The 72,089-nt window shown below is 39.3% G+C and overlaps 1 long non-coding RNA gene across 1 annotated transcript; it reads left to right on the top strand.

The window, feature by feature from the left end:
• The first annotated feature begins 34,329 nt into the window (after window positions 1–34,329).
• On the top strand, window positions 34,330–55,051 carry LOC114209449 (uncharacterized). The gene is made up of 3 exons (XR_003609352.1): window positions 34,330–34,408; window positions 52,675–52,756; window positions 54,839–55,051. It is a non-coding gene; the product is annotated as an uncharacterized LOC114209449 (long non-coding RNA).
• The last annotated feature ends 17,038 nt before the right edge of the window (window positions 55,052–72,089 follow it).

Below are 72,089 nucleotides of genomic sequence, written 5' to 3'. Positions count from 1 at the left end.
TCTATTCGTGTTCATTCTTTGTATTCAAACATGCTTTTCCTAAGCTTTGTGTTATATTAGCCTTATCCCAAATACTGAGTATTTTCAGTTCAGATTCTTAAATGTATGCAAAGTATTAAATTCCTGGTGCTGTTTCCATAACCCTTGACACTGCATATTTAACAAGGGCTTTAAAAAAAATTCTAGTAATTGTCCCTGGTTGTGAGAAAATATCTCATAGACCAGCCACTTAGAGTGTAAGCAGTATTTTAAATCATTAGTGTTAACATGCTTCGGTGTGATATTTCTTTTATATGCTAATATTAGCAATCTCTTCGGTTGTTTTGTAGTCCTCTTTATCTGCTTCACAAATGTTTTTGCTTGCATATTTTAAGAATTGTAAATCTCAGCGATGCACAGATAATAAATCCTGATGTCTCTGTTTTGTTTAAAGTCTGTAAACTCTGATTCTTCCTTCTCTTCTCTCCTGTCCTTGGTGGCTGAGAGCCTTAATCTTCCAAGTGCCTTGTGGGAAGCAAGATGGTTTGTGTTCCTTCATAGCAAAACTGACACACGGTAGTAATTACAAGGCAGCATTCTTTTCCTTAAAGAGTTAAAGGCATATAATTTGTCCCTAGGAACCTATAGGTTGTATCCACAAGGCTATTCTGTTTAGAATAGTTTTAGTTTAGATTTAGTTTAGTAGAACTAAATCAGGACGGCGGGGTTTGGGGGGGCGGGTGCCTGGGAGGCTCATTCGGTTAAGCGTCTGCCTTTAGCTCAGATCAGGACCCCAGGGTCCTGGGATCGAGCCCCGAATGGTGCTCCCTGCTCCGCGGGGAGCCTGCTTCTCCCACTGCCCCCTGCTCTTGCTCTCTATCTCAAATAAGTAAATAAAATCTTAAAAAAATATAGAAGAAGAAGAACTAAATGGGTTACTGACAGATGAGGTAGTGCTGTGGGGAAAGGTATGTTTTTCAATTTGGGGCTCAATGTTTTCTTTTCCTCTTTTTTCAAAAATGTATTTTGATGCTGGTAAAGCTGAATCGAGGTGAAAAACACATGGCAGTGGTGGGGCCCTCAGCTCTCCCTCTCTTGCACTTCCGGCATTGATCGGCGCCTCGTACGTTTGGCTGTGGAGCAGACATAATGGGTTTTCAACTCTGTGTAGCCAGGAAATTTCTCTAGGGGGTTGGATCAGTTCACAGACAACCCTGAGCCTTAAGCTCGCTTTACTTGGAAGAATCACTAAAAAGCCATTGCATCAAACAATATCTTAGAATCAAAAGGTAAAGATACTCTAGGTAGAGTATCTCCTCTGTATGACACTACAAGAAAAGTCTTAACACAGCAAGTTATTTGTTTGGGTAGAGTTTTTTTTGTGTGTACACTTTTAAAATATTCATTCTATTATTTTTAGGAAAATTATTATTACATATTGCTTGGCATGGTGGTCAATGCCCAAAGAAGAGAGATTCTGAGTGCCACCATGTTTAGGGAGCTGCTGATTTCTTATAGACAAGAGGAGGGAAATTGCAATCTTAAAATAATTTTTAAAAATCTACTGTCATTTTCTACTATAAAACTGTTATTCTGACTTGCTAAATAAAAAATTTGATAGTGGTAGGTCTCATTCACTATCTAAACCCCAGGTCCCCCAGCCAAACCACCTGTTATTTTGATGGGGAATAGTCCTATCACTACAAAATTTAGGATCATAACACAAATAAAATGGACCCAGTAATTACAGCCATAAAGAAAGGAATCTAAAGAATAACTTCGGAGCAAGCTGATCTGCTCAAAGCATTTCGTATAAATAAGAGTTGGTTGGAAAGAGTACAGTGGAAAGAATTCCAATTTGGAAGCAAGAAGGAGTTGCAAGTTCTAACTCAGCTCCTTATTAGCTGTATGATCTTAAGTCATGTAAATTGAGTCAGCTTTCTCATCGGTCAGATGGATGGTAATACATATGAGGACAGGCCAAATGCTTGCAGAGTCAGTGCAGATGTCAACAATGGAGTTGCCAATAAACAGTTATTCTGGTAAACTAACATATGTATTTTTTTAGTTTTTATCACAGTGTGCTATGGAAGAGAAGAGTTCTCAAGAGAAAAATGTTAATTCCAAGCATACAAAATCTACTTACCTAGTATTGGCTTTCTCTCTCCTTCGGGATTGTCCTAAACTTTTTCTTCACTCCAATCTACTGGCTTATTCTTCTTTGCTCAGAAGAGGGAAGAGTTCAATTCTCTCTGCCAATTGAACACCTCCACAGTGACCGTTTCCTTGAACTGTTCCCCTAGCACAGGAAAGACTGCATTATCTCCCACAACAAGAATCATACTAGTCTCCCTCTCAGCTCCTCACACAGTGTTTCTGCCTCCTGGCTACAAATCTGAATCCAAGAAGGAAAATTGGTGACCTTATTTTCCTTCTGATTACCATACCTCAGTCAATATCCTTCACTCTTGATTAGCAGTTGATTTTACTTTACAACATAGATAAATCAATAGTGAAAGAAAAGATGTACTCTTCCAGATAAATCATCTGGTTAAGCTCTCCCACTGCAGTCAACCACACTCGGTCTCCTGGGTTCCCTGTTTGTTGACTGTGTGATTGTGGGTGAATGATTAATTTCTCTCTTCCTCACTTGCCTTACCTGAAAAAGAAATATAAAAATAGCACGTACCCTTTGGAACTGTGGTGAAAATTAAATGGGTTAATATAGCAAAAGAGCATAGAACATAGAACATATAGTAAATGTGATAAAAGTGTTGGCTATAATTTTCCAAGAGAGTTCCATTGAACTAATTTCACAGTTAACTGAATATATATATATATATATAAAACTATGAAATTTGTTCAATATATATAATATTATGTATATATATATATATATTCAACTATTAGGGTGTATAGTTAAGCTGGCTGACTTAGTCTTGGCAGTGCAATTGAATCCTTCATCCGTCTCCATGGCCAGCCTGGTCCCACAAAGTGAATGTGCTTGGAGAGGGGTGATTCTTCAACTGTCTCTTTCTTCATTGGGCTGGTTGCCTTGGGGGCTTTCTCCTCAATCCCTCTTCACCCCAAAAGCCCAAATAATGTCTTTGCAATAAAATTCAATCTATATCTCTTTTCTTTTTCCAGTTTTATTGATATATAATTGGCATATAACATGTAAGTTTAAGAGTTGCAGTGTGATGATTTCATGTATGTGTATATTGTGAAAAGGTTAGTTAACAAACATACTGTCACCTCATGTAGTTACAGTGTGTGTGTGTGTGTGTGTGTGTGTGTGTGTGAGAGAGAGAGAGAGAGAGAGAGAGAGAGAGAACTTTGAAGACCTACTCTCTTAGCAACTTTCAAATACACAAGTCAGTATTGTTAACTATGGTCACCACACTGTCTGTACATTATATCCCCAGAACTTTTTTCTCTTAAAATTGGAAGTTTGTACCCTTTGACTATCTTCATCAGTTTATAAACATTCCCTTTACTCCACATCCTCACCAGCACTTGTTGTTTCTTGTCTTTTTTAGAAATAGCCAATCCTAGCTGGTGTAAAGTGAGATCCCATGGTAGTTTTGGTTTGCATTTCCCTGATGATGAGTTCTATTGTGCACCTTTACATGTTCCTGCTGGTCAATTGAATATCTTTTTTGGAAAAATGTCTATTCAAGTCCTTTGCCCATTTTTAACTGGGTTATTTTTGGCTTTTTGCTACTGAGTTGTATGAGTTCCTTATGTATTCTGGATATTAACCCCTTATCAGATATATGGTTTGCAAATATTTCTCCCATTCTTGGTTGGTTGCCTTTTCATTTGTTGGATCATATCTTTTGCTACGCAGAAGCTTTTTATTTGATGTCACCCCGTTTATTTCTTTTTGCTTTTATTGCTTGTGCTTTTGGTGCCACATCCAAAAAAAATCATTACCAAGTGTCAAGGAGCTTTTTCCCTGTTTTGTTCTAGGAGTTTTATGGTTTCAGGTCTTACATTTAAGTCTTTATCCATTTTGAATTAATTTTTGTTAATGAAATAGAGATCCAGTTTCATTTGTTTGCAATGAATATCCAGTTTTCCTATTATCATTTATTGAAGAGATCATCTCTTCCCAATTGAGTATCTGTACTCCTTGTCAAATATTATTTGACTATCTATGTGAAGGTTTATTTCTGAACTCTCAGTTCTGTTCCTTTGGTCTATGTGTCTGTTTTTGTGCCAACATCATACTCTTTTGATTATTATACCTTTATAGGCAGTTCGAATTTAGGAAGTGTGTTGCCTCCAGCTTTTTCCTTCTTTCTCAGGATTGTTTTGACTCTTTGGGGCCTTTGTGGTTCCTTACAAATTTTAGGATTGTTTTTTCCAGTTCTGTAAAAAAAAAAAAAAGTGCCAATGGACTCTTGATAGGGATTGCATTGAATCTCTACATGACTTTGGGTAGTGTTGACATTGTAACAATATTAATATTAATTCTTCCAACCTATGAACATGGGATATCTTTCCATTTATTTGTGATATCTTCAGTTTCTTTCATCAAAGTCTTAACAGTTTTCAGTGTAGAGATCTTTCACTTCTTGGCTAAATTTATTCCTAAGTATTCAATGCTAATATAAATGGGTTTGTTTTCTTTATTTTGTTTTCAGATAATTTGATGGTAGTGTATAGAAATGCAACTGATTTTTGTAGGTTGGTTTTGTTATCCTGCAACTTTCTTATCTGGTCGGGTATGTGTGTTACACTCATAAGTTGGGTAGGGCTTTGAACTTGTGTCCCTGCCTGGGGAGGAGGTGGAATGGTCTCCACAGAGGATAAGGTCTGTTGACCAGAGACTCAGTCAGGTAGAGCTGCTAACTGGGCTCCCTGGCCAGGTATGGCCACCAGTTGACTCTGCAGATAGGCAGATCCACTGGCTGGGATCTCTGTTTGGGTTCCATTGCAAGCAGTCTGAGTACACCTGATCTGACTGCTGGGTGCTCTAAGACTTGTCCCCTTTCTCTGTCTCTATCTGATCCCTAGTGATTGAACCCCACCAATTCTCTCATTAATTTTCAGGAGGCAAAATCTGCATGGTCCTCTTTAGACACATCCTGCATAGTAGGGGAGCTGGATGTCCACCATGGACTCTCTTAATCCCACTGGAGAAACCATAGGCTCAGGGGGGTTCTCTCGGTGTAGTGCTATGATGGCTTAGAGGGTGAGGGTGAGGTGATGCAGTCAAAATGTAGCTGTTCTTCTTACCCTTTGAATGCAGCCATTCTCAGTCTTTGTTGTAGGCACCCCTAGGTTCTGGGATTTTTCACAATGGTGTCTTGTCCATAAACTGTTGCTAGTTGTTCTTCTTCTGAGGGGAGCTAAAATTGAGAATGACCTATGTCGCTATCTTAATGATATCACGTCAATCCATATCCTGAAGGTCACAGGCTGTTCTTTACTATCCAGGAAGAGACCAACCCTAGCACACCCTCTCCCACTTTACTTTCAGAAAGAAGCTAAGAGCCATCAGGTTAGGGCAACAGTTCCAGGGAGCAGAGTTTTGGAATAGATGAGAGACCTAACCAAGAGAGTTTGATTTCCAACACCCTTTGGACTCCATCTCTTGATAGCATTTCTTCTTTCCTCTCCCCAAAGTTGATCTATCTCCTGCTTGGTAGGGGCTTTCTTATTCTTGGAAGGCTCACCTGTCATTGGTTTATCAACCTGTTCTCTTCTCAAGGTGTTGGAGCTGAGCTGGCATGCTGACAATAAGGAAGCCACACATCTGTGGTTTGCACAGAACATTTAACATTTGAATTAATTGCCAACACTTAAAACTAGGGAGATTTCACATAAAGGTTTAAGGTTTGGGGCATCTCTCAAAAAATGAGAAGATCCAGCAAAATTGGGCCCAGCTTCTTTTATGGTAATAACTGCCTGGAGCTGAGTGTGGCTATCCCATGTTGACATGACTTGCATATACCAGAGCCTCTACCACTCCTGATTGTCTCAGCCCATAAGCTGTACTCATTTATATAACCTATCAAGTCCCTTAGATGCACTCAATTGTTGGACTCCTAAATTAAGAAGAGCCATTCTTTCCCTTGGTATGCTTTTCACCTTCTCCAGCTTCTCCTCCTGCATCATTTACTTCTTCCCTTCCTCTCCTTCCCCTTCTCCTCTAACCACTGGATAGCCTCAAAGCCATGATAAGAAATGGGCCTGAGGAAAGATGCAAATGAGACTGATTTTAATTCAAAGATTGTGGTCCATTTGAGCCAAACAAAAAGAATCCTCAGCCATACCAGCTGTCTAAGATAAGATAGGTTGCAGGAACTACCTTTCCTGTCCCCTATTGGTAAATGCACCATCCTGTCTAATTTCCTGTTTCCCACCGGGAGAAAAGATATAGCAACAGTGTTACTGTAGACAATGCTATGCTCTTCAGAACTTGTTTATATTGAAACAATTTCTTGTCTCTGTAATTCTCTAATACTATTTATTTGCTATTGGGTCTGCCATTTCGCATGACACTAAATCGTCCAATCTGCTGCCTATGAGCAGTGGCTTCCAAATGACCATTTCAAAGGTTGTTGCTGAGCTTCCCTGATAGGACCCCAACGCATGTGTACCGAGAGTATGCAAAGAAACATGAACAACACTTTGTTTTCTGGTCATGTTAAATTTACTGTACAGAATTTTAGTGTAAAAACACAGGACAACACATATCCCATAATGCCTTTGTAGGCTGTAATCACAGCATTCCTATAATGTGATTCCTTTCAGTGTTCCCTGCTCCTCTGACTTCCTATACCACAACTAACATGGACAATAGGGAAAAGGCCTATTGGGTGGAGTGAAAAGAATAGTCTCATTCTCACAAGGAGTGTCTGTCTTTTGTTTGGCACAGCTTAAGACAGACCATGGAGATTAAAATATAACCACATCAGTCAGAAGAAAGGAATATGTCAATAGAAGGGCCTGTTGGCTTTGCACAGCACCTGTCTCCCCCACAGAGGCAATAAGCCTGCTTCCCCTGGATTGCCTGATGATGGGACGGAGGGACCACCATGGATGCTACTGGCAGGGATGCACCCAGAGTGAATCACACCCATAGGCCCCCCTTGCCACACTTGGGTTCAGTAGACTTGAGGTGGCATGGTGGTGAAAACTCAAAGAGAATCAGCCCATAGGCCCTCACAGGTAGTTCAAGCCCAAAAGTCTGAACTAGATGGTCAGTAGCCCAGAGCCCTGAAATCATCCTGTATTTCATGTGAGTGGGGACATGCCAGCATGCCAGCACCCTTCTCGAAGCTCAATTTTACATGATCCCACAAAGATATGCCAGGCTTGCCATGGGAATAATCTGCTTTCCAGGCCACCATCTGAGAACTGGGTCCTGGCCACAGGGCCCTGGGAAATTCTATAGGTTAGGATCAGGAAGCTTCTTGGTGCATCTGCTCAACCATTGTTAAAGGTAAGGTGAGGTAGACAGTTCGGAAAGAATCCTGAAAGAGAAAAACAAACAAACAGAAAGCTCATGCTTTTCTGTTCTAGGCTCAGGGTCCCCCAGCCTGACAGCATTATCAGCACCCAAGGGACCCCTCATGCATGGTACTAAGGTAGTATTGGCCATCAGGCACTACCCTCAAGGCATTTCTAAGAATTTCCTGGGAAAGGATAATATGTCCCATAACTTTATTCTCTGGTTGTTGGGCCCTCTAGCAAGCTGGCATCTTGCCCCATTAATCCAGGCCATCTATTATTATCACGTAAAATGATTCTCTTCTCTCTCAATGTTGGCAATTTTATACAGCCAAGTCACTTTGTTTTTAAGCTGAAAAACATTCCTTAAAATCTCTAATCACAATCTAAGATGTGGTTTGGGGGCTTAATAAAACTTCAGTAATGGCTTGAGAATAGTAAGGGAACTTACAGCACACACACGCAGACATGCACAGAGAGAGAGAGATGGGGGAACAAATGAATGAATGAACAAGAGAAAGCAGGGAGGGAAGGAAGGAAGGAAGGAAAGAAGGAAAGAAGGAAAGGAAGGAAGGAAGAAAATTCATGTAAGAATTCCTTCTCCTAGAGCCGCCAACCTCAAGGTTTCTTTAATTTACCCAATTGGATAATGCCAGCACAGGATATGTGTCCAACAAATGAACATTAATTTAAAGACTGAAAGAAAAGTTGCATGATTCAGGCCAACTCCCATGGAATGGGAGAGTCCCAGACTATGTTCTTCTTATCCTGGAGTTAATGCTCCCACCCCCAAAGTCTTGACACTCACAGAGAGACTGATAGACTATTCTCAGACCTGCCACCCAGGGTGTATTATTATCCCCACTGGCTCAAATCCACCCACAGTGAAGATAACCTCTTGTATTGTTATTCACAGGCATTTAACTCTCAGTTTCCATTCCAGAATTAGATCTAGGCTTTATCTTTGTACAAACAAAATCCTCTTGGAGTTTTTCTTCCCAAATATAAGCATTTTACTAAGCAGAATTCAAGTTTTCAACTTCAGCAACACAAATTTTTTTTTAAAGATTTATTTATTTTAGAGTGTGAAAGAGAATGTGGGAGGGAGAGGCAGAGGCAGAAGGAAAGAGAGTCTTAAGCAGACTCCACACTGAGTGCAGAGCCCCATGTGGAGGCTCGATCCCATGACCCTGAGATCACAACCCAAGCCAAAACCAAGAGTCAGACACTTAACTGACTAGTTACCCAGGGGCGCCAGCAACACAAATTTTGGAACTGCAGCTTCTTCCTCCCTCTCCCTTCACAGTGCTCCAATGTTTTCAATCATCAGGCAGGGTCTGAGGGCCAAGCTCCTGACCTTCTCTCGTCACCAAGTAGCCCCTGTAAGTGGTGACGTTTCCTAAACAAACGGTCTATTTGGGGGTGGGGATGGGGAGTCCATCTGACTTCTCTCTGTATTGTCTCCTTTTTGAAAGAGAGAGCCGTTTGCCTGGCTTTGCCCACTCTGCTCAGTCCTTGCTCATTAGACCCAGCAACGGTGACCGGTCAAGAATTCTGGTCATCTCTACATACTTTTCTGTTTCAGAGATAAAGCTAATAATCACTAACATGCACCGTCAGTTAGCTGATGAAAGCTTTAAGTTGCCACTTTAAATATCCAGTAATAAGGGAGCTTTCGTTTTCCAAAGATTGTAATTGTTTAAAATTTACGGCCTTATATTTAGCCTTTGATAATTTCTTGGGTGATAAATGCTGAATTGGTATCAGGTTTAAATTTAATTTACTTTTAAATCTACATATATTCTGGGTTAAGAAAACCAACTTAAACACTTCAAAACTTTGCTAAAATTCAATAGTCGAGTTTAAACTGGTTCTGCTATTATTTAGCCTTTCTTTTCAAAGAAAAAATTTAATTTTTTTTTAATTTTGATTTCCTTAGTGACCTTTGCATCCTGGTAGTTAATTGCTAAAATAAATAATTGCTTAAATAATTAATTGCTAAAAAAATAAAATAACCATCATACCTAAGACCCTTTAAGAGAAATCTCATTGTATAAAGGAAGAATAAATGAATGAATTACGTTGCTTAATAGTAAACCGATAACTAATACCGGAAGTTGCTTAATTTGGGCTGGGCTCTTCAAAATCACTTTTAGATAATGTTAAGGAAGATCACAAAATCTAAAGATATAATGGTTCGGGTTAGCATACCGTTCCACATTGTTAAAGAAATCCTGCCATTTGCTTCGTATTTACTTAAATAAAGGTAAAATACTGACCTTCCTATCTATTCTATAGGCTACTATTAACCTTGCCTGAAAGAAGGTGATGATTTTTAGAGTTATGATTGTTAATGGCCTTTGGATGCAGCCTGCACAGGCCTTTAAGTCCCCAGTGTAAGTAAGGTTCAGCCCTCTCCAGATGGGAAAATGATAAGGACGCCAGGCAGATAGCGGCCATTCTTGGACAGCTGCCAGCAACGTGCCGCAAAATGAATCGTGTAGGGCGGCGGTGCTTTCGCCAGCATTTTTCTATTTTAATTTATCAAGCCCAAGCTTGTTGACATGAAAGTGAATGAAATTGTTATACAGTGGGCTCTAAAAAGCCAGCTCAAGGGTTTAGTGCAAAAGAGCTCTGACGATAAATAACAAAGAAACTACGGGGAACGTTCTTTCTCCCAACACCTGCTCTGTTGTTGGAGATGCACCGGCAGTTAACTCAAATCTTAATATCAGTATCAACTGGAAAAAGGCCAATTCCTTGAAATATTATAGAGGCTGTGTAATCTGTTGTAGATGATTATCAAAGGGCTACTCCTCAAAACAGTCATTTTAGTTTTTGATACGTGGGGCTGTATTTATTTGCTTACCAAATGTAATGAAGTGACAGAAATGACAAAGGAATATTGATACTGCTAGGAGAGTGGCTTTGAAGTCAGAGAAGGTTAATACCACCTTGCTTGAAAAAAATGTTTTGTAGTAACTTGTCCAAAAAGGAAAACAATGATGTAAATCACTGAGCAGCATTCATAAATGAAAATCTCTGCATTTACCAGAAGCATATAAATCAGATTTTACAGTAAAAGCAAGCTCGCTGCAATTTCCACTATAAGTGAAAGACAAAAAATTAGCTGATTAGAGTAAGATGTAGCACATGTGTATTAAGGGTGAAAAAAAATCTTCCTTGATGAAAGAGCGTTTAACAGTTCTTACCTCTAGTCAATGTTTTGTACATACTGGCTCCTGATTAAATATCTTTCTCCTATTAAAGAATGTTGCATGCATTAAGGACAGATGAAGTATGATACTGTCTCTTGTCAGCTGAGGATGGGATAGCACAAGGTTTCCATTGCATATTCTTGGACCTGTGGAACCTAGAAAAATATATGGTTTGTGATTCCATTTATTTCTTCACAGTATGGTCTATTTATTTGTGCCTTTACCCGAAGGATTTTATTGAATGTGCCACAAAGTGTTTGTCAGTTGCCCACATTGACCATGCAGATGATTCAGCAGAGCATGGCACCTACCTCTTTTATCAAGAAAGAGAGAAAACACAAGTAAATACAGATGATACAAATGTAAAGTGATAAATACTTCCACTAAAGTTAGGAATCTAACATAATGCAAGACTTCCCTCACCCTTTCTCTCATCTGTGAATTCACTCATATTTCACCAAAAACGTAAATTAAGTGCCATTTAGTTTCACAAGAATTTAGTCTTTATTTAAAATAGTAAAATTGCATGATATTGTAACACCATTAAGTCTGGTCTGTATGTTTATTATGCTATAATCCATACACTGGAAATAAACCATTAGGCCATTCCACATGTCATTATTGAAAGTCATTTAAAATGGCTATTAATATTATTTAATGATGGTAAAATACAAGATTATTCAATAACTTTGAGGAAAAATAAAACGATTAACATTTTTGAGAGCGTATTATGTTCTAGGTATTTTGCTAATTGCTTTACACGCATTACCAACTTGATCTTTAAATTGCCCTTCCAGGGTAAGTACTGCTATTCTCTGCATTTTACAGATGAGAAAACTGAGGGTTAGAACATTTAACTAATTTGACACTGTTTGCATTTGAACCCGGATGAGCAGTTTACTATCAGCAATTATACTAATCTGAAACAGAGTATCAACACTTGAAAATAAAATATTATTATTTGCACATAATATGATTGCATATGTGGAACAAGAGAATGAACTAGGAGGTTATTACAAATGAAGACATATAATCTTTACATAGTCAATAAATATAAATTCTTATATGTAAGTAATAACCAATAAAAACATAATGGAAAAAAATATTTCAGTCATAGTCCCAAGTAGCAATAACTTTATAAGGAGTCTGGTGAAAATTTTTCATTATCAATTGAAAAACATAATAAAAGCCTTCATTAAAATGCAGCCTATCCTGTTACTAGAAATAAGGACTCAATATCATTAAGATAGCAATTTTTTTAAAAAAACACAAAAACAATAACAAACACAAAAAATGCTGTAAAATTTACAAAATGAAACCATCTGACTAGAGTAGCCTGGAAAATAAACACATAAAACTAGCTAGAAATAGTCCAAAGAAGAAAAATAAAGAGCTCTACCAAATAATAAAACATATGCTATAGCTCTAATTTATATAAATTTAATAATCACCCAGGAGTACACAGAAATATCAGTGGAAAAGAATGAGTTCAGAAATAGGCCCAAGTACATATGGGAATTAGTATAAAGAGAGCATCTCAAACCAGTGGGAGTAAAGATGAATTTTTTAATAAATCTGTGGTAACTGTATAGTCATTTGGAAAAAAAATAAAGCCACATCTTCAAGTCACTCCTTACATAAAAATAATCTCCAGATGGATCAATGATTTAAAGTAAACAAACCATAAAAGTATTCGATGAAAATGTGACTGAATTTATTAATAAATAAATAATATATTCCTCCCTTGGGATGGGGATGAACTTTCTAGACAGACACAAAACTCAGAAACCATAAATTTGGTGATTTAAACAACACTTAAAAGAAAAACCTTTCAGCAAGGTCTAAAACATTATGAATAGAAGACATTTAACAAACTAGAAACATATGATAAGAACTAATTTCATCAATTTTGAAAAAAAAAACCTTAGAAATTGATTTTTAAAATAGAGAACAATCTAATACAAAAATAGCCCCCCCCAAATAGTAAATGAACAAAAAGGGACGCTTCATAAGAAAAAAAAAAAGTGGTATATGAAACATTCTCAACCTCCCTGACCTTGAAATACATACAAATTAAGCAATGAAGAAAATATTCATAGGTCTGTGTACACTGTATATAATACTAATTTAAAATATATTAATTTAAAAACTGGGAACAAATTAAATATCATTCAGTAGGAGATATGTTAAACAAGTTGTGGTATATCTGAATAAAAACAATTGGGGTAGATTCAAATAATATAAAATATTTTATCACCTAATCCAATATTTAAATCACTTTAAAGACTAATAGCTGCCATAAAGTCAAGTTTGAAAAGGTGCTGATTTGTAGGAAAGTAGGATTACTTCTAGCTACAAATATTTAGAAAATGTGAGCCATCAAGTGTAAAGAGAATTTAAAGATAATGAGAAAGAAAAGAAGGGGATTGCATTTCAGGCTAAGAAATAACATGCCCAAGTTGAGAGTTGGAAAAGGTTGAGAAATTTCAGGCAGATGAAGTTTGAGTTTAAGAAAGATGAAGGAAAAAGGCATGCTGGGGTCATATCACTGAGGGCTTTAATCATCTTACTGAGGACGCTGCAGGCAGTGAGGAAATAATAGTTTGGTGTGAACTAACCAGTCAGGCCCAAGTAGGTTCTTTTCTGAGCTCTATCTCATTTACACCTCTCAACATGCCTAAGAGTTAGATATCATTATTCCCATTGTATTTTATTGTATTTTATTTATTTTATTTTATTTTATTTTATTTTATTTTATTTATTTTATTTTATTTTATTTTATTTATTTTATTTTATTTTATTTTATTTTATTCATTATTCCCATTTTAAAAGTAAGAAACCGAGACTTGGAAACTCACCCAGATTCTCACAGTGAGTAATAGATGACATTTAAATTGGGTCACCATGTAATGTATTCTGTAACTTGGGACACTTTTGAGAATAAAAGGGACATCAGGCTTAAACTCATTCTGTCATGGTAAACAAGGGAGAAAGCCCACCCTACATTTGAACCCCAATCTGTCTTCCAAGCCTACACTCTGGCATCATTTATCTCTCCCAAGTTACCCATACCAAGTATTTTCATTTAAAACCTTTCACGGGGCACCTGGGGGGCTCAGTCAGTTGAGCATCCAACTCTTGGTTTCAACGCAGGTCATGATTTCAAGGTCCTGGGATCCAGCCCCATGCGTAGGGCTCCCCAGGCTCAGCAGGAGTCTGCTTCAGGATTCTCTCCCTCTGCCCTTCCCCTGCGCTTGCTCTCTAAATAAATAAATAAATGAATAAATAAATCTTAAAAAAATTTTTTTTTAAATTAACTTTCTCACGACACTGCTCTATCAAGCATTGTTTGCATTAAGATTACGATGACTAAGCCCTGTTCACTCACCTGGCTGATGTCTCTCTCCACAAAATTGATCTGTATAACTTATGTTACAGCCTTTTGCCCAGGCACATCTTAAATAACCCAAACCTCAACGTTTCCAGTCTTGTCCTAGAGTATTGTCCTATAGAACAACGGAGCCTACAACTTCAGAATTTGAATTCCACAGCATTTCTTCCTAGAAAATAAATTTTACTGATCTTAGCCTAAGCCTGATGTTTTGTAGATGAGGATTCTTAGTTGATTTATAATCATATTGTGAACAATATAAATAACATTCTTTAGAAGTTATTTCCCTTTTGCAGGCTTAGAAATCATTGTTACCTTAAAGTGGTTATTTAGAGGGCGCCTGGGTGGCTCAGATGGTTGGGTGTCTGCCTTCAGCTCAGGTCATGATCCCAGGGTCCTGGGATCGAGTCCCACATCGGGCTCCCTGCTCCTTGGGAGCCTGCTTCTCCCTCTGCCTCTCTCTCTCTCTCTCTCCCCCTGTCTCTCATGAATAAATAAATAAATAAATAAAAGTTTAAATAAAATTAAATTAAAAAAAGTGGTTATTTAGAATTGTGCATGTTTTCAAAATAGTTCCCATCAAATATATCTCTGTCATTGGACTCTATTGGTACCTATTACTTCGTTCCCCTCTTATGTTAAGCCTGTCATCTTTATCTTTGCCCCTTCCACCAATTTTTTCCTCCCAGGCCCTGTGCATGTTTTCTTTTCGTTAGGTACAGAACCATTATATGCACATTCTGAAAAAGTGCCAGTAATTTTAAGGATGATTGTGTATATATGAGTAGTATATTTATTTATAGTAAATATTATATGCTTCCTTTATACTTATAAGGTTTCCATGAATATATTCCATGTGGAATATGAAATAGGGAATATATCCCATAGTCTATCTATAGATAAAGAGATACATACACACACAAATGTGTAACAGCAAGGTCATAATAAATTACTATTTCATGCCTAAAATGTGTTATAAATTTTTGGAGGCCTAAATATATTTGGAATTTTCCTTTACCTCCTTCATGCCCAAATATGTTTTATTGCCATTGTAAGCAAACTAATTTGTGCCACTCAAACACCTGATTAATACAACAGATATTTTAAGAAACGTCAAACCCAAACATTTGTATAGAGACTATAAATAGCAGTGCTAGTTAATTTTCTTCCTTTCCTCTTTTCCTTCCTTCCTTCCATCCATCCTTCCTTCCTTCCTTCCTTCCTTCCTTTTGTTGGGGAGGAAGAATTTCCTTGCCATTCAAGGTCCTTCTAGCTGGACTAAGAATCAAATTGACATGTGACAGATTAACAGGAGAAAATCAAATTTAATAGCTTACATATGAGGATTCCACCCAGACATGGAAATTCCAGAGACAGTTGGCCAACATGAAGCTTATATGAGCTAAGGACAGGTGTATGATACAAAAGGGAGAAAGACCATGAGCAGGAAGGTAAAAGGAAGTGTTTAGGGAAAAAAAAGGTTGGGTTTTTTTTGAAATCTCTGTCAATAGCTCTCTTCCCAGTATAGACAGGCAGTTTAGGGGGGAGGTGAGTAGTGTTTCCTAAATTTGCTGGGTTTGGGTTGCTTTTTACTCAAAATAATGTTCATGCCAGAGCTGCCCATCTTGGGGTGGCCTGTCTTTCTCCCTTTCTTCCTTCCTTCCTTCTTTCTCTTTCTTTCCTTCTTTCTTTGTGCCAACAAATTGGCCAATACTTTGTGATAGGCACAGCTGCAGGTGAAGTGAATACAGAGAAGTAAACAAGAGAAGGCTACTGACCTCAACAAACTCACCTTCTAGTAGGAAGAAATATGAGTAAATTAAGTAAGTGTTGACAGTGTAAAGTCTTCTGAAGAAATCTTTTTTTTCAGGGAATGTAAAATAGACATTTTTGGATAAACCAAAGCTGAAAGAATCTTTTGCCAGTAAATCTACTTTTAAGAAATGCTAAAGTTCACTCCTCAAGGTGAAGAGAAGTAATACCCAGATGTGAAGAAAAGGATGAAGAACTCTGGAAATGGTAACTCTGGAAATGTGGCCAAATATAAGAGAGTATCTTTTCTTATAATATCTTTAAAAGACAACAACCTTGTGAACATTCGTTTATAGTGAGAATCTCAGCAGACTATATAGATAGATGATTATTTCCTCAATCTGATAAAACATCTATGAAAAACGGCAACTAACATCATACTTGTTTTCAATGAAAAATTGAACATTTCCCTCAGAATCAGAACAAGGGAAAGATATGTGCTATGACCACTTTTAATGGAATCTCTTCTCCAAGCTCTGTCCATTGCAGTAGGGAAAAAATAAATGGAAGGCAGAAAGACCAGGAAGGAAGAAGTAAAACTGTCTTTATTTGCAGATGACTTGATTGTTTACATTAAAAAATTCTAACAAATCTATCAAACAAACTACTAGCACTAATAAATGAATTTAGCAAGGTCACAGGATACATAGTCAATGCATAAAAACATCAATTTTATTTCTATATAGCAGCAAGAAACAATTAGAAAATAAAACTTAAAAAACATTATACTATCTATTGCTGCATAACAAATTACTGTTAATGTAATGGCTGAAAACTCTAATAAATACGTATTACCTCACACAGTTTCTACACAACAGGAATTTGGGGACAACTGAATTGGGTGATTTGGGCTCAAGGTCTCTCAAGGGGTTTCAGTCAAGATGTCAGCCAGAGTGGCAGGATTCTGAATGCTGGAGTGGACTGGAAGATCTCCTTCCAAGAAGGCTCACTCACATGGCTGGCAAGTTGAGGCTGGCTACTGGCAAGAGTTCTGGGTTCCCTACCCCACATGCTTCTCTTGGGTGTCCTCATCCTGTGGCAGTAGCTTCCACCACAGCAAAAGAGATTAAGGCAGAAATCACAGTTTCATTTCTCATTGAGCCTGGGAAGTCCTGCTCAGTCATCCCTGAAACGTCTTCTTGGTCACACAGGTTAGCTCTATACAGTGGGGAATGCCTACACAATGGTAAGCATACCGAGAACTGAAAATCTACAGGAACTTTCTTGGAAGTGGACTATCACAGATATTATTTCTTGTAGCCCCCCCCCCAGTTTTTTTTAAGTATAGAAATAAACAAAACGTGTGCAAGACTCTTCACCAAAAACCACACAACATTGCTTGGGGAAATTGAAGAATTTCTAAACAAATAAATATGCTATGGGAATGGATTGGAAGGCTTAATGATGTAAAAGTGTCAATTCTCCCCCAAATTAATGTGTGGTACAAGTCCAATCAAAACCTAATCAGACTTTTCTATGTAGAAATTGACAAGCTGATTCTAGAATTTATATGGAAGTGCAAAAAGAAAAAAAAACCTAAAATATGCTTGAAAGATAATTGGAGGAAATAGACTATCTGTTTGCAAGACTTACTACAAAGCTGTGGTACACATCAAGGAAATGGTAGAAAAATAAGGATAAATAAATAGTTCAATGAAATAGAGAATCCAAAAATATATGTATTTGAGAACAGGTCTATTTGTTATTTAACAATACACCAAGGCAATTTAATGTGGAAAAAAACTCTTTTCACAAATAGTTTTGGAACTACTGGATAAATGTATGAAGGAAAAATGAGTCTTGACTCTGTCCCCCGTTTCATATGATACAAAAAAAATCAAGATGCATTATAGACCTAAGTGTAAAGGCTAAAACCTTAAGATTTCTAGAGGGAAACATAACAGAATATCCTTAGGGCTTTGGGGTAAGCAATGACTAGGTAGAAGGTAATAAACACTAACCATAGAAGAAAAAAAAAATAGAAAATATGACTTCATCACAACTGTAACCTAAAAGCATGGACTTAAGGAAATAAAAATACAAGCCTCAGACTAGAAGAAATAGACTTGAGTTTAGAATGTATCAAGAACTATTAAAACTCACTTTAATAACAATAAATAAATAAGAAACAGGCGAAAACTTGAACAGGCCCTTCACAGAAGAAAACATATGAATGGCCAAAAAGCACATGAAAATGTCAAAATCATTCATTGTTAGACAAACACAAATTAAAACTACAATGAGATCCTACTGCACATCCTCTAGAATGGCTAAATTAAAAATAATGGCAATATCAGTGTTTTCAAGTTTGTGGAACAACTTGAATTCTTGGTGGAGGGGGTGCAAAATGGTGCTACGAGTTCAGAATACAGCTTAGCATTTTGCTTATACTTACCATACATTTATCATACAACCAATCAATTCCACTTCTAGGAATTTACCCAGGAGAATGACAACATATGTCCCCAAAAAGACTTGTGCTTGAAAGTTTATAACAGTTTTACTCACAATAACAAAAAAAAAGCTGGAAATAGTCCAGATGTCCATCAACAGGAGAATGAGTAAACATATTGTAGTATATCCACAAAATGGAATACTAATCAGAAATTAATAAAAGATACAGAACAACATGGATGAATCTCAAAAACATTAGGATGAGTGAACAAAGGTATGAAAGAATACATGCTGTATGATTCAATTTATATGAAGTTTACTAACAGGGAAAACAAATGCATGGTGGTAAAAAGTGAAATGGTGGTTGCTTATGAGAGGTGGAGTTTGGTGAATTAAACGGACACAAGGGGATTTTCTGGTGAAAAGTGATGAAAAGGTGGTGGAAAAGTTGTATATCTTGATTGGAGTATTGCTTATGCAGGTGGATACATTCATCAGAATTCAAGATCTGTGCATTTCGTTGTATGTAAAATGTACCTCAATTTTTTTTTTTTTTTTTACATAAGGAAAAAATGAGAAGGCTAAACCCAGTTAGGAAATCATTGTGAAAATTCCATTGAGAGATGATGATACCAATGGAGGTGGTGTAAGTAGCTGGATGGAAGACATGTATTGGAGGATACAGAAAAGACTTGCTTGCCAATTGGGTGTAAGGAATGAGAAAAAAGAAAAGAATCAAGGATTACAAGGTGAGAGGTGGCATCCTCTTTGGGAAGTTTTGTCAACACTTTTCTTTGATAGTTCAGCATGCCTTCCATCAATCTTTCTACATTTTCCTCTGTTCATCTTTGTTGGAAGAGAGTTCACCATTTCCTGATTTGGCAAGTTAGGGCAAGTCTCTGACACAGTTGCCCTTAATTCCCTTCCTCCCCCTTCCCCTGCTTTGTTCTTTGTCATACCTTGGGGGCCCGTTGCTCTTCCATTCAAGCTGTGTCCCAGGCTACTTGTCAGATGACTTCTGTTGGGTTGGCCAATGGAAGAGTTGTAGGGTGATTAAAACATATGAGGAAGAGAGAGATCAGATTTCTCCTCCTCTCTCTCCATGGGAGAATGTGTCCAACAACAACAACAACAACAATGGCGGTGTCTCTTTCATGGCTCCAGGTTCCAGGAGGAGACCCCTGCCCCTGGGCTCTCCTAACATTGCATTTGCCACTTCAGTCCGGCAGCCTAGTAATGGCTCCTGTGGTTACTAGTACATGGGCTGCCTAGCAATCTCCTGTTGGCTTTCAGGCATTACCATCACTCCTGTGCCAGATTTCTTGTATTAACCTTCTTCCGTTTAAAAATCACAGTCTGATTTCTGTTTCCCTGGTTCAACCCTGACCAGGAAAGGAACGGAGCAGTAGTGGGACCTAGAAACTCTCAAGGTGGGGTCCAGTTTGCTTATGGTCTTACTTATTGTGGGTTGGTTCTCATATGCTTGAAAAACTCAACTGTTATATTTTTGTAGGAAAGGTCAACTTAATAATAACAACATCCCCTCTGCCTGAAGGGATGTTGTAAGCAGTGTTTTGGGGATCTAATTTTTCTCCTGAACATGTATAGTAATTAGTTTAGTGCTTCCCTCAAAATAAGTGTTCCATAAATGCTAGCTATCATCACCTGCAAAGTTTCTTGTACTACTATTCTTCAATAAACTATTCTCTGAAATTCTGTAGTCCTGAGGAAAATACATTCATAATTAACCTCAGACTTAGGGGTTCATGTGTAAACGATTATATGAAGAATATGATTTAATGAACCTTACATAAGGAAGAGAGAGAAGTTTCCTAATGGACTAAAAATGTACTTGCTTCAAAATATGTCTAAAGGTTTGAGATGATGGAAAAGTTCTGGCAAGGGACGGTGGTAATGGTTGCACAATATTGTGAATGTACTTAACGCAAATGAAGTGTACATTGAAACGGTTCAAATGGGAAATTATATGTTGTATATATTTTACCGTAAGTTTAAAAGTGACAAAAATAAGCCTACAGAAAGCAGAAAGTATGGGATTTGGGGATGTCTGACAAATGTATTTTTAAAGATTATGATTTAAAAATATGTCTGTATAAATGTGTGTTAGTCTGATGTTCTTAATTTCAGAGCATAATAACAGAGAAAATGTAAAGGAAAATGAGGCATACTTTATTTCTTTTCCACTTCTACCATCTGTTCACATTAGCCACAAAGCAACACCCTTATAAAATTCATTAAACTACCAAGATATAATTCAATGCGGTAATAAGTCTTCAACACAATGTACACAATTGCCAAATGACTTTGGCAATGACATCATTGTAATGGTCATAATTACATGACAATTCAGATATTTGATCATTCAAAACATCAGTAAAGTAACTATTCTTCTTTTCTGTCAGCCTCTAAAGACCTCTATTCATTCTTTATTCAAGAATCTGTGGCTTTCAGGGAAGCGATAGAAACCCAATCCAGCAATGATGGAGACAAAGCCAGGAGAGGGTGCGGAGGATAAGGTTTTGAGGGACGCCAGGAAAAAAACACTGCAGCACGCACTTAGAGAGGAGAGGGGGAGATGAATGTGCATGAAGCCAGCCTAATTATTGGAGAGTGAAAGGTCATCAAAATCAATTTGCAGCATGATGTACAAAGGTCGTTATCAGACTCAGATTTTCTCTGCCCGTTTAAAACACAATAAAAATAAAGTGAGTGCTTTAATAACTATGATTAGTAAAGAAAAAAGCATATCATCGAGCCATCTGTTTAAATATTTGTGCTACCTTAGTTTTACTCAAAACAGCATGAAAGATGAACAGTGAGGCAATTTTTTTTCTTCTATTTGTTTGCTTTTAAAATCCTGACATTTTCTCCACTGGTTGCTGAGATTTATAACACAGATGAAAGAGATCCTCTGAAATTACTGCCCTTTGAAATCAATAGCACAGTATTTGTAACGACTTTCTTTTTATTAGAGAGCACTTCATTATTATTTTTATTATAATTTTATGGGACAGTCTGGAACAGAATTCATCATTCACTTATTTGAAGTATCTCACTTACTCAGTGGCACAGATGGCCTGATCTGAGGAGATTTAATCACCCTATGTTAGGGCCGCCTTGATGCTAAGTAAATGCAAACCATAAGAGAGACAGTAAGGAAGCAAGTACAACAGTAATGTTATCTTAGGTGCCATTAAAAAGTCTCTGGAAGCTAACTGATTCGAGAACTTTGGAAGTTATAGTTATAAAGCTGGATCTTTTCACTTTCCCTCTAAATATTAAGATCATAATACTACTTTATGGGGCAGGGCTTTTGAAGTTTTTAACTATCAGTCAAAAAATACCTTTTACATTAAGACTCAATATATACACACACACAAATATTCATTTGTGTACTGAAACAAAACAATTTAAGAAGCAGTACTTGTCATTATAATATGGGAGTCATTGTGCTTTTTTCTAATCGAATTTATTCTATTTTTTTTTTAAATGCCAGTCATCCACTAAACTGTTTTAATAAATAGTCTGGATCCTTATATGAAAAGCAGATTCAAGACATTCCTTTGTGTTTTAAATGAAATAATGTGTGTGAGTGCTTAGTACAGTATCTGGCACATGGTAAACATGATATTTATAGAAGTTACTGTGAGAAATATCCTGAATGCATTTTGTGACCTCCTCCAGTTTAAAGCAACCAGGGAATGCTCTGTCTCTAGAAGTGGCTTCTTCTGAAACTTATTTTTTTCTATTTGTTTTGTCCTGTCCTCGATCTGACTACCTGGTTCTAAAAAATTAACCAATTGACTTGATATTATAGAAGACCTAGAGTGGCAGACAGGAAAACCATAAACATGAAGGAGAGGTATCAGTGGAAGACTTACCTTTCCTTTCTATTCTCAGCTTCCTGGCTCACTGACCTGTTAGATCTTATCTATATAGTCTGATATAGGCAAAAAGTTAGAAGTGTAAATTCCATAAAATTGCATCTTTATAAAAGAGTTACAAAAGTCAGTAAACTGTGACCACAAAGAAAGACAAAAAAGGGGGGGGGAAAGGATAAAGAAAAGTAGAAACACATAGGGAAGAAAATGAGATTTCTCTAACTTTTGACTACGTGTTATATTATTCACTTAATTTTCGCAAACCTGGAAGGAAACTTTTGAAACCTTTTAGCTAACTGAAGTATCATCATCCTTAATTTATTTGTTCAGTAAATATATATTTACTGAGAACCTATGTTTCTACCATAAGAGAGTCTAAGTTTTATACATGTTTCATTATTTTTGGTTAAAAGAGGATTTCTCCTTTCCAAAATGTTAAATTTTATGTCTCCGCTATGATAAACTAACCACAAATCAAGAAATGTGGAAACATGCTGTTTGTGAAATTTCCTGAAACTTGTTCTTTTAGGTGAAAACCACGATAGCATGAACTTTGAGTCCGACTAAGACAATCTTAATCTGGATCACCACCTCTGAGAACTAGGCAAAGTGCATTTTTAGGGAGATCAATAACCAAAGATCAAAAAGAGGTGACAAAAGTCAATGGGAAAGACAAAAAATGTGCTTCCCTGTTGATGCAGACTCATGTCATTTCCATTCAGAGGGTGAAAAGATGAAAATGTTTTTCATTGCCCTTTGTTATTGACCAAATGCCTGTGTCTCCCCAAAAAGTCCTAACCACCAATGTGATGAAATTTGGAAATGGGGCCCTTGGGAGGTGATGAAGTTTACATGAAGTCATAAGGGTGGGGTCTCCATGACATGTGGAATTTGTGTCCTTTATAGGAAGACAAGAGAAAAGAGACCAGAGCTCTCTCTATCCCTGTCATGTGAGGACCCAGCGAGATGGTGGCTGTCAGCAAGCCAGGAAGAACTCTCTCCAGGAAGTGAATCTGCCAACACCTCCATCTTGGACTTCTGGCCTCCACAACTGTGAGAAGTAAATGTCTTTCGTAGGCCACCCTGTCTATGATATTTTGCTGTAGCAGCCTGGACTGATTTATACATCTTTAGTATCTGATATTTGATAAGAGTTGAAACGTTACTTGTTTAGCTTTAGCCATAAACCTATGAGATGTGTTCTCTACGCTGACCCCCATAATGACCCTAAGTAGTGACAGAAATTAGGAACAGGCCTGAAAGGATGATGGAGCCTGGCAGAAGCCTGCTGTGGCTGATGAAGGTGTGTGAGTTCGTTAGGCAGAAATGCAGTGTCAGCAGGAGCACATAACTGTAGGTAGGAAGGGGAAATGTCAAGCATGTTTCTAATTATTAGCTTTTATTTTTATAGTCATATTTTTCGCCCAAAGTGGCCATTCTGAATCCTCAAGTCCTCATTTTAAAAATGCAAGTTAATAGGAATTCCAACATAAGCTTCCGTTTATAATACACTGCTTGATGAATGTGGGGTTGATTAAATTAAATACTATTGATGTAGAGACTTTGAACACTGAAGCCCAATTACGGGGATGAAATGATCCCAAGAGGAGACACTTGGGACAGTTCCTCAGATGCTTCCCCCCTCTGCTGAACTGAAGACCGAATTTCTCATGGTATCAATCTGATTCATAAGAGTTCCAAGGTAGAAATAGTGTATAGTTGAAAGTGAGCTATCCCCCACGGCTGTGCTAGCCACCATGCACCCCCCCACACACACACACACGGCTAGTGACTTGATCACAAAATGCAGGGGTCACATTCGGCTGAAAAGATTGGGCCAAGCACCGACATTCATACACTGCGGTATTTTGGATGTTAGGCACCCAGGCTCTGGAGCCAAACTGCCTGGGTTTAAATCATGACTGTTCAATATCGTTGTATACGACAACTGTGTCTAGACTTCCTCATCTGGAAAATGGATATACAATGTCTCACAAGGTTGTCCGGAAGATCAAATGAGATCATCCAGGGAAGCCCTAGATTGGGCCACTTCCACTTCTTGGACCTGGAATTTCCCACTTCAAAAACATGCCTTGAGAAGAAGGCATTGTAGAACCAAGAATTAAAAGGAGAGGGGGAAACCATCTAGTCCAAGGGAAAAGAATGAAGCTCGGAAGGATTAAAATCCCTGCCTGGGATTCCACAGTTGTCATTAAAAATCAAAAGCCAAAGACCAATTCTTCTGATTTTCGGGGTAATCCCCCCAAGCGCTCCTGCACACGGCCTCCACTGAAGAGGAACGCTTCTCCACATGCTGACGAGACGAGTCAGTCACACTGCATAGACCCTCTTCCCTTCCTCCTTGTCCATGTCTAGCCTACACCACTGTTCTTCACACATCTTTTATTATCAACCCTTTCAAGTTTTGCTAACACATTGTTGTAATCTTGGATTCTGCCTGAAGCCCATCAAGTTTGAAGTCAGCAGTTCTCTGGCCATAATGAGGCATTTAATTAATATTGTTGTAAAATGGGCTTTCCCGTTGGAGTAGAGACGAAGCAAGTCCGTGTCCTCACTGCGGAAGGATGTGTGTGCAGAGCTGCCTTCTGCGTCTCACCTTCCAAACAAGCCCGCCCATCGCTTCCTGAATGTGTTTTCTATTCTTTCTCAATACTGACTTGTTGGTGAGCCTGTCCTGTGAGACCGTAACCTAATTTATGGGAGCAGATGTAAGGTTTAGGAATTCTGTCACATTTCTTGATTTTTCTCTGTTAGCAGACAGATTTTAATTGTCACAAGTTGCTTCAAAAAAGTTTAAAAGGATTAATAATACCAGTGTACCTTCGCTTTCCTCCCAGCCCAGTTTTTCTTGCTTTGGTGAGTAGCTTAAGAAGGAGTAAAGAACACGTTTTGCCAGAAAACGGTTGTTTCAGTACAATAATTTGTGCTTGATGTCATATTATAGTGTTGAGTATAAATTTATCTTTGAACCATGTTTTATGAACTTTTTCCTGCATAGAGTTACATCAAAAGGCTCTCTAAATAAATGATGTGCTCAGCCTGCTAGTTCTTACGTGCATACCAATTACTTCTATTGGTTTCAAAACACGTAGTCAGTACTTTAAACAACCATGATAATATCACAAACTAAAATATTCAACATCTCCATCTCGGTATGTTGTCACCAGGCAGACGACGATTAGAATTGGTAATCAGTTTCACTGCTGGTAAGTTGAGTGGCACGATGCATTTTATATCCATGCTTATGTCAAACTCAATTAACATTCTAACACAGTATATTTCAAAGACACTGACCTAATCTCAGTGAACAATGCATTTACTCATTTCACATTAAAAGCTCCTATGTTTTCTTAAGGGTTCTTAAAGCAAAGATATTTATTGCATTCATGATAATATTTAAGTTGGAGCTTCTGAAGAAATGCAGAAACAAATATACTTACTTTAAAATTCTTAGTGTAAGTGATGCGTGCCATTACTATGGAAGGTAAAAGAAACTCACAAGCTATAAATCTTCAGAATTTTAAAATTATATAAAGATTCTGTCTCCTCACAAATAACATTTTAAATAGCCTGAGGTTTGTGATTTTCTTTTTTTGTATACCCTAGCAACAGAATAGTTGAAATGAATTTATGTAAGAGTGAAATTTTAGGTTATGTTTGTATGTATTTACCTACTTGTTTATTTATATGCTCATGTCATCTCCAATTATTAATGCGGAAGCCAATTAACAGAACAGGGTTCATACATAAAATAAAAAACTACAGTGATCTATACCAATACATGCAGATATATAGGCGTATGCGTGTGGTGTGTCTAATACCTTCCTCTCTCCATTAACAACGTATTAACAACTAACAGCTTCCCATGTCAGATTATTTATTCAGAATAATAATGAGTAAATAATCAGAAATTTTAAAAATCGGGAGTTTTTCAGGGAAAACCATCAATGCAATGGTACTGATTTGAAGTTTCTATTGAGTATCAACTGTTTAAACTGGGGAAAGTCTTTGCCAACATGATGGCAGAACATCTGCATAAAAAAATGAATGGTGCTGTTTGATTATCCATCTGTTTTGTCTACACAGTATGAACAGTCATATACTAAGGAACACTGGGCCAGTTAGCACAGTATAGATAAAGCATCTCAATATTTAAAGTTATTTTGGAGTTAACATCTGGATAGTGGAACATTTTTTTCTTTACATCTGTATGTTTGCACATTGCAGAGACACAACCCTGAGATACAAGATTACCACTGCGTTTCTTTTTAAAAGTTTGCTGTTTATAGTTCATTAGATATTATCTTCTTTTAATCATATTTGATGAAACCACATGGTGTGGAAACCCATATCAATGAAAAGCCAGAGAGATGAAAATTAAACTCTTGTATCTCAGAATAAATTTTACTGAACATTTATGGAACGGAAATGGAAAGACCAATATCAAACGTAAGGATAGCATTTCACTCCGGACTTGTTTCCCGGGCTGAGTCAGTGTTTTGAACCTAGCCGTGACAGCCAGAATTCAGAGAAGTTTCCCACTTTGGGGGATGTAAATGTTTAATGCCATGTGGAAAGAATGTTTTTAGAAGAGGATGAAGAAAGATTTCTTTGAATTTCTTTTATTTTCTCATGTTCTTGATGGCCTTATCATCCTTAGAAGCTAGCCTGAAGAATCTAATCTTACAAAATAGGAGAATATAATGTAATTAGTGAATAGGTTGATAATATGACAAATTACAGGGGAAAAGAAATGCTCTAACATGATTTCCCCTGCAGGTTTTTTTTTCATTTTTTTCCTACAAAGTATGGCTACATTAAAATAAATTATTTTTCTAAAGAGTGATTGCTAGATGAGAGAAATTTTGATCTACTTTCTTTATGTGCCTTAAACAAATGATAATTCTCCGTAGAAAAAAAAATTATATTTAAAATTTAATACCAGGAAAAATATTCTTTGTCATCCACTACTCTTGCCCAGGAGGAAAAAAAAAAAAATCTCTTATTTCTTGTTCAGTAGTGACATTTCTGATGAAAGCATTTGTTTCAGCCAATTTATTTTTGTAGCAAGACTGATTTTATGTAGCATCACATGGCTCAGTTCAGTTGACATCTTTTTTGGTGTGAGCAGGCACATTTCCAGAACAAAACTAAGGCCCAACTTGGGAACTGAATGCAGGTGTCTTCACCAGTACGTTTAAAATGAAGAAGATCCAGGACGCACTGCTTAAAACATTAGCATGGATCTCGTATAAATCCAAAGCTGCTCACCTGGCAGAAAGGTGGCACAAACCTAGGCCGAACCCACTCTAGCAGAAGATTTTATTGATGCAATTGCCTGGGGTACATTGGGCCACTCTACCCATAAAATATAATAATTAAGCTGTGGGATGTATTACACTCCAGAGCTTAGCACGTGAACTAAGCTCAGAGCATTGATTAATATTTCTCTTTATGTGTCTTGTTTTCTGTTGTTGAGGAAGGGACCTACAGGCCATCCATCATCTTTCATTTCCATTTTACTTTTATTACTACCCCTATTAAAAGGGAATCAAGAAAGCGATGAAGTTTCTTTTGTAATAAAACAATAGGAAGTCCTATCTCTTGACTGTGTTTTTTAGACTGAAATTATCTAGGGTTACTTGTATTTTTATTTGAAGCTGCTAAACTGGAGTCATGCTGATTCCCTGTGGAGCAGGGAGGTGGGATGTGAATAACATGGCATCTATGGCTTGCCTTTTAAGCAGTGCTTAGGACTCCACCTCCCATGAACCAGGGAATTCCGCACCTTAGTAGGAGTCAACTTCCATGGGCCTGGAGATCCCTGGGTCTTGAAGCTGTCTTTCCCAGACAGCTCCTGTCAAAGGCTGAGATATAAAATTCAGACTGCCTGGCACCCTCACACTCGTCTTGTACCCACATTGGCTGTACTATCATGGCTGCCTCGTGAGAATGGAGAGCGACTGGAACAAAGGTCTACCGTGCATTCCGCAGATTGCCCAGAGTTGCCTAGAGCTCTCGATACAGCATGGGGAGGAAGCAGCCTGCAAGGCTTTCTCTTCTTCAGGATCCTTGCTTTAAAAATATCCCCAATAATCCATGTCATAAAAAAATTCCTGGTGGAATTTTTTCCAAGTTCTGCAACATGACAGGTAGCAGTTATATAGAAAGCTGTCTTACCTGATAAGTCGTGCTCTGTGTTCCTTTTGAAGGCAAGCGTGTTCTCTTCTAGTCCCGTTCTAGACCAAGTGCAGGTCCAAGGCAGGGGGGAGCGGCAGATCAGCTTCCATGTCACTTCTGAAGAGTTAGAGTTTCAGCCAAAATTCCAGCTGGCTTATCTGCATTGTTGAAGTCTGGTGCTTGTCAAGAGGAGGCTAGAAGTTGCCAGCAGGAGCTCCAAAGGAAGTTGAGCAGAATGGCAGAAGCCAAACATTGTAGTCAGACAAGAGCCTGGAACAGGAATTCTACAATAACTAAGCAGGAAGATTAGGGAATGAGAAACAGGGAGCAAGACTTTTCGTCAACAAGATATTCTGAATCACCCAGAAATCCAGTCCTAATAACAACAGATCCTTAGAACAAACCAAACCAAACCAAACAAAAAACATAAATAGCCAGATAGGGAACTTATTGTGGTCTTAGGACAGGGGCAAGCATTACAGGCAGCTTATTGGCCTGTGGGTATGAAAGCTGTAATGAAATGTGCTGGATTCTGATATCCACTATCTAAATGGTTTGCCCATTTCTTCCAATTATTAAGAAAGTCCCAGGGCCAAAAGATGGAAGGTAGTGTGCCCCTATGTCCCAGTTTGGTGAGACAATAGCAGTTTTTGTCATTGTCCTCGTATAATCAGCAAGAGCATCTCCTTTCATTCTGAAAAAGATTCCTGGTTTCAATGACAAACTTTATGGTCACTTCACTTAGAGGGCTCCAGTTGGGAAGAAGAGGGAGGAAATAAGCAGCCAGTCATCATCCATTTATTCAACAAATATATATTGATCATTTACTCTGTGCCAGGCTGTAGTGACACGGCTATAAATCAGATGGCCTTACCTGCTCTCCTCACAGTCAGCCAGGCAACAGGGAAGACAAACAGCTAAAAGGAAAAGTAAACACCAGACAGAGTCTGATTAAAATTAATTTCATAAAGGACAGCTAGGTGGCAATTGGGGAGCGATACCAGAAAATAATAGAAATATTCCAGAAACATGAAATCTAAGAAATAAAGGCTGTAGAAAATAGGACGCATTACGGACCTTTTAGTCCTGGTAGTGAAACAGACATCCTGTCCCCTATTTGCACTCCACCTCCGACTCGGTAAGTACAAGTAGGCGAAAATTCCCTTTAAGAGATCTAGGACTCATTTAATCTGTCAGTCTGCCCGCCTACAAATATTTATTAGTTCCTATAATGCTCAGAACACTGTGCCCGCTGGGCGTGTAACTAGCTGAGAGACCTTATCTTCATAGAGTTGAACTGGTTGAGCTCCAGGTAGCTGGGATTCTCCCAAATATTACAGATTAGCATTACCAAATACCTAGAAGTCAAACTAAGCATATGCATTTTTTTGAAACTAGTTTCTCTTTGAAATATTTAAAAAAGAATTGATGTCACCATCATGAAAAAATAAAACTAAATTTTTTAGGCATCCTTTACTTGTTCTACTTCTCACTCTCATTTTTATGTTTAAGAACACATGGTATGTCAGGGTGTGGATGGGCAAGTACGTATTTTTGTGCTTGAGGACTTGGGGTGTATTTTTCCAGCCCCAGGAACTGACGTCTGGGCTCAAACTTCCTTCATTGGAAATTTCCTGGCACTCTCTTGATCCATTCCCTTGGCCTCCTGCTGCCTAGGAGAGCAGTCGGTGCACCCTTATCTCCCACCCAATTGGCGGTCTCTAAGAGATCAGAGAACGATCAGCTATTCCTCTATCACCACCCCCCACCCCCGCCACCATGGTCTCATTAAGAGCATTCAGCCTATCTCCTCATCAGCCTCTACCTACAGACCACGCACTTTCCCTCCTGTAACAACATCCCACAGAGCCAGAGTCTTGAGGATCTCCTGAAATTGAAGTAAAATTACCATTATCCTACACTACCATTATTAAATGCTACTATTAAAAGGGAAAAAAATCTACAGGTAACTATAATTCTTTCAAAAAAAGGTGGGAATTATTGTTTAGACTGACCTGAGTACGTAACTCTATGATAAACCTCCTTGGTATAAAAGAAAAAATTACATGTATAAAGAGAGAGAGAGAATTTCAAGTCAAACACCTGATTGACTTCTAAGAGAGCTCTTGGAAGCAAATGCTGAAAACCATTCAGTTCCTTTTGTTTTGATTCATGAATCACCAAGCAGGCTTCTGATCTCAATTTACTTTCCCCAATGAGAGGAATGTACATAATGGGTTGACTCAAGTATTCCAAACTAGTTAATAGTGAGGATTCCAAGTGTACATTAATAATTTTTCACTGTGGCCCACTGAGAGTGCCCTAGGATTTTAACTGCTGTGATTCCCACCTCTGGGGACGGATGACCAAGCCAGCCAATTATTGGTGCAGAATTTACCTTTTTTCTCTTCCAGGGCACCCACAACATTTAGGGTTTTGAAAAGCTGCCATGTTATTTGCAGCCAAAGAATGCTTGGTAGTTGATTAAGACAGTTCCTCTGAAAACCATAGCTGACACTGATAGGAGAGTGAAAATTGGTTGAAATCAAAGGAGAAAAAGAAGAGAGTTCAAGTTCCTCCAGCCTGTGTTTATGTCTACATTCCTATTATGTAGCATAATTTTTTCCAATTTATTGAATAATTTCTTTTCTATCTATAGCATTTTGCCATATTTACCACCTCTGCTATGAACTTAGGTATTTTTCTTTAAATAAACATGAAATTAAATCACTTTTTTTATTAGCCAAATTCTGTGAATTCCTTTGGAATTTCATGTGCTTCGTTATATGTATACACATATACCTTATATCTGTGAAATCATGATAAAATCATCACACATATCATCTGTGAGACACAGAATTCCATTAAGAAACATTGCTTGATCTCAGTTCCTGGAAAAGAGGGCTGGGGCTGCCAGATGCAGGGGCGATGCAGTCGCCCATCCTCACGCCTCCAACACCTCCCAGCCAATCCCGCCGTCTTTTCCCCTGAACCTGGGATTCACCTGACAGCGTCTGAGCTCATTACTTCGTATAACTGTTTTGAATAATCAGAACAGCCAAGTGAGAACGCTTGCTTGCCGTCCTGACTTCAACCGTTCTCTAACAGAAAAGAGTACTCTAGTTTTTCCAAAGTGTTTGCCAAGCGCTTTATGTGACGGTGACACCCTTGGCCCCTCCACAGTAATCTGAGGCAACTCAGAAGATTTTCAGGAGCAGTGATGTATGTCCCAGGTCAGTATGGCCTGGGCCTGAAGAATGCATTTCCAAGACAGTTGGCTCAGGGTAAAGATGTTAGAAATGACTCTGCCCTGAGATTTTTCTCCCTTACGTCTGGAAGCCTAGTCATGAACAGACACACAGAACACTGGTCTGAGGCTGGGTGGCTTTTGTGTTATGTGTTTGTTTCAATTTAAAAATAAAAGGAGACCTGGTTTCTTGCAAAAGCCTGCTCTTAATTTCATCAACCTCTACAGCAGATATATACATGACACTGCTACTAGGCAGGCTGGGTAGCACAGGGTAGAGATTACAGTTCCCCACTCATCAAGTTAATATTGCTGATACCTCATACCTCCCAGGCCCACCAGTGCCATTTTCCTATGAAAAGGACAGAGTATTTGAAGGATCATTCCCATGTCATCAAGAGACTATCAATTTGTCAGTGGCGTGATGGTGTTGGTTGACTGATCATGCCACAAAAGAACATTAAAAACCTTTCTTTTATATTTGAATGCTTTATCAAAGTTGTTTCATAACCAAATATTTTCAAAAAGGCCAATCTGTCTCTTTGAGAATACAAACATTTGTTTTAAAAGGGAAATCTCAAGCTGCAAAGTGAACAGTAAAAGGTAGAACTGAGCTAGCAATGAACATGACAAGGTGCAATATTCAATGTGTAAGTCAAATTTAATTTTGCATAAGAAATGAATTTCTTCAGCTTATTTTTTAATTAGCTTAAGCAAGTGCATTCAGGAGCCAATAACACAGACTTACGGGAACTGAATTACTGAAAGGGTTCGGGGCCCAACCTCTAAATCACAGGCCTTGAGCTGATCTCATAATTAACACCGAGCCGATGTGCTGCATCAAATGCTCCAGAAACACCTTTGCCAAAGAGTGGATGGGGAACACAGCAATCGTTATACCCAGGCAGTAGCATCTCAGGGACTACAAAGCCTCGCCGAACATTGGGAAGTCAGTTACATCAACGTGCTAAGCAGTTAATGTCCTGTCAGGCACATCTGTGTTTACTACCATCAGATAGTCCCAGCTGTTCACATTGCCTCTGTTTGATGGTCATTCTGGGACCCGCGTGATGTTGAGAAGCATGTTATTAGAGAAGTAAATTCCTTACCAAGGATTGATCAAGGAGGGATGTAAATTCCAGCATGCTGGAGTTGGTTCATAAAGTTGAGGACATAGACGTGTCCTGGCCATTACAGAAGGTGAATTTATTTAGGACTCTTGATCAGGGTTTTTAGGGGTCCGTTATTGCTTCGGTTTAAATTATGCTTTCAAATCATTCCTGTAGTCAGTTTCTTTGAGGGCGCCTCAAATAGATATAAACCATTCCTTTCCTGTGGGCCCTGGAAGCAGGCAGGTGCATTGCTACTATACGGATAAGGAAAAAGAGTCATTGAGATGCCAAGAGCAACCTCTCAATCAAACAGCTTGTTGCTGAGGCCAAGTGCTGTGGATTTAAAAGAGGAAAGGTAACGTGTCTGTGCTGGGCGTCTTCCGTTTGCCTCTCTCAGATCCACTCTCTGCCCTTCTCTACCCTGCTCCAAGAGCCTCTGGGGATTCGGAGCCCTCAGGCTTCCCCTTGGGGCTCAGTCCCTGGGGTACCATGGCAGGAGGGACAGGAAGTTAAGAGAACTCTCCCTCTCTCTGGCCTGCCTCCTTTCACCTGACCACTCGGAAATGTCACAGAGCAGAGACACCAGGATGCTTTTCTTCCGGCTTTCTTTGAGCTTAGGGTGGTAACAGTCTCTCTCTGATTATCCTGAGTGCTGTACCATTCCCTGTGATCTCCTTACACCCTGCCCACATCTTTCTTCTTCTTTTAAAGCTTCCTTGAACTAACCTAGTTTGAGTGTGCCATCTTGTTAAGACCCTGGCTAACATAATATCCCTGCCCCAAATGAGCTCACAGGCTCGTTGGTGGAGAACACCAACCCTGCATAAACTCCTAGAGAACAGATCAAGACCTGGGTTATTCTGCAAGTGAGTGACACACCCTGACCCACACAGGCCTTGATACTTCACCAGGGGACAAGTTCACCAAGTCTGTGTCTTTTTCTCTGAGTTCCTTCTGCTTTCCTAGTATATACTTTGAAGATAGAGGGAAAGAAAAAAAAAAAAACAAAACAAAACCTAGAAGTCAGCCTCACTTTGAAGAGCTGGACATAATCTTTTATAAACTTCTACCATCAATCCCAGGGACTCTATATCCCCTTTCCATGCTTGTTCTCTGTGCTCTCAGCCTTTTCTCAGACTCACAAGAAAACTTGGTCTGGTAAGTTCTCCAGACAAGAGAGAAGATCTGCTATGGCCCAATTCTGGTCCATCCATTTTACTGTTAAACTCAGAAATAGTCAAGTTTAAAACTCTCTCACTATGGCTTAAACTGTACCTGGCCATTCTGGTGCACTCAAGAATTGGGCAAAAGAGTTGATTAAAGCAACTTAGGGTAAGTGCAGGAGTTTCACAAAAAATGAGAACCAACAATCGCATTTCTGTTCATGCGGTTGTATCTGGCAGCTCGTTATCAGGGGACAGGATTTGGTCTCAATCATTCACCGAAGTGAAATTTCAAGAATAGCGTGAAGAGGGAAATGCTTAGCGCTGGTGGTAGTTGTCTTCTAAATAACTTCCATTGCTCAGGATGAAGGACTTGTATCTCTCCTGGAGTGACTCAGCAAAGCCAAATGGCTCAGAATTCTCAGGAAGCTCCCACTGGGTTAAAAGAAGAATTCGTAGCTGCTCTGTGCTGCCTTTATTACTGGTTATGGACCACCTTCGTGGAACGACTCAAGGTCTCCACAGGTACAGCAGTTTCTTTTTTGGCAACTTTATTGTCAGACAATCTGCCTTCTGGGTATGTTGTTATCGCTGTAGTCAATTGATGTTCTGACATTGTTCTTGGCAGGCTTGGTTTTTCAGGGCACTGCTTCGGGAAAAACCATGAAAAATCTAGCGCTGTTTTCTACACTTTTCCTTCTTGTGTGTTTTACTGCACAAGGATGGAGGTGGGAAAATTGTACCTTTAAAAAACATGGTACCACTGAATGGAGAAAAGGAGTGACATCCGTCCACAAAAACCTGTCATGGACAGGCTTTCCCATGAGAAAGAGCTCTGAGGTGTAGGAGTTTTAGCACAGAGTCTGAAATTATTTAGTTCACTTTTCTTTTCATCTTAGGTAGAAGACTGACCAAATTTAACTCCTATCAGAACTCAGATGTGCAAAGAAAACAAGAATACTTTATTTTGCCTTAAGCTGATCTGAGCTTCCAAACCTGTCACTATCCACACACCCCCACACCTTCATCCCCTGCCGACTCCCCATCTCCCACCTCGTGATTAACAGGAAAAAAAAAAACAACAACCTGGTAAACGTCCAATCCTGTTTAAAGTATAATCCATATGGATAATTTAAGCAGCCCAGTTACAGTGTTCGGTCTTTTGACTAGGCATGTTTTTCTCTGAGATAGCTCCCATGTCCTGTTTCTTTCCTTGTGGCGTTATCCGGGCGCGTTGGTTGAACAAGGTGACTTATGAAACGTTCCAGGAGAGAGAATAGGTAGGGCCCTTCTACCCAAGCTTCCGGCCTCTTCTCATCCGTGTGCTGCTTGCTCTGAAGGTGTTCCCAGGGAAACTCTGTGCTCGGGTCACTTGTGATCTTGACCCACTTCATTCAGGGCCCAATAGCACTCTCTGGTGGATTTGACCTCGTTTGGGTTTGTGCTCTTTCTGTTGACTTCTGTGAGACATGGCTCTGACTTCCACTTGGCCCTGTCTTGGTTTTCTCCTCAGCTGCCCATGCCAGACAGCCCTGTTTCCTCACATAAGCAATCCCTCTAGCCTCTCCTCCAGTGAGACTGTACCACATAATTCTGTCTACACCACTTAAGAACCAGGGGATGCTTGGGAAAGCTGGATATCAGGGGTTCCCTCTGCCTGGACCTGGTCCATCACTGGGTTGATATGATTTATCCTTTACTGGGGTAAAAAAGTCTCTGAAAGTCACAAATAAAGATAAGGGCAAGAAATGATCCTGACAATGTACTTAACATGCCTTCTTTTCTCCAAGATGATGCCCAAAAAGGAAAACTCAAGAGACATATATATGGCCCTATAACTCCTCCCGTTGTACTGTCTTCTATGCGTCTCCTCACACAAATTTCCTGGGATCGGAAGACAGAGAACCTTATTTGGAATGCTCACTTATGTCTTTTTAACTCCTGCTGAGCCACAGAAATGTTAGAAATATCTTTTCTGTGCTATATATAAGTAAAGTAATGCTAGCTGTGAAAACAGCCACCCCAAATCTCAGTCGCATAATAAGGTACAAATTTCTTCTCAGTCACCGCACAGTCCAATGTGGACCAGTACTGGGGACCAAGATGCTTGTGGTATGGACTTACTTGGGGACCCTGGGATCTTTCCATGTTCTGGCTCTTTCATCTTCTTAAGGTATCTGTGTTCCCCTCTGGGTCCTCTGTGTTTGGCTGCAGCCAAGGAAAAAGCACGTGCTTGGAGGAGTGTACAGGTTTGGGGCCAGGCTTGGAAGAGGTAAACATCACTCCTTCACTCTACTGCCGCATAACTACAGGAGAGCCTGGGAAACATCATCTCCCGGGGTGTCCAGGACCAATATGAGACAGGTGTGATGAACATATGGCAGTGTCTCTGTCACAGTCTAGTGATACAGTCTATTCACTGAGCCCACCAAGATTGATAGTTGGTATTATAATGGTGGGTTAAGGATTAGGAGGAAGAGATGAAAGGGATTTTCAGTATCCACTCCCAAGCTGTGAGCTTCCATGACATAAAATGAATGTATTTTACTTCAGGCTTCTTAAAAAAAAAAAAAATTAATCTCTTTGGGAATATGGGTATCTACTTTGAGCTAGAGTGAGATCTGGTGTGCAGGCATGGGGAGAAATATTTTTTTTGAAAACTTAAAAATTACCCCATTACAATATAATTTGAATAGTTTTAATGGCCCTTTCCCAACAGAAACATAAATATGAGAATGATCTAGGGCATCGACAAGGATCATTGTGGAAAGATAAACATGCTGGTCTAGAGACCACTTAGTAAGAGGGTTAGATAACTTCTTGTCCACACACAGGGCTGGCTTCCCAGACATGCAGTGTGTATAATCACATAGAACCCTCACTCATGGGGGCCTCAGGCTTGGTTCTGCCATTGCCATCCTGAAATTCTTAATTTTTTAACATGGAGCCCATGTTTCCATTTTGCACTGTATTCCACAAACTGTGTAACCAGTAGTACCCACTTGTGATTATGCCCAGAGGGGATGAGACATATCTAGACGCTAAGTGCCATCAAACCTGTACCCTGAGAAGCCCTCTGGATTCCGTGGTAGTTCCTCAGAGACCTCTCCGAGATGGAGGTGGTGTGGCAGGGGGGAATCAAGCAGATGGTCTACCACCCACTTTTATTCATCACATGCATCTGGTTTAAGCATGACATTTCATTTGAGGAATGAAGTCAGTGCTAAAAATAAGTTAAAAGCCATTGGGATACAAAATTCCTCTCTGCTTTGATCTAAAACTCAGTTTTAGGGCATCTGGGCTTGTTTCCTACTTCTGTCCCTCTTTAACTTTGGGGCCTTACACAAGATACAGCTTCTCTGTGAGTTTATTTATCTGTTAAATTGAGATAACAATAAACTAGGTATGATTATTACCTTAATTCCATAATATATGTGTGAATACTTTAAAAATAATAAGCCCCTGTATAAACAAGACATTATAATAGTGTAAAATATATTTTAAATAGGTGTCTTTATTTTTAAATATATTAATTTTTAAAACTTAAAAATGAACACAAAATCGATACTGTAAGGAAGTGAAGAAAGAAAGAATAGTGCCTATTTGATTCTATATTCCTTGGTTATTTACTGATTATAGGCCTTACATGACAGGTCTTACTGGTAGGACTGTGCTGTCAACTCAGTAGAAATATTAAAATTAAATGAGCAAGATATCAGTCAAATGTGGCTTCCCAAGGAGTGCTTAATTAAATGGCATTTGGTACTTAAAATGTTGAGAAACATCGCTTCTGTTCCTCAGTACTCTGGAGTATACTAACAGAATTTGAATCCTGGAATTCTGCAACAGATACTTCTGAAGAAGAGGTACTTCAGAAAAGACCCTCCCAGCCGGTGCATTCATAATTCTGGAGCTTCTGGGCCCTCTGTGGCCTTCAACTTGGTGACTGAGGAAGACAGATCCCATTGGTCTCTCTTGCTTGGTTTTGGTCCTTGAGCCACACCAACACAGTGAAATGAAAGCCCTATCCAAGGGAAAAAGACTTTCTTTCTAGAGCAGAGTTTCCTTTATTCCTTTCCAATGGATCTCATCCCAGTTTTTCAACACCTTCCCATTTCAGAAGGCTCTTCTTGAACAGGAGACAACTTTAAATCTCTCAGCAGTGGCTTGGGAGCGAAGAGGGAGTGACAAAGTAATAGGGAGGAATTTGAAGGAGGAAAAAAAAGAAAAAGGAAGCTCTTCCAAAGAGAAAATAAGCCCTAGAGGAAACCAATTTGGAGAGTACTCGGTTGAGGCAAGGAAGAGCCCTTCACCTCTTTTCTTTTCCCACTGTCCTTAGTGTAGTGGCCCTGTTGTCTTTGCCCTTGATACACACACATCAGAGGTATCCTGGTTGGGGGCCAAATGAGTTGCAGATGAGAGAGGCAAAGCCTGCCTTCTCCAGAGAAGTTATAGTATACAGTCAACATACATAAATGTCTGACTAATTTTGAAATAGTATTCTTTTCCTGCCTTCCTCTTGTGTAACAGCTCCAGTATGCAAGCAGTGGACCTGGGGTCACATATGACTTAGAAGAAATTGCTATGTTGGCTTAACATTAAAGGATTGTCAGAGGAGTTTATTGGTAGGGAAACTAAAATCATGACAATGATAATAATATAAATCTAACAGTTTTGAGCATGTATTATTACTTATTAGACTAGGAACTGTTACGTTAATTATCTGAACCTTCGTGACAATCATTACTTTAGGTATTATTATAATAACTACTATTATTTTCCGTATTTCCCAGTGAGAAAATTGAAGCTCAGAAAGGTCAAGTGGCTTATCCAAAGCTGCACAGCTTGTGCCTGGAAAGGGTCTGTTCTTTTGCCCCGGATTCCTGAGCGTCAAAGTCCACACCCTTAGCCTTGTCTTTACTGCTATTTTGTGTGCATAAAACTCACATGGCTACAGGAACCACCAAAAGATAAAAAGACCAGTAGACTTGATAATCCCAACTTTAAATTTATATCTAGAACTACAAAAGAGCAAATGTACTTTGGCAATTTTCTGGTGAATTTGATCTCTGACTAGAGCCAGAGCAAATTAATCAGTCCTACCCGCTGGCTTGGTGATTACTCATTTCTTACTTCCTTTGAACAGAGCCTCAAAGCTGTTAGAGCAGTCCTCACTCCTGGTGGGAAGGGGGTGATTTGCCCAACTCTCCCGTCCTTCAAACTGGAAAACGCTCCAGCTACAATCTGAATGTGTATGCTGGTCCCACAGTCCTACCAGAGGGCTTTGTAGCTCACAGCTGCTATTTTTTACGATAGAAGCTATTTGCGCCATCTTGAGAGGTCGTGTAGCTCAAGCATTCGATATCAGTGATGCTTAATCATACTTGGGTCACGTTTTTATCAGCATGTAGGAGTTTGTCTTTCCAAGAGTTCATAAGAAAATCTACTATTTTGACCGTGTCCTTGATTCAAACAGGAAAAAAAATAGCTATACACATTTATGACCCTCAGAGTATAATAAGCATTTGAAGATACACGTACCAGTTTTCCACCAGAATCCCTAGCACAGAAAGCCCCTCAGAGGTTTAAACAAAAATTCCCTCCTAGACTCTAAGGTCCATGAAGACAGGGAGGATGGAGGCCTGGCTCACCATCGAATGTTCCAGGCTCAGCGTGGGGCCCAGCGCACGGCAGGCAATCACCAGAGTCTTGAAAGTGTAAATACACAACTACACCTCCTACTCCTTCTCTTCATAGCCTCTTTCCCAAATTTGGAGACTGGCACTGTGGGCTCATCGGGAAGAAATGACCCATAGTAACTGATTCTACTTTACAAAATCTTGTCCCGGGGATATTTTTATAAACTGAAATTTCTGTTCATCAAATCACTCCATCAGCAGGTCTCGTTGATGAGTGATTACTGTCGGAGCATTGAGCCACATACACGTAGTTCTGACCTAAAGGAAGGCTAGAATCTCCTCTGTGAAGTGTGTTCTTTCTGGCCTCCCCTGGGTTTTGACCTGCTTCTGACCGTCACTTTAATAGGCTGTCTGTCTAGATACTCTGTTTTATAGAAAGAAGTTTTAGTAAATTTGGGATTGATAGGCTGTTCTAAAAATAATAATTAGATCTTACTATGTGGTGTGACTTTGTGTCCATAATTTTTCCTTTTAAGCCTTTTATTTTGGTTTCTTAAAACTCCAAAGCTGATTTTTAATTTCTTCTACTTCATCACGTGATGCAGAAGCACTCCCACCCTGCAGATCCCGAGAGGTAGGTAGTACACATAACAGAAAAAAGAAAGAAGTCGCAGAGTATACTTTTTTTTTTTTTTTTCCCCTCCTCAGGTCCTCTTACAGACCTGTCCTGATTTCTTTTAGGCTTGGGGCCTATTTTCAAGGCTGCACTCAGCTTTATGTAATTCTAATAGTTCCTTCTTTCCATGAGCTCTACATTACACATTTTAATGCCTAATAAATGTTTCTGCCATTCTTGTCACTATGGCTTTCTTACTGCGTTTGTGTGCCTTAGTAAGTGCAATGGCAGAATCTCATTTCTTTGAATAGCTTCACAATTTTCGTGCACCTACCATAAAAACAAGCAAATTGACACCCTGCCAGGAGTAGCCAGAGGAGATCTTAGAAGAGAGTTCATAATGACACTTTTGCCATATTGCATGCCTGTAAATAATTCATTAAGTCAACCACCCTTTTGTTTTAAGCAAACACAAGCAGATGCCTTTTTAAGCTGGATACAGACAACAGTCTTCAGAAAAAAAACATTATTGTAATATGACACTTGAAAAGAACATATTTGCTTTATTGATTTTTGCAGTGGTAATACACGGTGATTACTTCTGTTCTCCATTTTGCCTCACTCCTGGGCTTTGTCCTTCACTCTTACTATTTTACACTTGTGTGAGTATGTGTGAAATTTCACTGTTACCAGTGTGGAAAGGTAATGAGATTAATTCATCATCAGTCAAGAAAACCCAGGCGATCTATCTGGTCAACACTGTCTGCCAGTGTGTGATGTTAGCACCACAAGCAGAATTCTGCTGAACTCTTGATTCAGAAGAATATATGTTACCAGCTTATTAAGGGAAATGCAACAATTTCCAAAATGGAAGCATCTCTGTCATATTTAAAGGGTTTGTGAGTCTTTTAGATCAACCCTATGTATATGTAAGAGTCAGAGTTTGGGGCCAAAAGTCATCATATTGGTATTTTCTAAAAGGTAAGATTTGTCTGTGCTGACAGGACAATTTGCTTCTTGAATTCGTGTACGTACTTATTAACATCCTATGTTGTTCCAGGAAATACTTTGTCTGATTCACCCCTTGAAATGGTTGTTTTTAGAATCTGTATCCAATAAAATGACTCATATCGGTTAGTATAGTAGTTCATAATCTCAGCTGTACATTAGAATTACATGTGTGAGCTTTTATGCATTACATATGCCCTGCTCTCAGTCGTTTGATTTGTTTGGTCTGAATGGGCCCCGGGCAATAGAGTCTGTAGAAGTTTCCCAGGTATCTCTTTTCTGCAACCATGCTGAGAACTGACTCAGATAATCTATTGACTAGATAGTCTCATTTACTTGGGGATGGTCCTCATAACTGGGAAATTCTGAACATGACTGAACATAGATATTAGCAGACAGTGGATTTTAATTATTATCATCATAAAGATATGTACAAAATTATAGGATGTTGGAACTAGAAGCAAAATTGGAGAGATGCCTTCTCCATGGTATAAATGAATAAAAATCCCAGGCGATCCCAGAAGATTGCAATGCTAATTAGAGTTAAGTCCAAATTAGGGTCCATATATCTCAGATTTCTGGTCCGGTTATTATTCTGTTATACGTAAAATTTGCGTTGGCTAAAGTAGAGATAAATCTAAAAACCATTGGGTCTAACAGAGAGAGGTCAAGAGATGTACAGAAGAGGAAGGAATCAAGGGGCTTTTGAGAAACAATACCTCAAGTCTGGAAGGAAACAGAGAAAAGACACACTGGGGAGGTTAAAGAGTTAAGGGTGAGCTACCAAAGTGGATGCTGAACAATAACAGTGTAACATCAGGAACCCAAGACAGAGTCCAGACTAAAAGAACTATGTAAATCATTTATGAACAGGCACAAACTTAGAGGAGTCTATGTAAATCATTTATGAACAGGCACAAACTTAGAGGAACAATAGGTTGCTCTTAGAACCAACTGAGGTTGCTTCTTAGAATCTATGAATGGCATGCTGCCTATAAACACTCAGATTAGATTTAGAATGTAGATTGGCTTGGGCCATAGGCCAAGACAAGATGGCCAGTCAGGCTAGAGCCAGGCAAAGATGGGTGTGGGAAGCTGTTGTTGATAGTCAACACAGCTCAATAGGAGCTTCAATACCTTATATAATCCTTGGAGGAGACCTTTGTAAAGGAAAACCCTGACCAGATGTTCTGATTATCACCATTAGTGAATAGATTGGAGTATTAGTACAGGCTTTATTGGTTCCTTCAAGGCCCTCATGGTGATTAAAATGAGTGCCAGATGGCTTTCCTGACGTAGATAGCTAAGGAAACATTGCCCATTGGCCCTTTTCTGTTATAATCTAAAAGAAAAATAGTAAAAATAAAATTTTGAAAGGATCTGCTATTACTGTCATAGGAAATGCTGGTATGATATTCACTTCAGTAAGCTTATTATTAATTTTTATCATTCTATGGATTATGGACATTACACATACATATAACTTTCTTGATATTAACCTAATAATGCAACTTTATCTCCTTTTCTTTGTAATACCTTATAGTGTACATTTGCCTTCCTGAAAAACACAGAAGTCTTAGAAATGAAATATTGTGGGTGAATGGATAGAGACGAAATAGCAGCATAGCTGAATTGTTTTAAAAAATGGATGGAATAAGTATATACCCTCTTTATATATTTTATTTTTTAAAAATCTGTATTTAAGAGGAATCATTTGTTTCATGTACACAGAGTTTCCAATTGTGTGTTCATGCAGTAATGGGTTCCAGAAAAGAAAATTTTAGATAGCATCATAATAACTCTTGACGTAAAACTTGGTAAGTTAGATGGAATCTTTATACTCACTCCTAGCCACCCTACCCTGTAACTTAGAATCACGTATAGTTAGTTGTTTCTAATTCCTTTGAAGAACTAATTCAATAATATAATCCTCATGCTTGTGTGTCTTCCAGAAGTCAAAGCTTCAAGTGTTCAGGTAGCCATTTGAAATGGTCTTTCTGTAGCAGAAAGTTCTGTTTCAGCACATTTGGTTAGAGAAATATTTAAGAATTCCATAATTCATTTTAGCCCTAGGCATTAGTAAAAGTCTAATCTTGATAGAGTTTGAAATTGTGTCATTTATGTGAGATCTATGGTACACTGCATTTTTTTTTTTTTTTTTTTGAGAGCAAGAAGAACAAGCACTGAAATCTCTTTCAGAGAGATTTACAGCATTAATAACCCTAGGCTATTTTAAGTCACACTCAATCTTTATGGAAGAAGTACAGAGATTATACAGCAATGCTTCTATTTTTTTCTCCTAGAGTTGCAAACTCGTGTTTCACATATAAGTTATTAGAAGAAAACAGTACGTTCACACTTCAAGAATATGCCTAAGATCATTACTTCCTTTTCTTTATTCTTTCCATCTGTGCTCAAATGTTCAATGAAAAAGAAACAAAAACAAAAACAAAACAACAGAACCACTCCACTGAATCCATCAAGTCCAGGTGGCAGGGCCTGAAATTTAAACTTATTTTGCGGTCAGAAGTGCACAGTCTTCCACATAAAGAAAATGGGTCGTTAGTTTTGTGGGAAGAGACTGAGAATACCTGTAGATGGAGTGAGATTCTAAACACATGCATAGGAATTTTACAGCAGCGTTATTAATAACAGTCAAAAATCGGAAGCAGCCTTCAAGTCCATAAACAGGAGAATTAATAAATTGTAGTATAATCATAACAAAATATCCCTCTACAATAAAAAAGAACAAAGTGCTGATACTCCCAACAATATACTGAAGGCACATTAGGGAACTTTCTGCAATAATGGGGAGGTTTGATATCTTGCTAGGAGTTGGGGTAACACGGATGCGTGCATTTTTCAAAACTAAGAATGCACATCTTAGCTGTGTTCTTTTTTCACTGTCAATTTTGTGTCAAAAGACTAAAACTGTAAACAAACATCGAACTCCAGCTAATGATATGCATGATGAAATATTTGGGGGAAAGTGCACTGGTGTCTACAATGCACTTTGAAATGCATCAGAAGATAAGATGGATTGATTGATACTTAGAGGGATGGAGAGGCAGATGGATGGATGAAAAAGGAAGTAGAGTGTTAATGGTAGACTCTAGGTGATGGGTATACAGATGTTCATTGTAATCTTCTCTGAACTCTGCTGCATATTGGAAAAATGAGAGAGAAGAGTCAGTCTTGAAGAAAAAATTCACTACAAATCTATAGGTGATTTTCTCAAGAAATTTTAGCCTAATGAATGCTGTTTCATATATTGAAATACATGAAGAGGTCACAAAATATAGAGCTCGAGAATCAGCGTTAGCCTGAGGGTGGTTGAATTTAGGACCTTATCATGCATGTCTGAATTGTGAATCTTACTAAGGTAAAACACCAGGATGTTTTTTTCTACATAATACAAGCATATTCTTAGGCTTTCTACTTAAAGTGCACCCCATTAACTGATGCTGAGTTTTTCTAAATTAGAAACCAAAGAGAAATGAAAACATTTAGTTCCCAAAATCTCCTACTAGATACGAAGTCTTTTGTTTGTTTTTTTAGGCAAGACTGGTGTTTGACTTCGTGGGAGAAAAAAAAAAAAAAAAGACTTTCTATTCACCCTCTCATAGAAAACACCCATCTAGAAATGTTACACGTTCTCTCTGCTGTCAAAAAAATCTGGTCATGGGACTTTTCAACAATAAGTAAAAATACACTGATTTATCTGGAGCCTGGTTTGTCTCAACATGATTCCTTCAAACACCTCATTACTAAGTTGCTGTTTAGTTTCTTGAAGGCTGTTGCCATCTGTAATTTTCATAGCTTTTAGAAAATGAAGGACAGTCCATATGTGGGCTATGGAATGATTGATAGTAGAGTCACGTTTTTGCAGTTTGTGACAAGAATGACAACTTTCTCAAGACACTGTTCATTGTAAGCCAAATTCAACGCATCCTTCCCAATGTTGCTTTTGACCTCCATTTATCTGTTGCTGAATAAATGATCTTTCATAATTTATTTTAATTTTATAAGACAATATTTTATATTGTCTTATAAAATACCAGATCTTTATGTAATGTCTCCAACCTTTAAACCTCCTTGGCTATTCTATGGCTCTGACCCTGACCTGCAAGTTCGAGGATAGAACTGTTTTAGCAGCAACTGGAATCTCTGCCCTCAGTTTGTACTGGTTTATTACTGATAGGGTGTAAACAGTATGTAGTTGCTTTGCTGTAATTTCTCAGGATTGCTCCTAACAACATTTACCTACACCTCTATTAACAGCTAAGGAATTTGGTGCAGATTTACTGATAATAATAATAATAATAATAATAATAGCGTTTGTCCATTATGGTCCAGGCATTTTGATGGTTAACTAATCTGCTATCTTTTCCTTTCCTTCACCGTATCTGTATCTTAAAGAGAAAAAGAATTGATTTTGTGCCCAGTACCCTTTCATCCCCTTTGCCCCGGATTTTCTATGCCAGAGAGATAGGGCTCCTTGGAAAAGAAAAAAGTTTCATCAGGCAAGAGATACAGCTACTTATGTGTTATTTATGTGCTATGATTTTTTTTTTTTTTTGATGAGAAGACAGTTGGGATGCCAAAGATGGATAGTCTCAACATATGCTCTATTTAATCTCTTTGATTGTTAAAAGTCAGACTGCAAAAAAAAAAAAAAAGCCTTTTTTAGTAGCAAGAGTAGAAGCTTCTATATAAATTAACTGAAATAGTATTCAGTTTCTACAAATAGCTTGTAATATATCCAAGAAAAAAATAATTTCCTTTCATCTGTCATTAAAAGCCATGAACCTTGAGTATATAAATGAATCACATGTGCTCCTTTATCTCTATTCTATCCTGTACTCTTTTATCTTTGCTTATAAATAGAAGTTTTTACATGAGAAAAAGCTTCATGATTATTCTGATTTATTTAGTACCAAGTTTATGTCTATGCATGCCATTTTCATGTGCATTCACACAAATCTTTGATTCAATTAGCCATCTGGAATAAAGAGCCTTTCTTTTCCGCAATATTAGGTATATTGGGGACTTGAGTTTTGTCTAACTGTATCATTGTAATCTGATTTCTCCCCCTCGTTTATATAATATATGGTACATTTTTGGTTTATTCCATACCCCCCATCAAAGTTTGTTTTCATAATACAATGTTTTAAACCAGAAGGGACCATTGAAATTTCTAGTACAGAACTCTTCTGATTACAAAGAATGAGATCCAGAGCTATGAAGTGAAACTTAGAACCCATATATCCTGACTTCTAGTCTAGCTGTCTTCTTTTTGCAGAGCCATATGTGATTTTAAACTATTCTTATTCATCCACTGCTGACTTTAATCCACAGGTAAGGCAGCTATTAATTTTCTGTAAATAAAAGAGATGAGTTGGGTACATTAGGATTTTAAAGAACTTCTTTGGAGTTTCTTTCTCTCATGGAGTTCAAGAATGTAACTTGAAAACTAAACTTTGTAAAGTAATTAGAAAGGCACTGTGTCATACCATCTCCTTCCTTTTCTCTCTTTCTTTCTTACATTCCTTCTCTCTCTATTTTTCTTCTTCTTCTTCTTTCTCTCCCCACCCCTCACCATACGACTATACTAGACACTAAAGATGGATGAGGCGTAGAACCTGCTTTGAGGAGTTCATCCTCCTTAAAGAAGACAGAGAAGTAAATGTATATGATGTGTGAGCTCAGCAAAAGAGAAGAGAGACTTAGAAGAATGACCTGGGAATGCTTCCTGAATGAGGCACACTTGAGCTGAATCTCCAAGGATGAAGTGGGATTAGCATGTAAAAAAACAGAAGGGATATCTTGGTAGATGAATATCATTTGCAATAGACAAATAAATGCTAAGCCAATAAATTTTCTTTTTATATCCAATCTGATAGTCCTTAAAGGACTGCCACATTTGCTATCACAAATATGCTCACTATATTCACCTTTTTCTTCTCACCAAATATATGTAAACAGCAGTTGATACTAGACGAATTGGAGGGGGAGGGGCCCCAAGAGAACACGGAGAGATTACTGAACGTGGAGTCATTAAGACCCACTATCAGCTCCACTCCTTTCTAAGTTTCTGACCTTGAAAATAGCATTTAAGTCCTCTCAACTAATTTAGTCTGTTCAACCTTTAACTGAGAGAATAATATCTTCTTTGTAACATATAATGGTGAATATCAGATGAGAAATAGGGAAGTACTATAGAAAGTATATAACATCATACAGATAAGCTATTGTTATCTACATGTAATGTACCTATAACAGCTTTCTGTGTGTGCCAATAGCGCTCTGTTCATCTGATGGAGAAAGTTGGGGCCACATCCCAAACTGATAAACACATATCCATTCACTATATAGGATTTGTACTTTTCCTTTACACTTCTCTTAACATTGGTAATATTTAATGTTTACTTTTTCTGTTAGGTCTGAAATTGTCCTATTTACTTCGATATTCCTGTACCTAGTAAATTTCCCAAGAATACTCTGAAAGGTAGAAATCATCATAACCCTCACTATATATTTCCTGCATAAAGAATGAAATTTTTAAGCCTGTAACACATAACCAACTGATCAACTTTTCCCTAGCTCCATAGACTTAATGTTTTAATTTATTGTACACAAAACAATATTTGTTAGAAAGGTGAATTTTCATGGGTGTTTTCAGACGGTACTTTTGGCCACCTGTGATCCTTTCTGAATATGCATAGGAATACTCTTAGCCGCATTCCATTTCTTCAGTAAATATTTGCTAGATATGTAGATATGTGTAATACAGAGTTATAGCATTGAATTATACAGAGAAATAGGAAGTATCTAATAGGAGCCTCCTATCCCATATAAGTGATCTGACCATACAGATGTGTAAGTGTGGAATGAGGAATTCAAGCCAAAATAGCACAGTAGTTCAGAGGGAGGAGAGATGTGGGGTGGTCAGAGAATGATTTCATAAAGAATTATAATAATAGCTACCTTTTATTGAATGCATGCTAAGTGCCAGGCATTGTTCTAAGCTTTGTACATATATTAACTCATTTGATGCTTGCAACAACCCTTGAATTAGGAGCCATTCTATTCTCCTTTTAAATACAAGGAAATTGTGGCTGAGTGAGGACAAATAACTTGCTAATAGAGCTGAGTCTGAACCAACAGTCTTACTCCAGCAAGTCCATTCGTAGTTACTCTCCTGTGCCTCCTCCAGTACAACATTCAAGGCTGCGTCAGGTGTGACTGCTCAAATGAAGGATGGGGGAAGAGTGAGGAAGAGCATGGAGGTGAGATCAGAACAGCCCAGGTGGAATGTAGGGTTCCTGCTGAAGAACGGTGGAAGTCTCGACTGGAAAGTTCAGATGAACTCACACCAGGAAGCCTTGAGTGATAAGCTAAATAAACAGATCAGGTTGTTGAGGCAGTGAAGATAGGTTACCACATTTTCAGTCTAGCTTGAAAACATTAACATATTGGTGTGCAGAGGTTTGCAAGAGCTCTGTACCTTCTGGCCTTTGAGTCAACCTTTATTTGTCCAGAAAGAAGACTGTGCCCATCTCTGTAAACTCTGCTATTGGCCACTGCACCAGCATACTGCTGTCATCCTAAGAGCTCCTGCTTTCCATTTGGGCCTCCAAGAGGTCCAAGGCTAAGCCAATCCATGACTTTGAACCCTCTGATAAGAGCAGCAGTCAAATCTGCATGAAACTTAGGACTTTACCTTAAGATCTTTAGACAAAGGACGGAGTCGAGTATAGCTAGAAGCTGGCCCGAGAACGAATCCCATGCACAAGCTAGAGCGCAATGGCAATAATAAATGGAGCTCACACCTTCATGATATCATTGACTTCCGAATCCCACATGCCTGAAGCCTACCCAACTTCTGGACTTTTCAGATATGTGAACCACTATATTTTCTTTTTTATTCAAATCGATTAGCGTAGACTTTATATTATTTGCAATAAGAATCACCCTAAGTAATACACTGCCCAGTGCTAAGAATAGTCCCTTGATTTTAGGACATAGAAAAGCTCTGCCTGAGCTGGTGACATAGCTCCTAATACTGTGTCCATTTTTTTTTTTATGACCCCCTCTTCATGACCTCTTCACCAGGACAAATCCCAGTGATTTTTCATACTTTAGCTCCGAAGCCCCAGGTCCCAAGTCCATATCTTCTTGGCCAGGACTGCTGAAGTCTCTGTAAAGCTGTGGGTGCCTGAGGAAAGTCTGTACATCATACCCAGGGCTTTCACATCGAAGTACCCAGTGGAGGCCTCATCCTGTTCAAAATGACAAATTAAAACGAATCCCAGAGCTTTTTTCTCTAAGAACATAAGACATGTTTTCTTTCTGAACGTTTCATTGCACTGTCTTCAGAATCAAGCTCTCTAAAGAATGTTATTATACCTTGAGCTTCTTGACACATTTCCTAATAATTTGAAGCTTCTGACATTTATACAATAAAAGATTGCGCGTCTGGAAAAAAAAATCAATGAATCTTTTTGGCAATCGTCCTAAATCTGTAGAGATTAAATTCACTTCCCAGACACTGCTATTCCATATCAAACACAGAGTCACGCAGTATAATTAAGATAGTTGTAGAACCATATATTTCATACCCTAGCTGTCTGCTTTAAACCATCTTGGGAAGTTCAGAAATAATAGGGAAGCTACATCTTAGCCAGAATAATTACATTTGCTAAGCAGAATGGGATGAGCAAGAGCTATGTAAAGGAATAAAATAAATCCACCAGAAAAACCAAGAATTGCTACATTCATGCTGATATATAAACCTTGCTGAGAAAGAAAGAAGAAAGAAAGAAAGAAGAAAAGGAAAGAAAGAAGAAAGAAAGAAGAAAGAAAGAAAGAAGAAAGAAAGAAAGAAAGAAAGAAAGAAAGAAAGAAAGAAAAGAAAAAATGCTCACTTCCAGTTACAACTCCCAGGAGAAGGGCAGCTATTAAGCCCTATTGGTTGGTACTTACCAGATAGAGCCTGAACAATTCATACAGAAAAATTAACCATAACATTCCTGTTTATTATTACTTTAGCTGAGAGGTGGTGACATTTAACAGTTGTGCACTACCTCTATCAATCAGCAGGCTAGAGATGTTCTCAGCATGGGAACAGGACTCCTTGGAAACCATGCTCATCCAAGCAACCAGCTGTCAGAATTCCTCAAATTAAACTGTTATTACGGTAGCATTCATTAGTCAGTTACTGGCTATTAAGATATTTTTATATTGGCACCATTGACAGTGGCTGTTGCTTTTTAATATGCAAGTTATACATAAACATGATTCAGTAGTTCGGGTGAGGACGGCAGAGTCTCGTAGAACTCAGTGTCCCAGTTTAAAGGCTGCAGCAGAGGGCTCTGGTCTTACCCGTGCACACACGAATTTCTCTGGGAAGCTGGATGTTTGTTCTGGTGGTTGAAGTGGGGAGAGGGGTAGTAATAATATATTTCCACACTAGTGTTTGCCCAGCCAAGTGATAGGTCAACATCAGAAATTACAACTCCGAAAGCTGTTACTGAGCCCCTGATGACAGTGGTTTATGCTGCCCCAGCTTGACGGTTGGGATTTCCTTTCTGTCTGCACGCCTGGGCGCGTGTTTAACTTTGGCTTGAAATTCCCAACAGACAAAGGATGTCAAATGGGGTGTGTGGAGAAGTAAGGAGGAAAATCAGTATACAAGCTCTGATAGAAAAAAAATGGGACAAGAGTTGCCTTCTTACTCACATAGATACTGTCCTTGGCATTTGGAGAAGTTCTTAAGCCTGACTTTTAGCTTCAGGGCAAATTGAACCTAGATCATTTTATTTCAACTGGAAAAAGAAATGTGTGGTAAATACCCATTAGCCTAGAAAGATTGATATATTACTGATATGCCTAGCACGAACTCATTCATACAGAGAAACCACGGACACTCTAGGCTTGCCCTCCCTTCCCGTGAATCCCCAAATGGCAAATAGAATCCTAGTCTGTTCAGCTGACATGGAGAGGGTGTAGTCCAAACTGTTTATTTCATAGATGAAGGAAGCACAGTTCAATGGATTAGGTAACTGGCGTCAGCCTTAAGATTACTTTTCTCCTCTATTTTCTGAAACACCCTGAAGCTCCCCATTCCACCCAGAAGACAAACCGTCTCCTGGTCCTCACATGCGTGAAGATGCCGACGGACAGTATACGAACAGTCTCTGTGTCTGCTCTGAGCAAGTGTGGGATTAGTCATTTTCTCTGAACAGGAATCTGACGCTCCCCGCCCCCGCCCCAGGCTCAAACCTGGAGTATGGCTTGATTTGGTGGGCGGGAATGAGTATAACCTGGTGACATCATAATAATCGTTGGTAAAAGTATTCAGTTTTCAGGAATTTCATGTGCCATTGGCATCACATTAATAGCTGAAAATGGGCTGTGGTGGGACTGTTGACACCATGGAATTTGGCTAATGCTATCAACTCTGTGGTGGTGCCTATTGTTTCTTCTGCAGATGAAACTGTTACCCCTTTATCAGCATTCCGCTGGTCCGTTGCTGACTCTCCGTGACTACATACAGACACAGGGGAATGGGCTCTGTGGATGAACACTGCCACAACCACCCTCTGTAAATTCACCCAGTAAACTGTTACTCGGTACCTACCATCTTCCAGGCACTTTGGCCACCTCCTACCCTTGCACCGGCTAAGTAAGGACCGGCATTCAAGCTGCTTTCTGCCTGTGCATCTCAGTGCAGGCCTGCATCTACCTGGAAGGAGGAAGACGTCTTTCTAAATACCTCAAAGGGACTCCTAGGGCTGTGGGTCTTTGGGACAGGCTCTGCAGCCCTTTGTCAAGAGGGGCACTTTTTCTTCTGTTCCTCGAGAGAAATAGGGACCAACATGGGTGCTCTGTATGTGCTGAAGACATGGTAGTGAACGAATCACAGTTGGGGTTGCAGAGCTCACCTTCTAGAACAGGGACAAAATGAACATGATGCTTTAAGAAGGGAACACAGCTGGGCGCCTGGGTGGCTCAGTTGGTTAAGAAGGGAACACAGCTGCCAAGGAAATGGAAGGTGGAGAGTCCTAGGAGGGGGGCTGCTGGGCGTCAGGAACTCAAGCCAGGCTTGTGTGGTCTGGGGAAAGAGCCCTCCAAACAGAGCGAGAACAAATGCCCAAAGTGGAGACTGAATGAGCATTAGTCAAGAACAGAAGACGCCCAGGGTGCCTGGAGCAGAGTCAAAGCTCAGAGGGGAGGGTACAAGCTGGGAACACAGAGGTAAGCAGGAGCCTTTGTTGTCCGTGGAACGGGATTTGGATTTTGTTGTACGAGTAGTGAGAAGCGACTAGAATGTGGTAAGCAGAGAAGTGATTTGCATTTTTAAAAGATCACTCCGGCTTTGGTCTGGAAATGAGATTGTGAGGAAACGAAAGTACACACAGGAGACCAGTTACAAGACTGGATGCCGGGATGCCGTTCTCCCACATCTGAGTGCACCTCCCCCGGATGGGACTTCCTCTTTGTGTTTTAATTTTTATTTATTTCAGAACCTTGCTTCGGAAGCCCAGCCCCAGCCTCCTGACTCAGTCAGTCACCACTCACCTGCCCGGGGACCCAGCTCTTACCCTCGTAAGTGTTCAGGCTTTCCTTGAATTTTTGTCTGAATTACTAATTACTAAAAACTTATCACGGCGTTTTTACTGGAAGAATTCAAAAGATAATTTACGGAGGGTGGGACACTTCAAACAGAACGCCAAGGCAAAGGAAAAACAGGCCTGTTAGATGGCAACATTGTTTTTAGTTGGAGACCTTACAATGGCCTTGCTATGAAATAACAACCCTGGCAGGGCTGAGGGTCTAAATCAGTGACTCTCAGTCCTGGAGGCATGTCAGTGTCACCTGACGGACTTTTAAAATTACCTGTGCCCAGATCCAACCCCCAGAGTTTCGAATTTCACTGGAGTGTTTTAAAAGCTACCGGGTAATTCTTTTTTTTTTATTGTTATGTTAATCACCATACATTACATCATTAGTTTTTGATGTAGTGTTCCACGATTCATTGTTTGTGCATAACACCCAGTGCTCCACGCAGAACGTGCCCTCCTTAATACCCATCACCAGGCTAACCCATCCCCCCACCCCCCTCCCCTCTAGAACCCTCAGTTTGTTTTTCAGAGTCCATCATCTCTCATGGTTCTTCTTCCCCTCCAATTTCCCCCCCTTCATTCTTCCCCTCCTGCTATCTTCTTCTTCTTTTTTTTTTAACATATATTGCATTATTTGTTTCAGAGGTAAAGATCTGTGATTCAACAGTCTCACACAATTCACAGTACTCACCATAGCACATACCCTCCCCAATGTCTATCACCAGCCACCCCATCCCTCCCACCCCACCCCCACTCCAGCAACCCTCAGTTTGTTTCCTGAGATTAAGAATTCCTCATATCAGTGAGGTCATACGATACATGTCTTTCTCTGATTGACTTATTTCACTCAGCATAACACCCTCCAGTTCCATCCACGTCGTTGCAAATGGCAAGATCTCATTCCTTTTGATGGCTGCATAATATTCCATTGTATATATATCTACCACATCTTCTTTATCCATTCATCTGTCGATGGACATCTTGGCTCTTTCCAGTTTGGCTATTGTGGACATTGCTGCTATAAACATCGGGGTGCACGTACCCCTTCGGATCCCTACATTTGTATCTTTGGGGTAAATACCCAGTAGTGCAATTGCTGAATCGTAGAAAAGCTACTGGGTAATTCTAATGGATCACCAGGAGCAAAACTCACACTTCTAAATGCCTGGGCATTTAGTCAGAAGGAAACAAAAAACGACAAAGACTCTATTGCAGCAACACCTACTCACCCTCGAGCCTGGAATGATGAACAAGCAGTGCTATTTTTTTTTTCCCGCACGAAGGATGGACAGTTCACTGGGCAATGGAGACCCCTGATAACAAAAGAGAGTATTTCTTCAATTGAGAGGATGGGCTAAGTACAGGTGTAGTTCATTCCCAAAAAAGAGGTGGGAACAATCTCAAATACTGGATTTCTGGAAGTAACTGTTGCTACATGGAGATGCCTCCCTCTCACCCAGTTCGAAATACAAATCTCAAGTGTAATAATATGAGCACCCTGTCCTGTGATACCAGCTGCCATTCAGATACTCAGATCTTGGGAGGAGATACGCACCCGAATCAATGTCAAAAGGATCTCTCTGTCCTTTTCCAACCGCCTGGCCTCAATATCTCCAACCTTTCAAAAAAGTAAATGTTAATTAGAGAATGATGCCCACCCCCACCAAAAAATGGAGTTGGATAATCTCAGGAAAAGGAAAGGCAGTGATGTGCACTGTTTTCCTTCTACCTGTCAAGCAACGTGACCAGACTTTTCCCAAATTATCTCAGTTACCATCAGAATAACCCATCAGCACAATCATCTCCATTTCACAGTTGTAGAAGTTAGGGTTCCAGGGCTAAGTGATTTTTTTTCAAGGTCCCACATCTAGAAAACCCCAGAGAAGGGACTGATCCCCAGATCCATATTCTGTTCATTGTGCTTTGCTTCTTCCTTAGACAAAATAAGGTGGGGCCACAGAGCTGGAGAAATGGGGAAATTTAGAAAACAGCTCTTGGAATATCTGGAAAATTAAGAGGTTTGAGAGAGACCAGAAAAATATTTTTCTTTCCCCTTCTTTTGCAGCAGAGGTAGTACATCAAGGCTTCTTGGTAGGAATTTCACATGGCATGTGGAGGGGTCCCCGGCTAAGAACGCCTTCGTGGAACAAACCAGCAGTGACACGGGCGACCGGGTGAGCAAAAGGAAGGGCTGAACACAGCACCATCTACGTGATGAACACATAGCACTGAGCACCCATGAATCATCTTGTGATGTAGATTCACTCCTCACCTTCCTCTGCACCCCTGAAATAAAGCATTTCAGAGATTAGCTCTCACATGGCACCTTGTTCACCTCTCCTTTGTCAAGCTATCACATTCAGGAAAAACTCCTGTCTGCTTATATGTTTACTTTACGTTAGAGCCTGTTCACCATGGTGATATAGGAGAACACAGTTTGGAATGTTTTGCTTTGGTCTGGGTTTGGTGTTGGTTTTAGTTGGCAAAGGGATTTTGAGAGTGCTCAAGAATGGACCTATTCTTTTCCCATGAAGTAAACATCTGCTGAAATGGAAGGGAAGCTGGTATTTTCTACCTGCTGTAATACTTGAAGCTGGTTTATTCTGAGACACTTAGACACCAGCAGTGTCATACAGAACCCTACTTTTCGTTAGGAAGTGCCATTGTCATTGCTTGAAGGACAGAATGGCTTCCTCCCAGCTAATGAAAGACTTGACTTGAGCCCCTAACTCCAATTAGTAAATATTCTTGGGCCAAACTAATGGAAATACAATCGTGCCCAAAAGAATACTTCCACAAAGGTTTATGAATGCTTTCCAGGCTATTTAATTTTTAAAACCCTCACCATGATTCTCATTAAGGCTCTATCAAATTACTTTTCTAAGTCTCTGTGAAATCCAAGGCATTATGAAGTCAGTCTCTTTATCCGTAGCTAGTGGACAGCCATATTCTGCCCATCCATTACGGGTGAAAGGGTCTTTTTCTTTGTTTTATTTTGAGTCCCCAAGAACAAAACAAAGATAAAGTTGAAGACAAAGCAGTCACTCTTTGCTGAAGGGTGGGATGGTATCAGAGGCGGCCAAGCCTGTTATCTGTTAGGGAGGCTCCTTGAATCCTGCCACCTCATTGGTTTCCCGTTGTAAAGGTTGCTTTGGCCTTTCTGCACACTTGGAGGAAATCTTATTTATTGCATTGTCACATCTGTGAAATAGAGCTCTTTGATGACAACACGGCCTGCGAGATAGAAGGTAACCTTTGCTTTACTCTCAGGCAGCCGGGGAAGTGCAGTCATATCTCAGGGCTGTGAGTGATGTCACTGAAAGACATGGCTGTTAAAAGAGAGACCAGACACAAAACAGTGGACTCCCACTGCATGCTCGCCAATAGGAAGACCTTCCTTTTGTGAACAAATGCGGTGGCTTCGTTGGATTACTCCTGGCTGGGACAAAGGGTGTCAATAGCTGCCAGGAAACCAAACCGTGATAGAACGGCAAGAATGTCACCAAGTAGTTGTGTTTCCTCTCTTTTTTGTTCTGTTGCCCTAAGCAAGAGAACTGGAACCCCTGTAAATAAAACATTAAGGCAGAAGAGGCGAGGCTGGAAACTAGTTTAATTTTCCAAACTAGTGACCCTTCTAAGCCATGGCCCCTCGCTCAGACTTGGGGTTGGTAGTTGGCTTCCTCTTACCCTACCCTGTGAGGGAGGCAGATCCTCTTCAGGGGAATGCTTGGGCCTCCATCAAAAATGTCAGAGATGCTCTTTATAATCTGCCATATGCTGAAATAATAACTTTTCTTTAGTGTCTACTATTCTTAAATTCAGTGTAAAAGAAATGTTGAACTCTTGCCCTTAATCCACAACGTGGGCAAGGATCATTCACAATTTTTCAGCTGCCATTTCAATTTTCTGAAGGTCAGTTTTTCGTCTCCTCCTTCTGGGCCCCTCTGGCGTGTTTAAGGATTCATGATTTCCTTTGTGTATCTCCCGGGCCCTTTTTTCCTTTTCTCCTTTCTTCTTGCTCTGTTATCTTGACCTCACTCTTCACTCTTATCTGTGCCAAATGGAGTTCAGGGATACAAAGATCAAACTGGCCAGCCTAAATCCTTGGAAACAGATTGCCTAAAGGATTTGGTGGTGAGGAAGTCCTGGGAATTCTTGACGGAAAGGAGGTTTTAGAATTTCCCGTGGGTTCTTTGGTTTTCTCTGCTCTCACTATTTCCCATCCAAACTTATAATTGGAATAGAACCATTGTATGTATCTGCATCTGGACACAATGCAGTCTATTTATGCTAAATGATTGTAAAGATGCTTGAAGTGGTGCAGCATCTGGGAGAAAAGAGGGGGTTTGATACTTGTCTAAACTATGGATGTTGTAATTTTTATTTTCCTATCCAGTGTTTGTAAAAGAGGAGGATTTTCCCCATTGTTGATATAAATTGTATATTGAAATCATATGATGTTTTTTCAAATCAAACATGTATGGTGGCTAAGTCTGGAGATTCTGATCCAGTAGTCTGTTGTGGGGATTAGGCATGTGTCCTTTTTAAAATTTTCCAGGTGATTCTGAACTAGACCTCTGGTTGAAAACCAATGGAGTAAACATTAATTTATTTTTATACATGCTTTTAAATGGCATTACTTTGATTTTTTGTTGTTGTTGTTTCTCTCTACTGTCTCTTTTTAAAAGAACAGATGTATGTCAGATGCTTAACTTTAAAATAACACACTATATAGTAAACCAAAGATTGGATTATGAGTCAGAAATGTGCAGGGTGCCTGGGTAGCACAGTCGCTTAAGCATCTGACTCTTGGTTTCAGGTCAGGTTGTGATTTCAGGGCTGTGAGATCAAGCCCCAAATCAGACTCTGCACTCGGCAGGGAGTCTGCTTGAGATTCTCTCTCTCTTCCTCTGCCCCTCCCCCATGCGTATGCGCACTCTCTCGTGCTCGCTCACTCTCTCTCTGTTTCTTTCTCAAATAAACAAATAAATCTTTAGAAATGTGGGTTCTGATCACAATGGTGCCACTTACTCTGGCGCTCACTATCTGCATTGGTTGAATGTGGGGTTGGTTTAGGTGAGCCCCAAGGTCCCTTTCTGCTTCAGCATGTGTGATCCCCTTTACACCCTGAGCTTGTGTGAAATGGACTGGCCGCTGCTAACAGAAATAACAAGCGCCTGAGAGGTTGCCTTTGCTTCTTCCGGAGGACTGCTGCAGCTCTGGAGTCAGGGATACCCAGGAGCTCAGCTTCCTCTGTGCCATCTGCCCCCTCAAGTACCGGCACGGTTCACACAACCTGTGCTCTAGGTGGCAGGTCGTGGACTATCAGCTTGCCTGTCATCGTCAGTCCTGTTAGATTCATGACCCCTAAAGGTATTAGTTGCCTGATTGACCGACTGATGACGAATGACATGTATACACAATTAACTCTTTAGTCTCACTAGCCCTAAAATGAGACCCATATGTTCCTAATCTACAAACATGTGTTAGTCTTTCCCACAGTGAAAACGCAATCCACAATCAGGAATTTCCAGAGAGATGAAGGCCAGTGATTTTTAAGCCCTTTTTCAGTCATGCAGAATTTTTACCATGATGACTTAGCAATGCATATCTTTTACATGTGATCCTATAGCCCTCTGCAAGAGTTTGGGCATAGAGAAGTACCCTTTCCTTTCTTTTTGTGTCAAACTGTCCTTAAACTACCAGTGACAGGGGAGCCCGGGTGGCTATGTCAGTTAAGCATCTGACTTTAGCTCAGGTCATGATCTGTGTCATGGGATTGAGCCCTGCATCAGGCTCTGCACTCAGCAGGGAGTCTTGCTTCTCCCTCACCCTCTCCCTCTGCCCCTCCCCCATGCTCATGCTCACACTCTCTCTCTCTCAAATGAATTAAAAAAAAAAATCTTAAAAAAAAAAAAACTACCAGTGACAAAGAGTTTTTCTTCTTTGGGTTTTTTTTTTTCCTTGCCTCTGGGCATTTTGGCTGTAAATAATTTTTACATTTTTTAATTTTAAATTACAATTTTAATTGTAATTTTAAATTTTAAATTACAATTTTACTAAAAAATTGTATTAAAACTATGATATACAAATGGTAACAGTATGTAGTTAAATATCAACACATTATGCATGCTGTGTGTCAACACCTAATTCACCGAATAGTTGCTAATTTGTGTATCTATAGCATGAAGTAGATAACTCTTGAATTCCCACCTTTAATTTTGGAATGCACCTAATTTCTTGAATATAGTGATGATGGGTAGATTTTAGATTTAATAGCCCCTTCTTATTTAAATATATGCCACCTACTTTTGCTTTTAGAATCCTTAAATGTTGCTTACTTTTGAAGAAGGAAGAAACAATCCATTTTTTTTTTGTATCATACTCACTTCCAAAGCATTGTGAACCACTGAAGGAAGGAACAATTCTATCCTATACATCTAGTCTTTGTGCCCCCAAATAACATTTCTCAGAACTTCATACATATCAGTATCCCAGACAGTCATACACTTTCCTAACTTGTCCAAACATTTACTTACTATTCATTTACCAATTCAACAAACATCCAGTGAGTGTCTACTGTGGATAAACATTCTACAAGGCAGGTAAGGGAGACAGAAATGGGGAAGACACTAGCTCAATGGAGCAGGAAAGACTAATAAATAAGTACATAAATGAGTAAAGAAGATAATTTCAGAGAATATTAAATGCTAAGAAGAAGAAAAATGGGTGCAGTGATAGTGGGAGGCTGGGGGATTATTTTAGATCAAGAAGCAAGAGAAAGCTGTGCTGATGAGGGGGCGATTGAAGTTGAACATTAATGGGAGGAAGAAAACCAGAGGTGACAAGGAAGAAGAGAACCCCCCAAAAAAAGGGAACCGTAAGGGCTGAGACCTCAAGGCAGCCACAGACATGGGACATCTGAAGGAAGAAGGGCCAGCGGTGTGAGTCAGATTATGGAGAATGAAGAAAAAGGTCAGAGAGAAATGTGAGTTGTGACAAACAGCTTGGATTTTATTCTGAGGACAGTGGTGAGCCATGAGAGGATTAATATACATGTGCTGGGAGTCTGGAGAGCTATCACCTGACTTAGATTTTCAAAATTGGCTACTGCATGGAAGTTAGATTATAGGGAGCAACAGGGGAGAGAAGGATATTAGTTACCTTCTTTTTAGGGTAGTTATGGAGCATGTAGAGAGATCTTACATATTTTAAGTATTCAATAAATGTAAGACATCATTGTGAAATCAGCTTCTTTCTCTTCTTCCTCTTTGTTCTTTAATGATGGTGAGTGTCATTTTAATGATCATTTCCACAGTTTACCTGGGAGGTGATGATGGCTCAAACTAGGGGTTTAGTGCTGGGGATGAAGGGAAATGGGTGTATTTGGGAAACAGTTTGGGGTTCCTGGTACTTGTGAGAACCCAGATTCAGTCCAGTTTCTTATGACATTTGCCTTGCTTATTTCCTCCTCAGAATACCTGTAGCACCAGTCTGTTGGCTCTTATTAATACTATCATCTTGAGTCTGCTTCTTGTCACTTCTGTGTCTAAAACTCATTCAGGAAAAAACAACAACATATATGAAGGTGGTTGAGAATGCTGATTCTCAGGCTCAACCCTAAATGTCTTCATTCAGCACGGAGAAGGAAGAAATCTTCATTTCAAAACAAATACTCCAAGTGATTCAGGTTATGGTGGCTTGTCAACCCCACTTGGTGAAATACCAGTCCAAAGTTTGAAAAAGAGAATAAGACTAGAGATAAGAAATAGGGAAGTTTAAGTATATGTACCAGTGAAAACTGTGGGCATGGATGCAACTGCCTAGGGAGAGTGCGTAGGAGGAGGTAAGTAGGCTTAGAATTGAACCTTGGGGAACCTGGAGATCTGAGAGGCAGGTGAAAGAAGAACCTGAAAGAGAATGAGGAAAAAGAAAACTGGGAGTTGTATCAGGGATGTCTACAGTAGAATTTCAAAAAGGTGTGGTCATACATTCATTCAAATAGCAAATATTATTAGAAGGCCTTCTCTGTGCTAGGCACGAAAATATAGCAGGAAAAAAAAGACAGAAAAACCTCTCTGCTTCCTGTAGAATGTAGATTCTAGTATCAGATGAAACAGATGGTCTGAAAATCCCAAAACAGAAAAGAGAGCAATTTTAAGGAGTGTTAGCTTGACACCCAAATTGCAGTGGGTTGAGGAATGAGTAGGAAATGAGAAAGTGGAAACAGGAAATGTGATTTATACTTTCTAGATGGCTATAAAGGGGGGAAACGAACCAAGTCTTGCATGGCCTCTCCCTGCCACTCACCTCTGAGTTGTGTGGCCTCTGTGAACTACACTGCTACCAAGAAGTGAAAACTTAATTTTGAACTCTAGCAAACAAAATGATAGACATCAAAAGAACTAAAAATACCTTCCAGTCCCTGGAATCAGGAAGAACACAAATAGAATCCTTTGCAAAATGGTAAAAAAAAAAAAAAAAAAAAAAAAACCTAGCAAAAATACTAGACAATGACATATCGTTGACTTCTAGAAGGAAAAAAAAAAGTTTTTCATGGGATATTTCAAGATTCACAAAATAAAGAATAAAACTGAATCAATAAACAATAGCCAAGCATGATAATTATGAGATGAATATCTTGCAAAGTTGTTGTGAGACTTTTTTAACCATATAAATTAGAGGCAGAAAGAAATTCGAGACTGATTCACATATAATGGTGTCCCTGAGTGCCTCAGTCGGTCAAGTGCCCGACTCTTGATTTTGGCTCAGGTCATGATCTCAGGGTCATGAGGTAAAGTTCTGTGTTGGGTTCCTTGACGAGTGTGGAGCCTGCTTAAAGTTATCCCTCTGCCTCTTCCCTGCCTCTCTCTCTCTCTCTCTAAAAAAAAAAAAAAAAAAAAAAGCCAAATATAAAAAAACCAAAAACTGTATGATTCATACTCATTTCCTCCTTTCCTGATTCAATTCTTCCTCTATTCCCCCACAAACTAAAAAGAGCACCTTGGGTCAGAAAAATCAACTCTACTTTCCTTGTTAAACCTTTCAAAACTGGTGAGGAGTGTATGAATGTCATGTATTCTAAAATAGGAAGACCTAAATGCTGTTTATGACTGGCACAGTTAAGTCGTCATCTATTTGGGTACAATTTTTAGTAATCAAGACAGTTGATTCTCTCCAAGTATGCATTAAAAATTACTCATCTTTTTTTTATTTTTCCATGATTTAACATGAAGCAAATCAAAACTGCAAATATTTTTGGAGCATGTGGTACTGTGTTCAGGAGAATAATACTAAGCTGAAAACAAACATGGAAAAAGAAATATATGAAAATTATGAAGAAATTTCAGAAAGAAAATGAAAGTATGTTCCCTCCTTAAACTAATAAATTTCAGATGGAAACAATGATTTAAAGCCAAAAAAAAAAAAAAATGGAAACACAAGATCAGGAGGAAAAAGTGGGAAATTTATAAGTGTGCAACAGGAAATATTTCATTTCTTGCAGAATACAAAACCAGAAGCAATAGATGTCTCATTAGATAAAATTTAAATTACTGTAGTAATAAATCAGTTACATTAAATGACAAATACAAAAGAAATATTTGTAATCTTTTTTACAAAGAGCTTTCTTAATTTCAAAAAGTTTGTACAGTACATTAAGTAAAAGAGAAATGATCCAATGGGAAAAATGGGGAGAAAATATTAACAGGGGCTTCATAGCATAAGAAATATCATTAATAAAATTAATGTAAAGGTATTTCCCTTTATTCATAGATAATTTGTAAATAAAAACAGTTGTCACAACTGTATGAGGGGAGGGTACTATTACTACTTGCACTTTCAGATGAATATTGTAGTAACATTTGTTTACAAGGCCCTCTATTCCCCACTGATTTGCAGTGCTACAGCTGATACACAGTAAATTTCCCTTATGAGTTGGACTGGTTCTGGGCTTTTTGTTCCACTGTTTGTCTATTCCTGAATAAATGCCACAATGTCTTGATTACTATTGCTTCATAATGTCTTAATATTTGATAGGCAAAATTCCCCCAGGATAGTCTTCAGAAATGTCTTAACTATTTGGGGGCTTTTATGCTTTCATAAAACTCCAGAAAATCTGTTCTTTTTCTGCTCCACAGAAAAAAACATATAACAGGAAAGGAAATTTAAAATATTTGTGGAGAAATCACATCTTTTAAAATCGAATCTTCCTGTCCATGAACATGGTATAGCAATTCATTTATTTAGGTCTTTTATAATTTTTTTCAACAATGTTTCATAATTATCTCTGTACTTCTTAAAATAGCCTTTGTTACATCAGACTTTTATTTCTAACTCTCTCTTTCTTGTCTATTAAAGGTTAAACAACTCTTTGGGTAGGGTTGTAGGGAAAAAGTCCACACACTGATAATTTTTAAGAACTGAATTATAGAAAGGGAAGAAGAGTGATCACCAGCCAGTCTTAACATGTCAAAATGACAACCTCTCTTTCTGTATCTGCAAATACCTAAGAGCTGCCACACAACCATCAACCTCACTTCGGTGACTTGCTTAGTGATCCACTGGAAGAGAGTTTATGTGTTTAACTACAAGTAAATGAAATTTGAAAGAGTAAACTGACAGTATCCACTTGAAAAGAGGTCAAATGGGGGGGGGAGAAAAGTGGTCAAATGTACATTTGAAAGGGAATCAAAATATTTAAAGGGGATTATGGCATTAAAAGTCTGTAAAAGTGTAAATAATTGTCCAAAGGAGTAAAACTTAAGGATATTAAGAATATTTTCTTTTCTCCTAGGTCACTTTTTAACTTTTAAAATCACATGACATAATTTGTTGATTACAGGAAATTACCTCTTCAGGAGTACTCAGATTCTATGAACAAATGTCCCAATTTATTTCTTGGTAAAATTATTTACATTCCATATTTGCAAGTGTTATTACAGTAAACAGTGAAGGGAGAGGGTCTTAGAAGAAATGTGTTTTTTTAAGTAACACAATGATTAAACAACACAAATTCTTCTTGACGCCTATAATTCCACTGGCCATGCATGCTTAACCATATGCTGTTTTCTCTTTCAAAACATTCTCACTTTCTCTTAGTGCTCTATCAACTGAGAAGTTTCACTAAATGCCTACTCAGTAGCACTATGCTAAGTTTAAAGGACATATAAGAATAATATAAAATATAGTAAAACCCTACAAAGGAATTTAAAATGTATTTGCATAGGAAAGAGATGGCATAATAGAACAAATATGCATGGCATTGACATCAGTTTCCAAAACACAAGTGCTTATTGCTGGAAAACAAAGCAAAACAAAAACAAAAGAAAAAGAAAAACTTAGAGCTTTCCAAACAGTTCTGTGAAGTATAAAGAGAAATAGAGAAGAGAATATAAAGTACAGTGCTTATAATACTAGATTTTCTGAATGTCTATTCGGTTTCTTTTAGGTCTAGAGCACGTGCTTCAAAGAGTTAAGGGTAAATGTGAAGGATTCAGTAGAAAAGCATCACCTCTTTTTTTTTTTATTATGTTATGTTAATCACCATACATTACATCATTAGTTTTTGATGTAGTGTTCCAGGATTCACTGTTTGCATATAACATCCAGTGCTCCATGCAGGACGTGCCCTCTTTAATACCCATCACAGGCTAACCCATCCCCACACCCCCCTCCCCTCTGGAAACCTCAGTTTGTTTCTCAGAGTCCATCGTCTCTCATGGTTCGTCTCCCCCTCCGATTTCCCCCCCTTCATATTTCCCTTCCAAAGCATCACCTCTTTTTATCCTTTCTTCGGTGAATGGAAATGTCTTACTCAAACATTTTACCCAACATTTAGTTTGCATTTGCAAGAAAGAAAATGATTATTCTCCATTGTATGAATGTTTTCTATCATGTCTAAGCTTCTGGACTGCATGTTATTCATTGCTTACGTGTCCCCAAGTTAGGGAAACATGTACTTCCAAATGAGTTAAATCAAACTTTCCAAAGGATACTGTAGCCATCAGAAAGTAAGTCCAGCACCGTGGCATCTTTATTAATTGAATAATGCTTTGCACAGAGTGGCTGACACTCCACAAATATTTGTTGAATTAACAGTTTATTTAGACCTATAATGGGAACTAAAATTTAACATATCGTATTAGGATAGCTGTATGAAAGGGGAGACAGGAACGTTGAACACATGGTTATTCTGCATGAATCACGCTCCTTTGAGGCAGAGTAAATAAGTGATGCTTTTGTTTTGTTTTGTTACCTACATTTTTGCATTTTTAACCTTTCTCTAGTTTGTCAGGTTTTTTTTAGCAAGGGTAAAACATTTAAAAAGAAAAACTCCAAATAGTTAAGTATACTCTTATTTTTAAAGATTTTATTTATTAAAGAGAGAGCACGAGTGGGGGAAAAGGGGACAGCAGAGGGAGCGGGAGAAGCCGACTCCCCACTGAACGTGGAGCCCAGCACGGGGCTTGATCCCAGGACCCTGAGATTGTGACCTGAGCCAAAGGCAGCCACTTAACTGAAGGAGCCACCCAGGCCCCCTAAGTATAATCTTTTTCCACAAAATTATTCAATATTAGGGGCAAGTATTTTAAAATACAACAAACTTGGACATTTACAAGTAGATAGTATCATTTCACAGGAAGAAGATGAGCAAGGTATTTGACAATGTTGATATCACTTGACTTCTTTCTTTAAGTAAGACAAAAGACAATCTCCCCTTCCATGCTGTCCACACACAGCATGGAAGTTGGTTGTGAGGCAGAAAGACACATGAAATTTCAACCTTATGGATAATTTTGTTCTTGTACAATGTCAGTCTGGACCCTCAAAGCTCTCTAATGTAGAAGCTAATTTCAACTTCAGCCTTTGTTCAAACTTAACAATGACCATAATATTTAAATACCAAAAGTTATCTCAGCATTGCTGTTGTTAGAATTTAAGGAAGACCATGAATCAAAGGGAAGGAATGTGTTTCTGTGCAGAGGGGTTTACTCTAAATACATCCCTGGCTTCTCCCTGTTCTTTGATCACCCCTCCCCACAAAAAGTGGAGTGGCGCATCTGATGGGTGAGTTTTTAAGCATGAACTGGGCATGAATAGCCCCCTCAGCATTTCTGCCTCTTGAGAGTCTTCATTCTCACCACCTCTGGAGGCCTTCTACCAGAGATGGTTGGGGAGCACATTAGTTTCCTGAGGCTGCTGTAACAAATTGGCTCAAATTTAGTGGCTTCTTACAACAGAAACTTATTCTCTCCCAATTGTGGAGGCCAGACGTCCAAATTCAGTTTCACTGGGCCAAGATCAAGGATTTGGCAGGGCCACACCCCCTAAAGAGGCTAGGTGGGGGCTGGGGGCAGCTGCTCTTTGCTTCTTCCAGCCTCTTAGGCTCCCGGCATTTCTTGTCTTGTGGCCACATCACTTCAGTCTCTGCTTTCGTGGTCACATTGGCTTCTCCTTTTAAGTCTGTCTTCTCTCCCTCTGGCTTGCTCTTGTAAAGACACCTCTAAAGGCCCTTAAGGCCCACTTTGATGTCCAGAAAAATCTCCACATCTCAAGATTCTTAACTTAATAACAAGTGCCGAAACTTTACCAGTTAACATGGACAGGTGCCAGAGATTAAGATCTGATATCTTTGGATAGCTATTATTCGGTCCAATATAGGGAGGAAGCCTGTGCTCTCCAGTATCATTATCGAAAGACCAGGAGTCTCCCAAATTCTAGTCCACTTGGTCCACACACTAAGTTACATCCTCCAAATTAAATTCTGTCCATAATAAAGCTGATATTTTGATCTCCTGATCTGTCTTACTCTTGATTTCTCAAAATATTTAGGACATGTGGCTCAGGTCATGATCCTGGAGTCCCGGGATCGAGTCCTGCATTGAGCTCCCTGTTCAGCAGAAGTCTGCTTCTCCCTCTGACTCTCCCCCCTCTCATGCTCTCTCTCATTCTCTCTCTCACAAATAAATAAAATCTTAAAAAAAAAAATATTTAGGATATGGACAAAAAGGAAGGGTGCCATTTATTAGTGTCCCCCTTGGAACTTAGGAGGAGAAATGAAATGAAAATAATGTCATATAATCAAAGGCTGACTACTTGAGAAACCCCCTTTTACCATGAGCCACTGTGAAGAAGTAGAGAAGCAAAAACTAAATAACAGAAAGACAGGAAAGAGGAGGCAGAATACGAAGATATAGACCTGATTCAACCACTGTGTGCACATTCATTATGCAAGTGGAGTATCTGCATATGGCACCTGAAAAATATCGCTGAATTAATAATTTAGATCATGATTATGCCTCTAATTTCCTACCATATTCTACTAAATAGACATTGTAATGAAAAGCATATTTTATTTACAATTATAGTTTATGAACCCAAATGTAAACTGACAGTAATGAGAAGATGGTGTCACTAAATCCATTTTAATGTAAATTGCCACATTTAAAATACTCTGAAAGCAGGAAGGGCAGTTAATGAACCTAGTACTGATATCCTTGTCAGAAAAGGCTGGCTTACACCCTGATCTTCTGTTTCAAACTAGATGATGATCACCTCCTCATCCTTTGTGTGTTTATTGTTTTTCCTCATGGTACTCTAATTATAACAGTTTTTCTTCCCCCCACGCCCCTCCCAGCTATCAGCAAACCTGGTTTGAATTAGAAAGGAACAACTCTTTGGCTGTAAACACAAATCTGTCTCCAAACTGGCTTGTTCTGCATATAGCAAGGGGAACGATGATGGAACAAGTGTAATTATAACCTGAGCTGGCTGGTGTCACTGCAGAGAAGGGCCTGTCAGCATTTCACTGTGAATAATGGTACCACTGCCTCTGCTCATATGAAACACCAAACTTGGGGTTCTTGGAAAGCTTGAAGTCTCAGGATGCAACTTTTAATTGAAGACTGTGATGGAAAACGCTGTGCTTGCTGCAATCCTGGTATTATATAACACACAAAGGCTTTTCTTACTGGTAGTAGCCACTGCTTTAGAACTGGGAGCTACACATGGACTTCAGTCTAAAGCATTAGGGAGGAATCGTGACAGGGGGCGCCCGGGTGGTGCAGTCATGTAAGCGTCCGACTCCTGGTTTCGGCTCAGGTCGTGATCTCAGAGTCATGAGATCATGCCCCTCATCAGGCTCCAGGCTCAGTGTGGAGTTTGCTTAGGATTCTCTCTCCCTTACTCTGCCCCTCCCTCCTCCACACACTCTCTCTCTCTCTAAAGTAAATAAAAATTCTTAAAAAAAAAAAAAAAACCGGAATAGGAGCCATGGTAGTGATTCAGACAAGAGGTGAGAAGGTGAAGAAAAGAGCAAGTCTATTCAACAATTCTTTCTTTTTTAATTTCTTCCCTCAAAAATGTGGTTTTTTGGGTGGTATCTTAGCTTATTTATCCAGAGACCTGGAACAATCTGATGAAAAATTCAAAGAAACTAGAGATACTAGTGAAGGGGTCAGTGTTCACCTTTAAATCCACATGGAAAATGAGCGATTGAGGGAAAAAAATCGTTGTAATTCTCATCACATATAAAGTCTACATCTTCCTAATATGTAAAGAACCCTTAGAACTTGATTAAATACTAACAACTCAATAGAAATACGGGCAACAAACATGAAAAGACGTTCACTTAATACAAACATAAATGAACAGGCACTCAACCTCATTCCTCCCAAGAGATGTGCAGATTAAAGTCACACAGAGATACTCTTCTCACTCTCCAGATGGGCAAAAATCTCCAAGTCCAGCAACACATTCTGTTCGTGAAGATGTGGGGAAACAAACTCGTCACTTGCTAATGGGAGTACAAAATGGTCCAAACCCTATGCAGGGTGTATGAGTATTCTGCTACTGCTGTAACAAATCACCACAATGTCACAGGCTTAAAACAAGACAAATTTATTGTCTAATACAGTTCTGCTGATCAGATGTCCCACATGGGTCTCGCAGGGCTAAAATCAATGTGTCAGCAGAGTTTTGTTTCTTACTGGAGACATCAAGGGAGGATCCATTTGTTTGTAGTTCTGGATATGATGTCACCATTTGCTTACCCATTCAGGTTGTTGGCGAAACTCAGTTTCTTGCAGTGATTAGCTGAGGGACACTTCCAGCTTCTAGAGCTGCCTACATTCTTTGGCTCATGACTTGCTTCTTCCATCTTCAAAGCCAGCAATGGCAGGCTCTGCCCCTCTAAGGGTCAGAATATGGATTTTTTTTGGAATTATACTTATTGAGGTCTCATTGACAAATAAAACTGTAGAATGTTGAAAGTGCCCATATGATGATTGACATACATACAACTTGTGCAAGAATTTTTTTCCAGTATTAAAATCAAACGTACTTGAATAGTAAAGGTAAGTGCCTGAATGCCCATAATTATACTCCCTTTGCAATATTTCCTGTGCTTTTCAGTTACTGTAAATTCCATTTTTTTTTACAAGAAGTTAAACATCATTACTTATAAATTTGACATTTCAGCCTGGCCTGAGCTTTCTAGTTTCTGCAAAGCATGAGAAGAGCAGGTGAAGCACAGAACAGTGGTTCTGTACCCAGAACCAGCACTGGGTCCAGTACCCTAAACATCTTCAGTGTCATTGGTGTCTACCCTCAAAAATGCACCAGGGCATAATAGAAATTGCTAAAGCTTCTGACTTCAGTGGTGCAATCTGAATCTATTTATAGGGGGTATCAGCATATTTTATCACCTTGTTTTCCTACAAGCATTCAAGGACAGAGCCTACAGGAATAATATATGGGTTTTTAGTCATTTGGGTTTTTTTTGTTTTTGTTTTTGTTTTTTTTTTTTGCCTCTGAGTGATGTGGTAAAAAATCTTAATACAATTGAGAGTATTGCCTGAGCATGGTGGGATTCTGTGATTTTTATTTTCTTCCCTGCACATACGTTTTCCAAACATATCTGATCAGAAAGAAGAATATATGTTATTTAAATGTCCATTATAAATATCTCATTCTAGGGTGCCTGGGTGGTTCAGCCATTAAGCGTCTGCCTTCAGCTCAGCTCATAATCCCAGGGTCCTAGGATCAAGCCCCGCCTCAGGCTCCCCGCTAGGCGGGGAGCCTGTTTCTCCCTCTCCCACTCCCCCGGCTTGTGTTCCCTCTCTCGCTGTGTCTGTCTCTGTCAAATAAATAAAATCTTAAAATAAATAAATATCTCATTCTAGCTTTGTCTGAATTTTTCATACCCCATAATAATAACTTAAAAACCTATCAAGTATTTGTGTAATAATCATGCCTATCAAGTTTTACTATCCAGCATCCTGTGCTGATTCTGTCCCTCTCATCATACTCATCATCCTGCTGCCTGTGATGCTTTGCTCCCCAGCCACTCTCAAGAATGGCTTTTAAAAGTAGTCAAGGGGAGGAGGAAAAGATGGTGGAGGAATAGGGGACCTTATTCCAACCAGTCCCCGGAATTGAGCTGGATATCTACCAGACCACTCTGAACACCCATGAAATCAGCCTGAGATGTAAGAAGATAGATCAGGATCTCCAGAAAAAGAATATCGCAGGCGGTTGGTTTCGAGGTGTGAAGCGGGGAGCCCTGATTCCACAGGCGGATATTGGAGGATGAATGGCAGTGGGAGGGAGCCTGGCCGTGGGGATCCTACACCGCCGGTGAGCGACAGCCTCCCACGCTGGAGACAGGGCACAGACTCGCAGACCGGTAGCAGCGGGGAAAGGACGTTAGGGCAGGCCCCCAGACGGAAATCTGGAGCAGCAGGGCCCTGCGTTTGAACTGGCTGGTGGTTTTAGAAGCACAAAGGGCAGAGACGTGCCCCGAGCTGGAGGTGAGGACTAGTAGTGCTGCTGAGGGGCGCACAACCCAGGACGCTGCAGTTTATGGCAGCACGGACAGAAACGGAGACGCTGTGGCCTGGAGAGCTCACTGAAGAACAGACTGCGATCTCTGCTCTGAGGTAGGGGGTTGGAAATGGTGTCTTCTGCTCCGACTCTCAGAAGAGAAGCAGAAAGCCGCCAGGGAAAGCCTCCAGAGAACAAAAGCCCCCCAAAACCGGTTTTCACTGAGCCCATCCCCTGACACAGGGGGCAGGGCAACTCTTTCCAAACAGGGTTGCCTGAGTAACAGCATGGCAGGCCCCTCCCCCAAAAGACAGGCTGGGAGAACAAGAGGCCGGCAACCCTCAGGTCCCTGCAAAAGGGATGCATCTTGCTTGGGTTGTGGTCAATAATTTGTGCTCTGTACATTCCCTCAACCACCCCTCAACAGAATGACTAGGAGGAGGAACCCCCAAAATAGGAAAGACTCAGAGACTGTGACTTCTGCCACAGATTTACAAATCGATTCAGATATAACCAAGATGCTGGAGATGGAATTCAGGGTAGCAATTGTGAAGACAATGGCTAGAATGGAGAAATCAATTAATGGCAACATAGAGTCTCTAAGGACAGAAATGAAAGCTTAATTGGCAGAACTTAAAAATGCTATCAGTGAGATCCAATCTAATCTAGATAACCTAACAGCTAGGGTAAGGGAGGCAGAAGAACAAATTAGTGATCTAGAAAACCGATTGATAGAAAAGAAGGAGAAAGAGGAGGCCAGGGGAAAACAGCTCAAAATCCATGAAAACAGAATCAGAGAAGTAAGTGACACCATGAAAAGTTCCATGCCAGAATTATTGGGATCCCTGAGGGAGTGGAGAGAGAGAGAGAGGACTAGAAGATGTATTTGAGCAAATCGTAGCTGAGAACTTCCCTAATCTGCGAAATGAAACAAACATTCGTGTCCTAGAGGCAGAGAGGACCCCTCACAAGATCAAGGAAAGCAGGCCAATGCCCCGACATGTAATAGTAAAACTCGCAAATATTAGAACCAAGAAAACCATCTTAAGGGCAGTTAGGGGGAAGAGATTCCTTACCTACAGAGGGAGGAACATCAGAATGACATCAGACCTATCCACAGAGACCTGGCAAGCCAGAAAGGCCTGGCAAGACATATTCAGGGTACTAAACGAGAAGAACATGCAACCAAGAATACTCTATCCAGCAAGGCTGTCATTTAGAATGGATGGAGAGATGCAGAGTTTCCAAGCCCAGCAGAACCTGAAAGAATATGTGACCACTAAGCCGGCCCTGCAAGAAATATTAAGGGGGGGTTCTATAAAAGGAGAAAGACCCCAAGAGTGATATAGAACAGAAATTTACAGAGACAATCTATAGAAACAAGGACTTCACAGGCAATGTGATGATAATAAATTCATATCTTTCAATAATCACTCTCAACGTGAATGGCCTAAATGCTCCCATAAAACGGCACAGGGTTGCAGATTGGCTAA

Source organism: Eumetopias jubatus, unplaced genomic scaffold, assembly GCF_037043125.1.
Source record: "Eumetopias jubatus isolate StellerSeaLion01/CBP00866 unplaced genomic scaffold, mEumJub1_p1.0 scaffold_5, whole genome shotgun sequence".
Taxonomy (NCBI): Eukaryota; Metazoa; Chordata; class Mammalia; order Carnivora; family Otariidae; genus Eumetopias; species Eumetopias jubatus.
This window is presented reverse-complemented; position numbering and strand designations above follow the sequence as displayed.